Source organism: Arachis hypogaea, chromosome 7 (genome assembly GCF_003086295.3).
Source record: "Arachis hypogaea cultivar Tifrunner chromosome 7, arahy.Tifrunner.gnm2.J5K5, whole genome shotgun sequence".
Taxonomy (NCBI): Eukaryota; Viridiplantae; Streptophyta; class Magnoliopsida; order Fabales; family Fabaceae; genus Arachis; species Arachis hypogaea.
The window spans coordinates 37,260,551-37,332,639 of record NC_092042.1 but is presented as its reverse complement, the minus strand read 5'-3'; the positions used below and the strand labels follow the sequence as shown (position 1 = coordinate 37,332,639).

The following is a 72,089-nucleotide window of genomic DNA, read 5'->3' as shown; positions in this document are numbered from 1 at the left end:
CGTTGTAGAAGATGACTCTGGGCGACCCTTCATCTATTTCGATAGGAATCATTGCCTCCATCCCGTAGGCTAGTCGGAACGGGGATTCTCCCGTTGTAGAGTGCGGGGTTGTCCGATATGCCCATAGTACCTGGGGGAGTTCTTCGGCCCATGCCCCTTTGGCCTCTTGGAGTCTTCGTTTTAATCCGGCCAAGATGACTTTATTTGCAGCCTCTGCTTGTCCATTGGCTTGTGGGTGCTCGACCGATGTGAATTGCTGTTTGATTTTTAGTTCGGCCACCAAGTTCTGAAAACTTGTGTCCGTGAACTGTGTTCCATTGTCTGTTGTGATGGAGTAGGGGACTCCGAACCTCGTGACAATGTTTTTGTATAGGAATCTACGGCTTTTCTGAGCCGTAATAGTGGCTAAGGGTTCAGCTTCGATCCACTTTGTGAAGTAGTCGACCCCTACTATGAGGTATTTGACTTGCCCCGGTCCTTGTGGAAACGGGCCGAGTAGGTCGAGTCCCCATTTTGCGAAGGGCCATGGCGCAGTGATGCTGATAAGGTCTTCGGGCGGTGCCTTGTGAAAATTGGCGTGTTTTTGGCAGGGGGGCATATTTTCACAAACTCCGTTGCGTCTCTTTGCAAGGTCGGCCAGTAGAACCCGGCTCTGACTACTTTTTTGGATAGTGTCCGAGCTCCGAGATGGTTCCCACACATGCCTTCGTGGACTTCTTCGAGGACGCTTTTTGTTTCTGAGGTCGGAACGCACCTAAGGAGGGGATTTGAGAATCCTCTTCTGTATAATACGTCGTGAATTAATGTATAATTCTGGGCGTCCTTTGTAAGCCTTTAGCTTCTTTTCTTTCGGCGGGGAGAGTTCCCGACTTCAGGTAGTTGAGTATGGGGGTCATCCATCCTTGTTGTTGGTTGGATATATTTAGTATTTCTTCCTCTCTTAATACGGAAAGAGATTGTAAGGTTTCTTGGAGGAGACTTCTGTTGTTGCCTCCAGGCTTGGTTCTAGCAAGCTTTGAGAGGGCGTCTGCCCGGGCATTTTGCTCCCGAGGTATGTGCTGGATTTGTATTTCTGGGAAGTGGCGTAACTGTGCCTGTGTTTGGTCCAGGTATTTTTTCAAAGTTGGGTCTTTGGCCTGGTAACTTCCATTTACTTGTGATGTGATGACCTGGGAGTCGCTGAAGATTGTGATTCTCTGGGCTCCGACCTCTTCGGCTAGCTTTAGTCCTGCTAGTAGGGCCTCGTATTCGGCCTGGTTGTTCGAAGCCTGGAACTCGAACTTTAGGGATAGTTCTATCCGCGTTCCTTGGTCGCTTTCAAGTATAACCCCGGCTCCGCTTCCTGTTTTGTTTGAGGACCCGTCGACATACAGGTTCCATGAGAGTGGGGTTCCAGGGGTCTCAGTGTATTCTGCGATGAAGTCGGCTAGATACTGGGATTTTATGGCAGTCCGAGCTTCATAGTGAAGGTCGAACTCGGACAGCTCCACCGCCCATTGTAGGATTCGTCCTGCCATGTCTGCTTTTTGTAGGATGTGTCTCATGGGTTGATTTGTCCGGACCTTGATGGTGTGGGCTTGAAAGTAGGGACGGAGCCTCCGGGCTGTGAACACTAGGGCGTAGGCGAATTTTTCTATTTTCTGATAGTTTAACTCGGCCCCTTGTAGTGCTTTGCTTACAAAGTATATGGGGTGTTGTCCTTGGTCATTTTCTCGTATTAATGCTGAAGCGACTGCTCGATGTCCGACCGAGAGGTATAGTACGAGCTCTTCCCCTTTTAAAGGTCGGGTTAGGATTGGTGGCTGCCCGAGGAATTCCTTGAATTTTTGGAAGGCTTTTTCGCACTCCGGGGTCCACGCGAAGGGTTTCCCTTTCTTTAGGAGTGAGTAGAGAGGTAGTGATTTTATCGCTGATCCTGCCAAGAATCTTGATAGGGCGGCTAGCCTTCCATTCAGTTGTTGTACTTCTTTGACACACGTCGGGCTCTTCATATTGAGTATTGCTTAGCATTTATCCGGGTTTGCTTCGATGCCTCTTTGAGTCAGCATGAAGCCTAAGAACTTTCCGACTTCTGCGGCGAAGGTGCACTTTGTCGGGTTAAGTCTCATGTTGTGTTTCCTGAGACTGTCGAAGACACTGGTGAGGTCGGCCACCAAGTTTCTGTCTTCTCGTGTTTTTACCAGCATGTCGTCGACATACACCTCTAGCTGTAGTCCGATGTGCTCTGAGAACACTTTATTCATTAGCCTCTGGTAGGTTGCCCCTGCGTTCTTCAGCCCGAAGGGCATTACTACGTAGCAGTAGTTTGCCCTTGGGGTTATGAACGAGGTTTTTTCTTGGTCGGGTCCGTACATCGGGATTTGGTTGTATCCCGAGTATGCGTCCATGAAGGAGAGATATCTGTAGCCTGAGGCTGCGTCGACTAAGGCGTCGATGTTTGGTAGTGGATATGGGTCTTTGGGGCAGGCTTTGTTGAGATCCGTGTAGTCGACGCACATCCTCCATTTTCCATTGGGCTTTTTACCAGGACCACGTTTGCGAGCCATAGGGGGTATTTTACTTCCCTAATGAACCCTGCATCTAGTAGTGCTTGTACTTGTTCTTCTATTGCTTGCATGCGTTCGGGCCCGAGCTTCCTGCGTCGCTGTTGGACAGGTCGGGATCCCGGGTACACTGATAGCTTATGGCACATTAGGTCGGGGCTTATGCCTGGCATGTCGGAGGCTTTCCAGGCGAAGAGGTCGGAATTCTCCCTTAAGAGGGTTATGAGTTCCTCCTTTAGGCCTGTTTCGAGGTTTGCTCCTATGTTTGTTTATCTTTTCAGGTGTGTTCCCGATCTGGATTCTTTCGGTTTCTCCCTCTGGTTGTGGCCGAAGGTCTTCTCGGACTTGAACTCGCCCGAGTTCTATTGTGTTGATCTCCTTTCCCTTTAAGCTCAGGCTTTCGTTATAGCATCGCCGCGCCAGTTTTTGGTCGCCTTTTAGGGTAGCGATTCCTTTTGCGGTAGGGAACTTCATACAGAGGTGTGGGGTCGAGACTACAGCTGCTAGTCTGTTTAGGGTTGGTCGCCCAATGAGGGCGTTGTACGCTGAGGTAACGTCGACTATAATGTAGTCGATGCTTAATGTTTTAGATTGCTCGCCTCTTCCAAAGGTAGTGTGTAGCGAGATGTATCCTAAGGGATGGATCGGGGTGTCCCCTAGCCCAAATAGGTCGGTGGGATAGGCCTTTAGCTCTTTTTCTTCAAGTCCGAGCTTGTCGAAGGCCGCTTTGAACAGGATATCTGCTGAGCTTCCCTGGTCAATCAGGGTTCGATGTAAGTTGGCATTTGCTAGGATAATGGTGACCACCATTGGATCGTCGTGCCCGGGTATTATCCCTTGAGCATCTTCTCGGGTAAATGAGATGGTAGGTAACTCGGGCAGGGGACTTTCTTCTCGGACATGGTAGACTTCTTTGAGGTGTCTCTTTCGTGAGGATCTGGATGTTCCTCCGCCTGCGAAACCTCCGTTTATCATGTGTATGTGCCTCTCCGGGGTTCGCGGGGTTTGTTCGGCCCGATCTTCGTTATCTCCCCGCCTTCTCTTCCTGGTCTCTTCTCCTTTCTCTGCTATGTATCTGTCGAGTTTTCCTTCTCTGGCCAGCTTTTCTATAACATTCTTTAGGTCGTGGCAGTCGTTGGTAGAGTGACCGTAGAGTTTGTGATATTCACAGTATTCGGACCGATCTCTTCCCGCTCTTTTGTGTTTTAGAGGTCGGGGTGGTGGGATCTTTTCGGTGTGGCATACTTCTCTGTAGACGTCTACCAGGGAGACTCGGAGGGGGGTGTAGCTGTGGTACTTCCGCGGCTTGTCCGAGTTGGATTCTTCTTTCTTTTTCTGTTCCCGATCTCGATCTCGGAGTGGGTAGGTTGGTTCCTTCCTAGAAGAGTCTCTTAGCTGGGAGGCTTCCTCCATGTTGATATATTTTTCTGCTCGCTCCTGCACCTCGTATAGGGAGGTCGGGTATCGTTTGGATAGGGATTGGCTAAATGGTCCTTCTTTTAGGCCGTTTGCTAGCCCCATGATGGCCGCTTCTGTGGGCAAGTGTTGTATGTCCAGGCAGGCTTTGTTGAATCGTTCCATGTACTCTCGGAGAGTTTCCTGGTTGCCTTGTTTGATCCCGAGTAGACTGGGGGCATGTTTTGCTTTGTCCTTTTGAATGGAGAACCTTGTTAGGAATTTTTTGGTTAGGTCTTCGAAGCTGGTGATTGATCTTGGTGGCGGGTTGTCGAACCATTTCATGGCTGACTTGGTGAGAGTGGTGGGGAAGGCTTTGCACCGAATCGCGTCGGAGGCGTCGACTAGGTACATTCTGCTTCTAAAGTTGCTGAGGTGGTGACTTGGATCGGTGGTGCCGTCGTATAGATCCATATCGGGTGGCTTAAAGTTCCGCGATACCTTCTCCTTCATGATCTCTTGCGTGAAGGGATCATGGTTGCCTTCGGGGGTGGGACCGCGGTCCGTCCGATCTTTCAGGTTGGCCTCTATTTTCCGGAGTTTTTCTTCTAATTCTCTGCGCTTGCGAGCCTCCCTTCTCAAATCTTGTTCAGTTTCTTTCTGCTTCTTTATGTCCTCTTCGAGTTGTTTCAGCCGGTTTTGCTGTGCCCGAACTGCTTCTAGAATTTCTGAGCTCTTTTCTTTTTCGGGATTTTGTAGGTTTTTGTTTGGGAGTGATGTCTTTGGGTGATTCTGTTTGTTTCCTCCTGGAGTGCGCGGTGATAGAGGGCTGTCCGGTCGTTCTCCGGTGTCAACTTCCTCCTCTTGTTCTGATGTAACGTGGTTATTGTTGGGAGGATCGTCCGCCATGGTAGAGGGATGACTTCCAGGTTCCCCGGCAACGGTGCCAATGTTCCGAGGGTTACCTGAACCGTGTAGCTCGGCCGTCTGGCAAGACCCGAGGTGAGGGTTCCGTGACCCGAGCTTGATGTGCCGAGCGGCTGGTGGTTGTACCTGCAATGACACTCCGATGCTTAAGTTAGCATGGGTCCAAGCAGATATTGAGTAGAATTAGAGTATGAGTTATACCTGGGTGCTCCAGTGTATTTATAGTAGTTGGTCGTGATCCTCCCTGGATAAGATATTCTTTTCTTATCTTATCTTTTGGGAGCTTTATCCCTATCTTTGTGGAACCGCCTTTCTTTAGGCCTTTTCGGCCTTTAGGTTTTGGGCTTCGTTCCTTCTGATGGGCCTTCTTAGCTTATTTGTCCGAGGTCCGACCTCAGGCGTGGGCCTTGGGACGAGGTCGGACCTTTCTATGAACTTCCGAGTTGGGGGAGCTCGGTCAGGGTATGAACAGGAGCAAATCTCGAAACGGGCCTAAAAGAGGAACTCATAACCCTCTTAAGGGAGAATTCCGACCTCTTCGCCTGGAAAGCCTCCGACATGCCAGGCATAAGCCCCGACCTGATGTGCCATAAGCTATCGGTTTACCCGGGATCCCGGCCTGTCCAGCAAAGACGCCGGAAGCTCGGACCCGAGCGCATGCAAGCAATAGAAGAACAAGTGCAAGCACTACTAGATGCAGGGTTCATTAGGGAAGTAAAATACCCCCTATGGCTCGCAAACGTGGTCCTAGTGAAAAAGCCCAACGGAAAATGGAGGATGTGCGTCGATTACACAGACCTCAACAAAGCTTGCCCCAAAGACCCATATCCATTACCAAACATCGACGCATTAGTAGACGCAGCCTCAGGCTATAGATATCTCTCCTTCATGGACGCATACTCAGGGTACAACCAAATCCCAATGTACGGACCCGACCAAGAAAAGACCTCGTTCATAACCCCAAGGGCAAACTACTGCTACGTCGTAATGCCCTTCGGGCTAAAGAATGCAGGAGCAACCTACCAGAGGCTAATGAACAAAGTGTTCTCAGAGCACATCGGACTACAGCTGGAGGTGTACGTCGACGACATGCTGGTAAAGACACAAGAAGATAGAAACTTGCTGACCGACCTCACCAGTGTTTTCGGCACCATCAGAAAACACAACATGAGACTTAACCCGACAAAGTGCACCTTCGCCGCAGAAGCCGGAAAGTTCTTAGGCTTCATGCTGACTCAAAGGGGCATCGAAGCAAACCCGGACAAATGCCCAGCGATACTCAATATGAAGAGCCCGACGTGTGTCAAAGAAGTACAACAACTGAATGGAAGGCTAGCCGCCCTATCAAGATTCTTGGCGGGATCAGCGATAAGGTCACTACCTCTCTACTCACTCCTAAAGAAAGGGAAACCCTTCTCATGGACCCCAGAGTGCGAAAAGGCCTTTCAAGACTTCAAGGAATTCCTCGGGCAGCCACCAATCCTAACCCGACCTCTAAAGGGAGAAGAACTCGTACTATACCTCTCGGTTGGAAATCGAGCAATCGCTTCAGCGTTAATACGAGAAAATAACCAAGGACAACACCCCATATACTTTGTAAGCAAGGCACTACAAGGGGCCGAATTAAACTATCAGAAGATAGAAAAATTCGCCTACGCCCTAGTGTTCACAGCCCGGAGGCTCCGTCCCTACTTTCAAGCCCACACCATCAAAGTCCGGACAAACCAACCAATGAAACACATCCTCCAAAAAACAGACCTGGCAGGACGAATACTGCAATGGGCGGTGGAACTGTCCGAGTTCGACCTCCACTACGAAACCCGGACTGCCATAAAATCCCAGTATCTAGCCGACTTCATCGCAGAATACACTGAGACCCCTGGAACCCCACTCTCATGGAACCTGTATGTAGACGGGTCCTCAAACAAAACAGGAAGCGGAGCCGGGGTTATACTCGAAAGCGACCAAGGAACGCGGATAGAACTATCCCTAAAATTCGAGTTCCAGGCTTCGAACAACCAAGCCGAATACGAGGCCCTACTAGCAGGTCTAAAGCTAGCCGGAGAGGTCGGAGCCCAAAAAATCACAATCTTCAGCGACTCTCAGGTCGTCACATCACAAGTAAATGGAAGCTACCAAGCCAAAGACCCCACTATGAAAAAATACCTGGACCAAACACAGGCACAGCTACGCCACTTTTCAGAAATATAGATTCAGCACATACCTCGGGAACAAAACGCCCGGGCAGACGCCCTCTCAAAGCTTGCCAGCACCAAGCCCGGAGGCAACAACAGAAGTCTCCTCCAGGAAACCTTACAATCTCCCTCCGTGCTAAGAGAGGAAGAAGCGCTAAACATATCCAACCAACAGCAAGGATGGATGACCCCCATACTCAACTTCCTGAAATCGGGAACTCTCCCCGCCGAAAGGAATGAAGCTAGAAGACTCACGAAAGACGCCCAGAATTATACACTAATTCACGACATATTATACAGAAGAGGATTCTCAAACCCCCTCCTTAGGTGTGTCCCGACCTCAGAAACAAAGAGCGTCCTCGAAGAAGTCCACGGAGGCATGTGTGGGAACCACCTCGGAGCTCGAGCATTATCCAAGAAAGTAGTCCGAGCCGGATTCTACTGGCCGACCTTGCAAAAAGACGCAACGGAATTTGTGAAAATATGCCCCCCTGCCAAAAACACGCCAATTTTCACAAGGCACCACCTGAAGACCTTATCAGCGTCACCGCACCATGGCCCTTCGCAAAATGGGGACTTGACCTACTCGGCCCGTTCCCCCAAGGACCGGGGCAAGTCAAATACCTCATAGTAGGGGTCGACTACTTCACAAAGTGGATCGAAGCTGAACCCTTAGCCACCATCACGGCTCAGAAAAGCCGCAAATTCCTATACAAAAACATCGTCACAAGGTTCGGAGTCCCCTACTCCATCACCACAGACAATGGAACACAGTTCACAGACACAAGTTTTCAGAACTTGGTGGCCGAACTAAAAATCAAACAGCAATTCACCTCAGTCGAGCACCCACAAGCCAATGGACAAGCAGAGGCCGCAAATAAAGTCATCTTGGCCGGGTTAAAACGAAGACTCCAAGAGGCCAAAGGGGCATGGGCCGAGGAGCTCCCCCAGGTGCTATGGGCATATCGGACAACTCCACACTCTACAACAGGAGAATCGCCATTCCGACTAGCTTACGGGATGGAGGCAATGATTCCTATCGAAATAGATGAAGGGTCACCCAGAGTCATCTTCTACAACGAAGAAGGTAACCCACAGGCACAAAGGGAAGAACTCGACCTCCTCCCCGAGGTCCGAGAAAGAGCTCAGATCCGAGAAGAAGCCTTAAAACGGCGAACGGCCCTCAGATACAATCAGAAAGTAATAAAGCGAAGCTTCTCAATTCACGACCTGATTCTAATCCGAAATGACATCGGAACACAAAAGTCGGGAGAAGGAAAGCTAGCTGCAAATTGGAAAGGACCCTACAAGGTAACAGAAGTCTTAGGAACAGGCTATTACAAAGTATCCGACCTAGAAGGCAATGAGTTGCCCAGGGCCTGGCACGCCTGTAATCTAAGACGATACTACAGCTAGAAAAATATAACCCGAGGTGTACTCTTTTTCCCTACAAGGGTTTTTTAATGAGACACCCGGTCAAGAAAGGCACCCGACCTAGCCAAGGGTAAACACTCTGTAAATATTCTTTCTTTTTTAATACTAATCAAATTTTTCTCTTTTCTTTCTCCTTCTTCTTCCTCATGATGAAACAAATCCTGAAAAGTACCCCGCCAAGGCGCATTAATTTATGCTCGGCAAAACGCAAAAAATCATTGCCAAGAGACCACACAAGGTCGGCAAAGATAAAGCGACGAGGTTCAAATTAATGTGAGAAGTTATAAAACAACTCTGAAAAGGCTCAAAAAGCCAAATAAAAGAGGTTGCAAAAATAACTTAAAAGGCCGACCAACAACAAGGTCGGACCCAACAAAGGGAAGTACTCGACCCCCCCCCCCCGAGGTCCGAGAAAAAGCCCGGATCCGAGAAAGAAGCCTTAAAACGGCGAAAACAAAGATTTCGAAAACGCTTACTAAAAGGTTGCTATACAAAAACAACTAAAAAGTACAAGCGAAAAACGAAATCAAAGGGAAGGGTAAAACAAAGTTTCAAAAAAGCGCTAGCTAAAAGGTTGTTATCCAAAAACAACTAAAAAGCATAAAGCGGAACTAAAAGTCAAAACGCGAACAAACACCGCATAATAAGCTAAAAAAGTTACTACAAGTAGCTAATAGCAAAAAGGTGTTCAAAGCATCAACAGAAACCATCCAAAAAAGAGCCCACAGGCCGGGCAAAAAACCAAAGATAAAAGGATTACAGGGAATCAAGATCCTTTCCAGACTCCACATCGGCAGAAGGCTGCGAAGGAAGAACCATAGAAATCGGGACAGCCTTGACGGCACCGTCATCTCGGTTTAAAACCTCCACACCAGATCCCTCCCCGGCCAAAGGTAAAGTCGGGTTCGCAACCGGAACTTTGGGGTCAGACACCGGAACCTCATCCTCGTTGGGAGCAGGAACAATCTTTCCCTCCACAACAACATTATCCGTACTGAATAAACTCAGATCCAGGTCAGGAGCAAGAACCCGGACCTGAGCCTTCAAATTTTCAAACATAGCATCCATACCCTTAGCCACATGTCCTTCTAGCTCGTAAAAATCATCCTGAGCGGATTGCAACCTCTCCTTTGTCTCCACAAGCTCAGCATATGTCCGAGTATAACTCTCCCTCGCCGCCTTCGCCATCTCCTCGGATGAACTCGCCGCCGCCACAGCCGCGGTAGCTTTAGCTTTCTCCTTCTCCAAAGACGCCTCCAGCTCAGCAATCCTAGCAGCCTTCAGTTCGCTAATCCTCTCGAACTCAGATTGAGCCTTCTCAAGTCGGGAACTGGTCGCACCAATGGGGGATTTCTTGAACTCTCGGGCAATAGCGGCATGAAGAATAGCCATCCGAACACAGCTCCGTGCCATATACTGAAAATAGTGCTCCATAGACACATCATCAGTAGAAATAAAAGTCTGAGGGAGAATATGCTGTTCAACCCAACCAAGAGCATCAAAATCCTTATCATTAAAACCCGCAAACTCTTGAGAGGTCTTCTGCTTCTTGGGAGGAGGACCCGAGGACGAAGGAGGAGGAGAGTTACCGGGTCCAGAGGTTGGAGGATCCTGATTTATAGGTCGAAACTGGGGAGTCGGAATAGTCTTCGACCGAGTAGTGACACCCACAGTAGTCTTCTTCGGAGAAGATCGGGCAGAAGCCTCCCCAGCCTCGATATTTCGAGCAGCCACGGACTTCTTCGTCCGACGAAGGTACTTCATGGAATCCGCCTGAGAAGACATCTCTGCAAAAATAAAAGAAAAGGATCACCAAAACAGAAATTCCACCAAAACAAAACAAGCAAAGCCAAAATACCAAAAGGATAATTTCGGAGGGTCGGGAACTACCTAACTCGGAACGGAGAAGGCTTGGATCCCCCAACATTTTCTTCGTGTCCAAGTGAGGTGCCCGACCCCATAAACTGCTTACCACACCCACAAAAGCCTGCTCCACCTCATCTAGACTCTCAAGGGTATACTTAGTAGACACTACTTTCTCCTGCCAACAAAGAGGAAAAGAAGGCTCCCCACTCTCATCTAAAAAGAAGGGTCGGACATCTCCAGTAGCCCGGACCTTGAAATAAAAGTCCTTAAAATCATGAAAGGACTCATCATACAGGGTGCAAAACTTCCTTCCCTGGTTAGCCCTAAAGGAAACCCAAGATACCTTCCCTCCACCCGACCCTGGCTTCGTCAACACAAACAAGTAGGAAAAAAGAGAAATAGAGGGAGCAACGCCCAAGAATTGACACAAAAGTTGAAACAGCTTTAAAAACGCCCAAGAATTTGGATGGAGCTGCGTAGGAGCAAGATTACAAAACCATAACACCTCGGACTCCAGATCGGTAAAAGGAAGTCGGACGCCCAGCTTAGAGAAAAAAAACAATCATAAGCATAAAAGAAAAGCTTCTCGGAACTATCTAGGGGCGGGAAGCACACTCTCTCCTCGGAATCCGGGGCCACTAGTTCGTAATCCCTCTCAGACTCCCTATTTTCACATATGCTACAATGCCTACGGAACCTAACTAAGTACTCAGAATCTACCACGGTAGGGACTCTTAGAGGAAGAGGGTCTACCCAATCAAGACCACACGGAATTTTAGTCGACATCGCTTGAAGAACCTTTCGAGACATAAAATTCTTACCTACAAAGAAGAATACAACAGCAAGCAAAAAATCACATAAAGAAGACAAACACGAAAACCCATTCAGCAAAAACAAGAAACAAAGACCTCACAAAGAAGTGGGGCAACACAGAAACACCAGGGAACAAAAAAGAGCCCCCCCCATATAAAGACAACAGCAATGGCGGCTTCTCTTTTGGGGCAACCCAGGCATAAAGAAAAAGAAATAAACAAGGGCCACACAAAGAGCAGAAGCATATGATCACAAGAAAAGAGAAACACGGAAGCAAACCTGGAAGAAGAAGCGAAGGCAAAGAGCTCCGAAGCAAGTAGAACGAAACGGCGACACAAAGGAAACCCCGGAAAAACACACAAAGAAAGATTCTAGAAAGCAAAACAAAGGGAAAGAAGAAGCGGCGTTTGTAAAAGCATAAGAAGAACAAACGCAGAAAGAAGGAAAGGAGCAATAAATAAAGCCTTCACAGAGCCCGAACGAAAATCGAGGAAAAACGATAAAATGCAATAAATGCAGGAACGGCCATTTTGAATTTTGAAAAACAGACTACTATGCCCGAGCACGACCTCCCAAAAAGGACGAACTCGGGCAGGGGCACTGTTCATACCCTGACCGGGGTCCTCCAACTCGGCAAATCCGCAAGAGGTCCGACCTTGTCCTAAAACTCACACCTAAAGGTCGGACCTCGGACAAAGAGCAAGGAAGGCCCATCAAAAGGAACGCAGCCCAAACCTAAAGGCCGAAAAGGCCTGGGAAAGGCGGTTCCACAAAGATAGAGATAAAACTCCCAAAGATAAGATAAGATAAGAATATCTTATCCAGGGAAGATCACTGCCAAAACTACTATAAATACACTGGAGCACCCAGGTATGGCATTCATTCAAAAATCTACACATATCTGCTTGGACCCATGCTAACTTAAGCATCGGAGTGTCATTGCAGGTACAACCACCAACCATTCTGCATATCTAGCTCGGGACACGGAATCTCCACCTCGGGCCTCTCAGGGCGACCGAGCTACACGTTTCAGGCAAATCCTCGGAACAACTCCCATTCTTGTGCCAGTTCTGGCGTTTAACGCCGGGCAGTTTTGAACTGATTTGGAACGCCAGTTTGGGCCATCAAATCTCGGGCAAAGTATAGACTATTATACATTTCTGGAAAGCCCAGGATGTCTACTTTTCAACGCCATTGTGAGCGCTCCAATTGGGCTTCTGTAGCTTCAGAAAATCCTTTTCGAGTGCAGGGAGGTCAGAATCCAACAGCATATGCAGTCCTTTTCAGCCTCTGAATCAGATTTTTGCTCAGGTCCCTCAATTTCAGCCAGAAAATATTTGAAATCACAGAAAAACACACAAACTCATAGTAAAGTCCAGAAAAGTGAATTTTAACTAAAAACTAATAAAAATATAATAAAAACTAACTAAAACATACTAAAAACATACTAAAAACAATGCCAAAAAGCGTATAAATTATCCGCTCATCAAATGGCCGCCAATAATTCTAGCTTATACCATGAAGAATCTGATCTTTCAGAATGGAGGCTAAGAGATACATGCTCAATCTTAAGTAGAACAGAAGTGGTTGTCAGTCACGCGTTCATAGATGAGAATGATGATGAGTGTCACGGATCATCACATTCATCAGGTTGAAGTGCGAGTGAATATCTTAGAACTGGAATAAGCTTGAATTGAATAGAAAATAGTAGTAATTACAATAATAATTGAGGAACAGCACAGCTCCATACCTTAATCTATGGTGTGTAGAAACTCCACCGTTGAATACATAAGTGGTCTGGAGGTCCAGGCATGGCCGAATGGCCAGCCTCCCCAAATATGAAAATATGATATCCAGAATTGTCTCTGTGATCCAAAGATGAATATACAATAGTAAAAGGTCCTATTCATAATGAAACTAGCTACTAGGGTTTACAGAAATAGGTAAATGATGCAAAAATCCACTTCCGGGCCCACTTGGTGTGTGCTTGGGCTGAGCATTGAGCTTTACATGTGTAGAGGTCTTCCTTGGAGTTAAACACCAGCTTTGGTGCCAATTTGAGCGTTTAACTCCAACTTTTATGCCAGCTTTGGCATTTTGACGCTAGAAAAGGGCAGAGAGCTGGCGTTTTGACGCCATTTTACGTCGTCAAAACTCGTGCAAAGTATGGACTATTATATATTGCTAGAAATCCCTAGATGTCTACTTTCCAACACAATTAAGTGCGCACCATTTGAAGTTCTGTAGCTCCAGAGAATCCACTTCGAGTGCAGGGAGGTCAGAATCCAACAGCATCTGCAGTCCTTTGTTAGCCTCTGAATCAGATTTTTGCTCAGGTCCCTCAATTTCAGCCAAAAAATACCTAAAATCACAGAAAAACAGACAAACTCATAGAAAAGTCTAGAAATGTGAATTTTGCTTAAAAACTAATAAAAATATACTAAAAACTAACTAAATCATACTAAAAACTATATAAAAACAATGCCAAAAAGCATATAAATTATCCGCTCATCACAATACCAAACTTAAATTTTTGCTTGTCCCCAAGCAACTGAAAACAAAATAGGATAAAAAGAAGAGAATATACAATGAATCCCACAGTATCAATGAAACTTAGTTCTAATTAGATGAGCGGGGCTTGTAGCTTTTTGCTTCTAAATAATTTTGGCATCTCACTTTTTCCTTTGAAGTTCAGAATGATTGGCATCAATAGGAATTTAGAATTTTAGATAGTGTTATTGATTCTAGTTCAGTACGTTGATTCTTGAAAACAACTACTTTATGAGTCTTGGTCGTGACCCTAAGCACTTTGTTTTCCAGTATTACCACCGGATACATAAATGCCACAGACACATAACTGGGTGAACCTTTTTAGATTGTGACTCAGCTTTGCTAAAGTCTACAGTCAGAGGTGCCCAGAGTTCTTAAGCACACTCTTTTGCTTTGGATCACGACTTTAACCACTGAGTCTCAAGCTTTTCACTTGGACCTGCATGCCACAAGCACATGGTTAGGGACAGCTTGATTTAGCCGCTTAGGCCTGGATTTTTTTTCCTTGGGCCCTCCTATCCATTAATGCTCAAAGTCTTGGATCCTTTTTACCCTTGCCATTTGGTTTAAAGGGCTATTGGCTTTTTCTGCTTGCTTTTTCTTTTTCTTTCTCTCTTTTTTTTTGCCACTTTTCTTTTTTCTTTTTTTCACTGCTTTTTCTTGCTTCAAGAATTAATTTCATGATTTTTCAGATTATCAATAACATTTCCCTTTGTTCATCATTGTTTCAAGAGCCAACAATTTTAACATTCATAAACAACAAGATAAAAAATATGCACTGTTCAAGTATTCATTCAGAGAACAAAAAGTATTGCCACCACATCAAAATAATTAAACTAGTTTCAAGATAAAATTTGAAATCCAAGTACTTCTTGTTCTTTTGTAATTAAGCACATTTTTCGTTTAAGAGAGGTGAAGGACTCATGGAGTTATTCATAGCTTTAAGACGTAGACACTAGACACTAATAATCATGTAGTGAAGACACAAACATAGATAGAACATGCAGCATAAATCGAAAAACAGAAAAATAAATAGACAAGGAGATTAAGGAATGAGTCCACCTTAGTGAGGGTGACGTCTTCCTCCTCTTGAAGAACCAATGGTGCTCTTGAGCTCCTCTATGTCTCTTCCTTGCCTTTATTGCTCCTCCCTCATAGCTCTTTGATCTTCTCTAATCTAATGGAGAATGATGGAGTGCTCTTGGTGTTCCACCCTTAATTGGTCCATGTTGTAACTCAAGCTTTCCAAAGAAGTGTTGAGTTACTCCCAATAATTGTGTGGAGGAAATTGCACCTCTTGAGGCATCTCAGGGATTTCTTGATGAGGGACTTCCTCATGCTCTTGTTGAGTGCCATGAATGGGCTCTCTAGTTTGCTCCATCCTCTTTTTAGTAATGGCTTGTCCTCTTCAATGAGGGTGTCTTCCTCTATGACAATTATTCCATCTGAATTACATAGAGATCACCTTTTTCTTGGCCACAACTTCATAGAAGTGGTCTTGATGGACCTTTGAGATGAATCTTTCCATCTCCCATGACTCGGAGGTGAAAGCTTTTGCCTTCTCTTTCCTCTTTCTGGAGGTTTCTCCGGTCTTAGGTGCCATAAATGGTTATGGAAAAACAAAAAGCAATGCTTTTACCATACCAAACTTAAAATATTTGCTCATCCTTGAGCAAAAGATGAAAGGAAGAAGAAGAAAATTGAGGAGATGGAAGGTGTATGTGTTTCGGCCAAGGGGAGGGGAAGGTGTGTATGATGTGTGAAAATGAAGGAGTGAAGAAGGGTATTTATAGGAAAAGGGAAGGAGAGTGGCCGAAAGATTTGGGTGGGTTTGGGAGGGAAATGGTTTTGAATTTTGAAGGCGGGTGGGGGTTTTTCGGGGAAGAGTTAAGGGAGTGATTGGTGAAGGGTATTTGGGGAAGAGATATGGAGGTGATTGGTAAAGAGTATTTAGGGAAAAGTGTTGTAGAAGGGTATGAAGAGGAGAGAGAGTGGGTTGAGGTTGGTGGGAATTCTGTGGGGTCCACAGATCCTGAAGGGTCAAGGAATTCTCTTCCCTGCTCCAATTGGGCGTTCACAACGCCTTAGAGTGCAATTCTGGCATTTAAACGCCAGTCTGTTGCCCTGTTCTAGCGTTTAAACGGTAGCTTTCCTTCCTGTTTTGGCGTCTAAACGCCAGTTTGTTGCCCTGTTCTGGCATTTAAACGCCAGTCTGGTGCCCTATTCTGGCGATTAAACGCCCAGAAAGGTGCCAGATTGGGCGTTTAAACGCCCATTTTGCTACCCTTATTGGCGTTTAATAAGTCCTTCCTCCAGGGTGTGCTGTTTTCAATGCTATTTTTAATTTTTTTCTTTATTTTTGTAATTGTCTTTGTGACTTCACATGATCATCGACCTATAAGAAAACAAAATAATATAGATAAAATTAAAATAAAATTAGGTTGCCTCCCAATAAGCGCTTCTTTAATGTCAATAGCTTGACAGTGAGCTCTCATGGAGCCTCACAGATGATCAGAATATGGTTAAGATCTCTCAACACCAAACTTAGAATTTGGCTGTGGCCTCCCAACACCAAACTTATAGTTTGAATATGGGGGCTCTGTTTGACTCTGTATTGGGAGAAGCTATTCATGCTTACTCTCCATGGTTACAGATCGAGAACCTTGAGTCTTTACTACAAGGCATTCTTCATTCGCATGAAGGATCAACTCTCCTCTGTCAACATCAATTATAGCTCTTGCTGTGGCTAGGAAGGGTCTTCTAAGGATGATGGATTCATCCTCATCCCTCCTAGTGTCTAGGATTATGAAATTAGCAGGGAAGTAAAGGTCTTCAACCTTTACTAGCATGTCCTCTACTAGTCCATAATCCTTTTTCATAGAGTTATCTGCCATTTCTAATGAGAATTTGGCAGCCTGTACCTCATAGATTCTCAGTCTCTTCATTATAGAGAGGGGCATCATGTTTATCCCTGACCCCATATCAAACAGAGCTTTTTCAAAAGTCATGGTAACTATGGTACATGGTATTAAGAATTTACCAGGATCCTGTTTCTTTTGAGTTAAATTTTTGCTGAAACAATGTATTCAGTTTATTTGTGAGCAAGGGAGGCTCTTCCTCCCAAGTCTCATTACTAAACGGCTTGCCATTCAGCTTTATGATTGCTCCTAAATATTGGGCAACTTGCCCTTCAATAATGTCTTCATCCTCTTCAGAAGATGAATAGTCATCAGAGCTCATGAATGGTAAAAGAAGGTCCAAGGGAATCTCTATGGTCTCTATATGAGCATCAAATTCTTTTGGTTCCTCATTAAGGGATTCTGTACTGACCATTGGACGTCCCCTGAGGTCTTTCTCATTGGGATTCACATCCTCCTCCTCCTCTAAGGTTTCGTCCATGTTGATTATATCAAGGGCCTTGCACTCTCATTTGGGATTCTCTTCTGTATTGCTTGGGAGAGTGCTAGGAGGAGTTTTAGTAACCCTTTTACTTAGCTGGCTCACTTGTGCCTCCAAATTCCTAATGGAGGATCTTGTTTCAGTCATGAAACTAAGAGTGGCCTTAGATAGATCACAGACTATGTTTGCTAAGCTAGATGAATTCTGCTCAGAATGCTCTGTCTGTTGCTGAGATGATGATGGAAAAGGTTTGCTATTGCTAAATCTGTTTTTTCCACCATTGTTATTATTGAAGCCTTGCTTCTGTTGATCCTTTCATGAAAAATTTGGTTGATTTTTCCATGAAAGATTATAGGTGTTGCCAAAGGCTTCACCCATGTAATTCACCTCTGCCATTGTAGGGTTCTCAGGATCATAAGCTTCTTCTTCAGAAGATGCTTCTTTAGTACTGTTGGATGCATTTTGCAATCCATTCAGACTCTGAGAGATCATATGACTTGTTGGGTCAATATTTTATTCTGAGCTAGTATGGTATTCAGAGCATCAATTTCAAGAACTCCTCTCTTTTGAAGCGTTCCATTACTCACAAGATTCCTCCCAGAGGTATACATGAACTGGTTATTTGCAACCATTTCAATAAGTTTCTGAGCTTCTATAGGTGTTTTCTTTAGGTGAATGGATCCACCTGTAGAGTGGTCCAATGACATCTTGGAAAATTCAGACAAACCATCATAGAATATATTTAATGTGGTCCATTCTGAAAGCATGTCAGAAGGACACTTTTTGGTTATCTGCTTGTATCTTTTCCAAGCTTCACAGAGAGACTCACCATATTTTTGTCTAAATGTCTGAACATCCACTCTAAGCTTGCTTAGCTTTTGAGGAGGAAAGAACTTGGCTAAGAAAGCCGTGACCAGCTTATCCCAAGAGTCCAGGCTTTCTCTAGGTTGTGAGTCCAACTATGTTCTAGCTCTGTCCCTTACAGCAAAAGGGAAAAGCATAAGCTTGTAGACTTCAGGATCAACTCCATTGGTCTTAATAGTATCACAGATCTGCAAGAACTCAGTTAAGAACTAATAAGGGTCTTCTGATGGAAGTCCATAAAACTTGCAGTTCTGTTGCAGTAGAGAAACTAATTGAGGCTTTAGCTCAAAATTGTTTGCTCCTATGGCAAGGATTGAGATGCTTCTTCCATAAAAGTTGGAAGTTGGTGTAGTAAAATCACCAAACATCTTTCTTGCATAGTTGTTTGGTTCAGCCATCATTGTTTCTTTTGCTGCTTCCTTTTCAAAAATTTCAGTGAGGTCCTCTTCAGAGTTTTGTGCTTTAGCTGCTCTTAGCTTCCTCTTCAAAGTCCTTTCAGGTTCAGGATCAGCTTCAACAAGTATGCCTTTATCTTTGTTCCTGCTCATATGAAAGAGAAAAAAACAAAGAAAATATGGAATCCTCTATGTCACAGTATAGAGATTCGTTGAGGTGTCAGAGGAAAATAAGAATAGAAGAAGGAGGTAGGTAAAATTTCAAACACACAAAGAGAGATGGAGTTCGAATTGACAATGGAGGAGGAATGTTAGTGTTTAAATAGAAAAAGATGAGAGAGGGGGAATTTTCGAAAAAAAAGGAATAAAATTTAAATTAAATTTTTGAAAAATTAGTTGTGGTTTTCGAAAAAGATAAGAAATAGTAAAACAAACAAAAAGTCACTTAGTTAGTTGAAAAATATTTGAAAATCAATTTTGAGAAGATAAGACGTTAGAAAAGATTTTGAAATTGATTTTGAAAAGGATATGATTTGAAAAAGATATGTTTGAAAAGATATGATTGAAATTTATTTTGAAAAAGATTTGAAAAGGAAATTAAAAAGATTTGATTTTTTTTTGAAAAAGATATGTTTGAAAAGATATGATTTTGAAAAAGATATGATTGAAAATATTTGATTTGAAAAATATTTATTTTGAAAAATTATGAAGATTTGAAAAAGATTTGATTTGAAAACAAAATTCCTCTCCTTGTGTCATCCTGGTGTTAAACGCCCAGGAGCTGCATATTTTGGGCGTTTAACTCCCAATTGCTGCATGGTTTGGGCGTTTAAATGCCCAGCTAGGTACCCTGGCTGGCGTTTAAATGCCAGTTTTTCTTCTTCACTGGGCGTTTTGAACGCCCAGGTTTTTCTCTGTAATTCTTTTGCTTTATGTTCTTGGATCTTCATTTTGCTAAATCCTTTATTCAAGAAGATATGCTTTCAATTTTGAAAAACAACAAAATGAGTCGAAACATATAATTCTTGGATCAAAACACAAGATATATGCAAGAACATTATGAATGTCAAGATGAACACCAAGAACAATCTTCAAGATAAAGGTGAACGTCAAGAACTCAGTTTTCTTAATGAAAGAAAACATGGAGGACACCAAACTTAAAACTTTCTCATGTTTGGGCCATATGAATGCAAGAATGCATATGTAGAACATCATGCAGTGTAAATCAATAAATCATGAAGATCAAACAAGGTAATTCATCAATAACGACTTAAAGATCATCAAGAACACAATGCATGTGTTTCGAAAATTGCAAGACAATTAAAATCATGCAATTGACACCAAACTTAAAATTTAGCCCTAGATTCAAACAAGAACCATGAAATATTTTTGAGTTTTTATGATTTTATGATTTTTTTTGGATTTTTCGTAAATTATATTTGGAAAAACGAAAAAAAGAAGAAAATTTTTGAAAGATTTTTTTGAAAACTTTGTGAAAATAAAATAAAGGAAAATCACCTAATCTAAGCAACAAGATGAATCGTCAGTTATCCAAACTCGAACAATCCCCGGCAACGGCACCAAAAACTTGGTGCATGAAATTGTGATACACAATGGCGCCAACAACTTGGTACGCACAATTGTAATCTTAACTCTTTTTCACAACTTCACACAACTAACCAGCAAGTGCACTGGGTCGTCCAAGTAATAAACCTTACGTGAGTAAGGGTCGATCCCACGGAGATTGTCGGCTTGAAGCAAGCTATGGTCACCTTGTAAATCTCAGTCAGGGGGATTAAAATGGGTTATGGAGTTTTCATAATTAAAAGATAAATAAACATAAAATAAAGATAGAGATACTTATGTAATTCATTGGTGGGAATTTCAGATAAGCGTATGGAGATGCTTCATCCCTCTTGAATCTCTACTTTCCTGCTGCCTTCATCCAATCCTTCATACTCCTTTCTATGACAAGCTATATGTTGGGTTTCACTGGCGTCAATGGCTACCTCCTGTCCTTTCGGTGAAAATGGTCCAAATGCGCTGTCACCACATGGCTAATCATCTGTCGGTTCTCGATCATGTTGGAATAGAATCCAGTGATCCTTTTGCGTCTGTCACTACGCCCAACACTCGCGAGTTTGAAGCTCGTCACAGTCATCCCTTCCCAGATCTTACTTGGAATACCACAGACAAGGTTTAGACTTTCCAAATCTCAGGAATGGCCGCCAATAATTCTAGTTTATACCATGAAGACTCCGATCTTTCGGAATGGAAGCTAAGAGATACACGCTCAATCCTAAGTAGAACAGAAGTGGTTGTTAGTCACGCGTTCATAGGTGAGAATGATGATGAGTGTCACGGATCATCACATTCATCAGGTTGAAGTGCAAGTGAATATCTTAGAACAAGAATAAGCTTGAATTGAATTGAAAATAGTAGTAATTGCATTAATACTCGAGGAACAGCACAGCTCCACACCTTAATCTATGGTGTATAGAAACTCCACCATTTGAAAATACATAAGTGGTCTGGAGGTCCAGGCATGGCTGAATGGCCAGCCTCCCCAAATATGAAAATATGATATCCAGAATTGTCTCTATGATCCGAAGATGAAAATACAATAGTAAAAGGTCCTATTTATAATGAAACTAGCTAATAGGGTTTACAGAAATAGGTAAATGATGCAAAAATCCACTTCCGAGCCCACTTGGTGTGTGCTTGGGCTGAACATTGAGCTTTACACGTGTAGAGGTCTTTCTTTGAGTTAAACACCAGTTTTAGTGCCAGTTTGGGCGTTTAACTCCAACTTTTATGCCAGCTCTGGCGTTTTGACGCCAAAAAAGAACAGAAAGATAGCGTTTTGATATGAACTATTATATGTTACTGGAAAGTCCTGGATGTCTACTTTCCAACGCAATTGAGAACGTGCCATTTGGAGTTTTGTAGCTCCAGAAAATCAACTTCGAGTGCAGGGAGGTCAGAATCTAACAGCATTTGCAGTCCTTTATCAGCCTCTGAATCAGATTTTTGCTCAGGTCCCTCAATTTTAGCCAGAAAATACCTGAAATCATAGAAAGACACACAAACTCATTGTAAAGTCCAGAAATGTGAATTTTGCTTAAAAACTAATAAAAATATACTAAAAACTAACTAAATCATACTAAAAGCTATATAAAAATAATTCCAAAAAGCGTATAAATTATCCGCTCATCCGTTGCCTCCCAATAAGCGCTTCTTTAATGTCAATAGCTTGTGACGAACGGGTTTTCTATCAGTAAAGAAATTTACAAATATAATCGCGTTGTAAGTATAGTTTCTAAACCAACAGAGAATCCTTTCGTGCAAAAGTTTTGGTTGTCATAAGTAACAAACCCAGTAAAATTTATAAACCGAAGTATTCAAATCTCGGGTCGTCTCTCAAGGAATTGCAGGGAGGTATGATTTATTTTTGGTTAAAGAAAATAGTATAATTTTGGGTTTTTAAAATATAGAACAAGTTATTTAAATGGCAAGGAAAATAAATTAATAATTATAAAATTTCTTGGCAAGGTGTAAGAAATTGAAGTCCTATCCTAGTTATCCTTATCATGTGTGATGAGAATTGGACTCTACTCCCACTTTAGTTAGCCCTTACTAAATAAAGGAAAGTCAAGAGGACTAATTAATTTGATCCTCAAGTCCTAGTCAACTCCTATGGAAGGACTAGAGTTATTGGAGTACAAATTAATCAGCAAAGAATTCCAATTTCAATCAACAGCTGAGTTTGATAACTCAAGTGTTACTAATTACTCAACCAAGGCCAAAGGGTGTAAAAAAGCTAAATTAAAGTCATAAATATGAATTACCTCAAATTGCATAAATAAGAGAAATCAAATCTAACATGGAAAAGTTCATAAATTAAATTGGGAAATTAAATAAAAGGAACATTAAACCTGGAAATTGAGAAGAAGAAATCCTAAATCCTTTAAAAGGAATCCTAATCCTAAATCCTAAGAGAGAGGAGAGAACCTCTCTCTCTAAAAACTACATCTAAAAACCTAAAATTATGAATTATGAATTGAACGATTGATGAATGGATGGATTCCCCACTTTATAGCCTCTAATCTGTGCTTCTAGACTTGGATCTGGGCCAAAAGAGGGTTCAAAATCGCTAGGAGCGTTTTCTGCAATTTCTGCACGTGGCGTCTGTCATGCGTACGCGTGGGTCACGCGTTTGCGTCATCTGGAGTGTTGCTCTTCCGTGCGTCTGTGTCAATTGCATTCTGCTCAAGGCATGCGTCCGCGTCGTCCATGCGTGCACGTCGTTTGTGTTTTGCGCTAAGCACGTGTCCGCGTCGTCCACGCGTTCGCGTCACTGCTTTTTCTTCAAAACTCCATTTTTGTGCTTTCCTTCCAGTTTTGTATGTCTCTTTTTTGTCCTTTAAGTCATTCCTGCCCTATGAAACCTGAAAATACTTAACACACAAATCACGGCATCGAATGTTAATAAAGGATAATTAAATTTAATATTTTTAAAGCATAGGAAACATGTTTTCACATATATCATAAAATGAGGAAGGAATAGTAAAACCATGCAATTTACATGAATAAGTGGGTGAAGATTTGATAAAATTACTCAATTTAAGCACAAGATGACTCATAAAATAGGGGTTTATCAGCTTGACAGGAAGCTCTTACAGAGCTTCACAGGTGCTCAGAGCATGATTGTGGCCTCCCAACACCAAACTTAGAGTCTGAGTGTGGGGGCTCTATTTGACTCTGTACTGAGAGAAGCTTTTCATGCTTCTTCTCCATGTTTATAGAAGAAGATCCTTGAGCCTTAAACACAAGGTAGTCCTCATTCACTTGAAGTATTAACTCTCATCTGTCTACATCAATCATAGCTTTTGTTTTGGCTAGGAAGGCTCTTCCAAGGATGATGGATTCATCCTCATCCTTCCCAGTGTCTAGGATTATGAAGTCAGTAGGGATGTAAAGGCCTTCAACCTTTACCAAGACATCCTCTACAAGTCCATAAGCCTTTTTCTTTGATTTGTCTGCCATCTCTAGTGAGATTCTTGCAGCTTGTACCTCAATGATCCCTAGTTTCTCCATTACAGAGAGTGGCATGAGGTTTACACTTGACCCCAGGTCACACAAAGCCTTCTCCAAGGTCATGGTGCCAATGGTGCAAGATATTAAGAACCTTCCGGGATCCGGTTTCTTTTGAGGTATCTTCAGCTGTGCCAAGGCGTTTATTTCATTAATGAGCAATGGAGGTTCATCCTTCCAAGTCTCATTACCAAATAATTTGGCATTCAGCTTCATGATTGCTCCTAGATACTGAGCAACTTTCTCTTCAATAACAACTTCATCTTCTTCAGAGGAAGAATGCTCATAAGAGCTTATGAATGGTAATAGGAAGTTCAGTGGAATCTCTATGGTCTCTAGATGAGCCTCAGATTCCTTTGGTTCCTTATGAGAGATTCTCCCATGTAATTCACCTCTTTCATTGCAGGATTCTCAGGGTTATAGGTTTCTCCTTCAGAGGAGGTGTCTTTAGCACTGCCAGATGCAGCTTGCAATCCAGTCAGATTCTGAGAAATCATATTGACTTGCTGAGTCAATATTTTGTTCTGAGCCAATATGGCATTCAGAGTATCAATCTCAAGAACTCCTTTCTTCTGAGTCATCCCATTATTCACAGGGTTTCTTTCAGAAATGTACATAAATTGGTTATTTGCAACCATGTCAATGAGTTCCTGGACTTCTGCAGGCATTTTCAGATGAAGAGATCCACCAACAGAGTGGTCCAATGACATCTTGGATAACTCAGACAGACCATCATAGAGTATACATATGATGCTCCATTCTAGAAATATGTCAGAAGGACACCTTTTGGTTAATTGCTTGTATCTTTCCCAAGCTTCATAGAGGGATTCACCATCCTTTTGTCTGAAGGTTTGGACATCCACTCTGAGCTTACTCATCTTTTGAGGTGAAAAGAATTTGGTCAAGAAAGCATTGACCAGCTTATCCCAAGAGTTCAGGCTTTCTCTAGGTTGTGAGTCCAACCATGTCCTAGCTTTGCTCTTACAGCAAAAGGAAAAAGCATAAGTCTGTAGACCTCGGGATCAACCCCATTGGTCTTAACAGTATCACAGATCTGCAAGAATTCAGATAAGAACTGATGAGGATCTTCTGATGAAAGTCCATGAAACTTGCAGTTCTGCTGCATTAGAGAAACTAATTGAGGCTTAAGCTCAAAGTTGTTTGCTCTAATGGCAGGAATTGAGATGCTTCTTCCATAGAAGTTGGAAGTTGGTGCAGCATAGTCACTAAGCATCTTCCTTGCATTGTTGTTATTATTTTCGGCTGCTATGTCTTCTTCTTTTTTGAAAATTTCTGTCAGGTCCTCTCTAGAAAGTTGTGCTTTAGCTTCTCTTAGCTTCCTCTTTAGAGTCCTTTCAGGTTCAGGATCGGCTTCAACAAGAATATCCTTATCCTTGTTCCTGCTCATGTGAAAAAGAAGAGAACAGAAAATAAGAGCAATCCTCTATGTCACAGTATAGAGATTCCTTTGTGTGAGTAGAAGAAGAGAAGAAGAGAAGAATGAGGTAGAGAGAAAATAAAGAGAGTTCGAACACATAGAGGGAGATAGGGTTCGAATTTTAAGAAGGAGAAAAGTGTTAGTAAATAAATAAATAAATAGAAAGAGATGAGAGAGAGGAAATTCGAATATTGAATAAAAAAAAGGAAAAATATTTTTGTTTTTATTTTAAATATTAGTTAGGATTCGAAAATATTAGAAGAAATAAAATAAAATTAGAGTTTAAAATAATTAGTTAATAAAAAAATATTTTTGAAAAAGTTGTTAGTGGTTTTCGAAAATTGGAGAGAGAAAGGTAGTCAGGTAGTTTTGAAAAAGATAAGAAATAGTAAATTTTTAAAATCAAACAAAAAGTCAAGTAGTTAATTGAAAAAGATTTGAAAATCAATTTTGAAAAGATAGGAAGTTAGAAAAGATTTTGAAATTGAATTTTGACAAAAAAAAAATTGAAATCTATTTTGAAAAAGATTTGAAAAAGAAATTTAAAAAGATTTGATTTTGAAAATTGAGGTTGATGACTTGACTAACAAGAAACTAAAAGATATGATTCTAGAATTTAAAGATTGAATCTTTCTTCACAAGAAAGTAACAAACTTGAAATTTTTTGAACTAAATCCTTAATTGTTAGCAAGGTTTTCGAAAATATGAAATAAAAATAAGAAAAAGATTTTGAAAATCAATTTTTAAAATTTTCGAAAATATTAACAAGAAAAATGAAAAAGATTTGATTTTTGAAAAAGATTTGAAAAGATAGAATTTTTAAATTGAAATTTTGACTTGACTCATAAGAAACAACTAAATTTTAAAAAAATTTTGACTGAGTCAATCCAAAATTTCAAAATTTATGAGAGAAATAGGGGAAAGATATTTTTTATTTAAGAATTTTTAATGAGGAGAGAGAAAAACACAAAAATGACTCAAAACATGAAAATTTAAGATCAAAACACATAATGCATGCAAGAACACTTTGAACGTCAAGATGAATGCCAAGAACACTTTGAAGATCATGATGAACATCAAGAACGTATTTTTGAAAAATTTTTAAGAAAAGAAGCACATGCAAGACACCAAACTTAGAAAATTTTAAACTTTTGACTTTAAAAATTTGAAAATGCATATGAAAAATAAGAAAAGACACAAAACAAGAAAATCACAAGATTAAACAAAGACAATCATCAAGAATAACTTGAAGATCATGAAGAACACCATGCATGAGTTTTCAAAATTTTTTTAACGAAAATTAAAAATATGCAATTGACACCAAACTTAAAATTTGACACCAGACTCAATCAAGAAACACAAAATTATTTTTGTTTTTATGATTTTATTAATTTTTTGTAATTTTTCGATTTTTTTTTTTTGGAAAAAAAAAGAAGAGAAAATTTTTTTGAAAGATTTTTGAAAACTTTTTGAAAATAAAATAAAGGTTGAAACAAGAAGAAAATTACCTAATCTGAGCAACAAGATGAACCGTCAGTTGTCCAAACTCGAACAATCCCCGGCAACGGCGCCAAAAACTTGGTACACGAAATTGTGAGTTCACACTTTTCTCACAACTCCGCGCAACTGACCAACACTGGGTCATCCAAGTAATACCTTACGTGAGTAAGGGTCGATCCCACGGAGATTGTCGGCTTGAAGCAAGCTATGGTCTTCTTGTAAACATCAGTCAGGCGAATTCAAATGGTTATGAGGTTTTGATAATAAAAAGAGAAATAAAACATAAAATAAGATAGAGATACTTATGTAATTCATTGGTGGGAATTTCAGATAAGCGTACGGAGATGCTTTGTTCCCTCTGAGCATCTGCTTTCCTATTGTCCTTATCCAATCATGCATACTCCCTTCCATGGCAAGTTGTATGTTGGTGGATCACCGTTGTCAATGGCTACCATCCGTCCTCTCAGTGAAAATATGTCCTCTACGGTTTCCCGCATGGCTAATCAGCTGTCGGTTCTTGATCGTGTCGGAATAAGATTCATTGATCCTTTTGCACACTGTCACTGCACCCAACAGTCAGGAGTTTGAAGCTTGTCACAGTCATCCCATCCCAGATCCCACTCGGAATACCACAGACAAAGTTTAGACTTTCCGGATCTCAAGAATGCTGCCAATTAATTCTAGCTTATACCACAAAGACTCTGATCTCATGGAATGGAAGGCTCTGTTGCCAGGAGAGGCCACCATGCGTCATGAACCAGGAGGCCAAGAGATACACACTCAAGCTCTTGCAGATAGAACGGAGGTGGTTGTCAGGCACGCATTCATAAGGGAGGATGATGATGAGTGTCACGGATCATCACATCCATCAGGTTGAAGTACGAGTGAATATCTTAGAACAAGAATAAGCGTGAATTGAATAGAGAAACAATAGTACATTGCATTAATTCATGAGAAACAGCAGAGCTACACACCTTAATCTTTGAGGTGTAGAAACTCTACCATTGAAAATACATAAGTGATGAAGGTCCAGGCATGGCCGAATGGCCAGCCCCCAAAACGTGATCAAGAGATCAAAAGTAATCCAAAGATAGTCTCAAAAATGATCTAAAGATGTAAATACAATAGTAAAAAGTCCTATTTATACTAAACTAGTTACTAGGGTTTACAGAAATAAGTAGATAGTGCAAAAATCCACTTTCAGGGCCCACTTAGTGTGTGTTTGGGCTGAGCATTAAAGCTTTCACGTGCATAGGCTCTTCTTGGAGTTTAAACGCCAGTTTTGGTGCCAATTTGGGCGTTTAACTCCAGGTTTGGTGCCAGTTCTGGCGTTTTACGCCAGAAAATGGTCTCTAGTGGGCGTTTGGATGCCAGTTTGGGCCATCAAATCTCAGGAAAAGTATAGACTATTATGTATTTCTGGAAAACCCAAGATGTCTACTTTCCAACGCAATTGAGAGCGTGTCAATTGGGCTTCTGCAGCTCCAGAAAAACTACTTCGAGTGAAGGGAGGTCAGAATCCAACAGCATCTTCGATCCTTTCTCAGCCTTTGAATCAGATTTTTGCTCAGGTCCCTCAATTTCAGCCAGAAAATACCTGAAATCACAGAAAAACACACAAACTCATAGTAAAGTCCAGAAATGTGATTTTTGCATAAAAATTAATAAAGATATACTAAAAAGTAACTAAAATATATTAAAAACTATGTAAAAACAATGCCAAAAAGCGTATAAATTATCCGCTCATCACTTTCTTAGTTGTTATTTTATTTCTTTTGCCATTTACATTTCTTGCTCCTTATTTCAAAACCCCAAAAATATACAATCCCTAGCCAATAACAAGAACACTATCCTGCAATTCCTTGAGAGATGACCCGAGGTTTAAATATTTTGGTTTATTTTTATTGGGGTTTGTACTTGTGACAAACAAAATTTTAATTGAGGAATTGTTTGTTGGTTTAGAACTATACTTGTAACGAGATTTCATTGAGAAATTCTTTACCGATAGACAATTTTTGCTCATCAAAATGGCACCGTTGCTGGAGAATTGCAATTGTGTGCCTTGTTATTGGTTATTATACATATGTGAATATTGTGAATAGCTTGATTTTTGGATTGCTTGTTAGTTTTTGCTAGTTTTAGAACTTTGTTTCATTATTTGTTGTTAGCTTGTGTTTCTTATTTTCTCTTTTCACCATGAATTCTCACTTTGGCTATGAGTTTGGTTCTAACTATGTTGTAGGAAATGGAAGCATAAATGAAGACGTGTATCAAGGATGGGACACACAAGGGTGGAAGGAGCCATATGTACATGATCAATCCTCTTGGCAACAACCTCCACGAATGAACTATGAACAAGAGCCATTCCATGATGCATATCAATCCAATGGTTATGGTGAATCTCCTTGTGACTATCAAGAATCACCACCATATACCTATGAGCCATATCCTCAACATAGCCCTCAACCATACTCACAAGCCCCTTTTCACAAAACACCTCCATATGACCCTAATCCATATCCACCATACCAACCACCTTATGAGCCACACATAGAACCGCCACCATTCCAACCTCAATACCTCCAAGAACCACCTTCACCATACTATTACCAAGATGAACCACCTCCAATGTATGCTAGTTTTCACCCACAAGATAAATTTTACTCTCTACCACAACCCTCCATGGAAGAATATCCATGTCCATCAATCCAAGGGCACTATGATCTTACTTATGTTAGCAATTTGAACGAGAGTCAAGGGATCACCTCAAGGAAACAATAGACCAGCTTCAAGCAACCATCCGTCAAAAGATAGATTTATGGGATTCATGCCACAAGCAAAATGTGTTCAAGGATGATTGTGGAGGAGCAACCATGGAGTGTGTTGTGCAACAAGTGAAAAAAATGGAGAGTGTTGAACCGCCACCCCCTATCAAGAAGAATCACCTTCCTATCATGAATCCTTTCTCCAAAATAATGAACCCTTCTATCCATCCCAAGCTCCAATGGATGATTATCTCACTTTGCTACGTCAAGGGTAAGAAGAGATGCAAAGGGAGGTACTAGGATTCACGGCCACCTTGGTTGAGGTAGTAAATCATTTAGCCTCCCAATGCTTGAACACTCAAGGTACTCCCAGGGCTACATGTGGAGAGTCAAATGAAGAGCATAGCATGAAGGAGAGATTGGAAACTCCGGTGAAAAATGAGAAATATTGCTTTGTGTTAGAATAATTGGAGGAAGCTATGATTGTTGAAGTAGAGGAAGAAGTAGTGCTTGAAGACTTAGGAGATGCGGAACCTCCATGGGAACCTAGAATTGAAGAAAGTCCCCCCACGAAGATTGAATTTGATGTCAAAGAGGAATGTGCACAACCTCCAAGGCATATCCCATATGAAGAATTGGATGGGATAGAGCAAGAATCGAGTTCACATGGCAATGAAGATCAAGCATCATCTCCTAATGGTGGAGAATCCTTTGAACTTGAAGGACCTTCTTCCGGTGAATTTGAAAGCAATACGGAGGTAGATTTCTCTCATCCTTCCAAGTATGATTTGAGTAAGGGAAAAGAGTTAGATAAAATTGGTGAGCAAAGGATTGAAGTTGAGAAATCTTGTGAGGAGGTGGAAGTCCTTAGAAAAAGAAAGACGGGAGTTGAATACGCTTTGTCAAGATCCTTGGAAGCTTTTTGCCTAGGTTGCCGTCTACTCCTTCACTTGAGTGGGTAAAACTCATCTCTATTAACTTTATTATCCCACTTGAGTATGGCTTGCTTGAAACGGATGGTCAACTTAGGGTGCTTTGTGGGATGAAGCGTAAGAGAAAGTTATTTAGTGGTTGGCGTTGCACATCAAGGTTCATTATGGTTGATACCTCAATGGTTGGCTAGTGCTCAATTGAATGGGTCTAGAAGGGGAGTTTGGTACTACATTGAGAATCTCTCTTGCTTGCCACCCGGATGGATTAAGGATGATCAACTAGAAGACGGGTGTAGAAATAAGATTTGGGATCCGGGAATACATAAGGATCAACTTTGGGAGCCCTTAACTTGTGACGAACTCCATCAAAGCTTGGAGCTATTGATTTTGAAGAATGGAGCTTATTGGAAGTCCAAGCATTTGAGGATGTTCAAGGATGGATTCAAGCACAAGCCACCTTGATGAGGAGTTCCCCATAAGTCCAACTTAAGGACAATAAATAAAAGTGCTAGGTGGGAGACACCCCACCATGGTAACATCTTTTCATTTTTCTCTTTTGTAAATATTGGTAAAATTAGCTTAATTTCATATTTTGATTGGTTTGTTGAGTTTAGTTGGTAGTCTAGTATGTTAAATAAGGTTTTATGGTGTTTTGGTAGCTGTTTGAGGGATTGGAATGCTTGGTTTAATTTGGTGCAAGAACTTGGAAAAATTTTGAAAAACAGAGCACCAACCCACGCGTACGCGTGACTGCAAGCTTTTTGACCATCCACACGCACGCGTTAGCCACGCGTACGCGTGGATCCAAAATTTCCACCTCCCAGCCAAAAACTTGAGAGTTGTGCAAGTTGTGGGCTGGAATTGTGCCTCTAGCACAAAACCAACCCACGCGTATGCGTCACCCTACGCATACGCGTCACCGCTCTTAATAACCCACCACGCGTACGCGTGACTCAAGCTTACGCGTTGACACCATTTTTCCTATCCACGGTTATGCGTCACACCATGCATACACGTGGATTGCCCTGTTTCACCACTCTTCTTTTCTTCTCTTTTTTCCATTCCTTTCCTTCTTTTTCCTTCTTTTCTTTTCTTTGCATCCTTCAATCATCATCCAACACTACCAAACACCATCCAAAACCATTTCTTTTAGTTAATTAGTTGTTTAGTTGGTTTAGATTTTCATTTAATTTTTTCTTTTTCATTGTAAGTGTTGGATTATAAGTCTTGTTTACTGTTAATTGCTGCTTAGTACTAAATTAGATGTTACTTTAACATCATTGTTGTTAATATTCATTGTTGGAATCCTTTATTGAAGATATATTTGCTACTTGGTCTTAAGTTTCTTCGTTGAACATTTTTGAATACCAAGTGTATGAAAATTGCCCTCAAGCTCTTACATCTTTTTAAATTGCATGATTTGGCCACCATGTGATTTGAACTCCTTACTTTGATTAGGCAATTTCTTGATGAATGTTATGCATTTAACTCAATGCATTGTGTTTCTTGATCATATGCATCCATATGTTATATATTTGCTTGAATGCTTTCATGCTTCTTTATTGCTTAGTTGGTTGTCTACACCTACGAGTTTAGAGCATCTCAAGCACCCTAGGATGAGTGAAGTGCATGCTTCTTTGGTGACATAGCTTTTTATGCAAGTGTGTATTCTAGACCGCATGCATCTTAGGACTCCCACACTTGTTTCATTAATGTCACACAAATTCACTCACTCCATTCTAGTGGTTTTTACCTCATTCCAACAATTTATGCTTCCTTGCTTTTACATTTACTTTTCTTACTATCCTGCCTTCTAATTTCAAGATGAGTCATCTTAAGCAAAAATGGAAGCGGGAGAAAGAACACGCAGCAATCGATTGACCTACCAGCTAAAGGTAGTAACTCGGAGAGTCACCGTACCCTTTTGCTCATCTTTGAATGCACCGAGGACAGTGCAAACTTTTAAGTGTGGGGAGGTCGTCCGACCAGTCGGTATTTTTAGGTGATAAGTTTCTAATCCCAACACTTTTTTGCATTTCATTCTTTTAGGTCTTTTAGGATCCTTAGTTGCATTTTCCTATTTCGCATACATGTATAATAAGCTTAGTCAAAATAATGAAATTTTTCAAGGATTTATCTATAGGGCACCTAAATTGATTTGAGTAGAAACTTTTCATCGAACTTGCTTGAACTATATATTGTGGAATATGTTTTGAGCTAAGAACACAAGCTTGTGAGTTTTGAGCCTAATTGCGTGGTTACATTATATAACCACTTATTTTCCTTCTTGTGTACATTATTCTCTTCCTATGATTGTAATCTTTGATTTGTTTGATTCTTTATGTCTATTATTTTGTGTAGACATGCACTTATATGATTGAGGCCATTGTTTCATCAGCTCACTTACCCAAATAGCCTACCCTTTATCTTCCATTGTTGGCCAGCTTTGAGCTACGATTAACCCACTTGTTCTTTAATTTAGCACATTACAAGCCTCAAAGATAAAAATAATAAATGTCCATAATTTGGATCTTTGATTAGCTTAGGCTAGTAAGTGTGTGTATCATTCAAGTGTGGGAAAACTTGGGACATTGGTTGAGGTAAAATGGTATTTTTGTATTTTGTTGAAAATATTGGGAATCGGGTGCATACTCATGTGTTAATTAAAGGTTTAAACCATATGCATTGATACCTTTGTATATAATTACTTCAAAAAAAATGAGAAAAACAAAGAAAAAGAAAAAAATATGTATATGAATAAAAAAGAAAAAAATAGAAAGAAAAGAAAAAAAAGAAAAGAAATAAAAAGGGGACAAAATGCCCCAAAGTGAAATGCAATAATAATCAATGCATATGTATAGTGATTGAAAAGAGAATGCCTGAGTGTGTGAAAAAAGTGAAGGATGGGTAGTTAGGTTAGCTTTGAAATTGTATAGGTTGTCATAGGTTAGGTGGGAAGCTTAGGTTAATCGAAGATTCAAATTTCAAGCTCACTTGACCATATACAATCCTACCTTGACCCTAGCCCCATTACAACCTATGGGAAAGTCCTCATGATATTTGTATGCATGCATGAAATAATTGTTTATTGTTAGAAGAAAAACAAATCTTGGAAAGCATGATTAGAGGAGAATTGAGTGAATTAACCCTATACACTTGAGTGATTAGAGCGGATACAGATCCGGTGAGGGTTCAATTGCTCAATTACATGTTTCCACCTAGAATCATCACTTTTCTTGCATGTTTGTAAAAATCTTTAATAACTCAATTCAATTTGTGGTTTGATTTGGTGTTATTGCCATTGCTTTAGCCCCTATCCTTATATATGTTTCCTTGGGAATTGATTTATTTTGACTAAGTACTTTGGTGGACGAAATTGTGATCATCAATAATGGCTCCAAAGACTTGGTGCTCTCAAACATAAATCACACTTTGTCACAACTCCGCACAACTAACCAGCAAGTGTACTGAGTCGTCCAAGTAATACCTTACGTGAGTAAGGGTCGATCCCACAGAGATTGTTGGTATGAAGCAAGCTATGGTCATCTTGTAAATCCCAGTCAGGCGGATTCAACTATATTAAGAGATTATTGGATTTTTGAATAATAATAATAAATTTAAACAGAAAATAAAGATAGAGTTACTCATGTAATTCAATGATGGAAATTTCAGATAAGTGTATGGAGGTGCTGTGTTCCTTCCGAATCTCTGCTTTCCTACTGCTTTTATCCAATCTTTGTCACTCCTTTCTATGGCAAGCTGTATGTAGGGCATCACCGCTGTCAATGGCTACATCCTATCCTCTCAGTGAAAATGGTCCAAATGCTCTGTCACAGCATGGCTAATCATCTGTCGGTTCTCGATCATGTTGGAATAGAATCCCTTGATTCTTTTGCATTTGTCATCACGCCCAGCAATCGCGAGTTTGAAGCTCGTCACAGTCATTAAATTCCGGAATCCTACTCGGAATACCACAGACAAGGTTAGACTTTCCGGATTCCCATGAATGCCACCATCAATTCTAGCTTATACCACGAAGATTCTAATTAAGGAATCCAAGAGGTATGCGCCCGGTCTAAGGTAGAACGGAAGTGGTTGTCAGTCACGCGTTCATAGGTGAGAATGATGATGAGTGTCATGGATCATCACATTCATCATGTTGAAGTGCAACGAGTATCTTAGAATAAGAATAAGTCGAATTGAATAGAAAATAGTAGTAATTGCATTAAAACTCGAGGTACAGCAGAGCTCCACACCGTTAATCTATGGTGTATAGAAACTCCACCGTTGAAAATACATAAGTGATGAAGGTCCAGGCATGGCTGAATGGCCAGCCCCCAAACGTGGTCAAAAGACTAGATAGTCAAACACAACTAATAAACTAGTAAAAAGTTCTATTTATACTAAACTAGCTACTAGGGTTTACAAAAGTAAGTAATTGATGCATAAATTCACTTTCGGGGCCCACTTGGTGTGTGCTTGGGCTGAGCTTGATCTATCCACGAGCTGAGGCTTCTCTTGGAGTTGAACGCCAAGTTGTAACGTGTTTTGGGCGTTCAACTCTGGTTCGTGACGTGTTTCTGGCGTTTGACTCCAGAATGTAGCATGGAACTGGCGTTGATCGCCAGTTTACGTCATCTAATTACGAATAAAGTATAGACTATTATATATTGCTGGAAAGCTCTGGATGTCTACTTTTCAACGCTGTTGAGAGCGCGCCATTTGGAGTTCTGTAGCTCCAGAAAATTTATTTTGAGTGCAGGGAGGTCAGATTCCAACAGCATCAGCAGTCCTTTGTCAGCCTCCTATCAGAGTTTTGCTCAGGTCCCTCAATTTCAGCCAGAAAATACCTAAAATCATAGAAAAACACACAAACTCATAGTAAAGTCCAGAAATGTGAATTTAGCATAAAAACTAATGAAAACATCCCTAAAAGTAACTAGATCATACTAAAAACAACCTAAAAACAATGCCAAAAAGCGTATAAATTATCCGCTCATCATAGTTGCATTCATTTAGATAGATTACATGCAAATAGGTTGCATTTAATTAGTTTGCATGGAATAAATGTTGATACCCTTCTTTTCTTTCTTGATTCTAGCATGAGGACATGCTTGGTTTAAGTGTGGGGAGTTGATAAACCCCATTTTTAGGGTTTATCTTGTGTCAATTTTAGGGGATTTTATCACCTTTTCTCACATTTATCCAATGAAATAGCATGGTTTTTATTATTCTCCTTTATTTGTGCTTAAGTGTGAAAACGGGCATTTTAGGCCCTTAAATTGGTAATTCTGAATCACCTTAATTCCATTCGATGTCTTGATGTATTTGTTGAGTGATCTCAGGTTCACGAGGCAAGTATTGAATGAAAGAAGTGAAGAGAAAAGCATGCATAGTGGAGAATCAATGAAGAAATAAGGATTTGGGACGCTGAGATCGACGCGCATGCGCAGCAGACGCACACGCGTAGAAAGTGAAGTCGCATGGTGACGCGTACACGTGACCCATGCGTATGTGTCGGTGCTCACACGTGACCCACTTAAAGTGAATCCACTAGGGGCAATTTCTGGGCTTCCCAGGCCCAGATCCAACTCATTTCTGAGCCTATTTCATGCAGAATTCAAAGGGGGATCAACACATTAACACATTAGCACATTGTTTAGTTTTGATCATGTTTTAGTTAGTTTCTAAAGAGAGAAGCTCTCTCTTCTCTCTAGAATTAGGTTAGATGTAGATTAGGATTTCTTAGATCTAGGTTTAATTCATGCTTTGATTTACTTTTCCTCTCTAATTTCTTGTTCTTCTACCTTTGCTTCTCTAGTTTAATATTTTACCTCTTGTAATTGTTTACTTTGTTGTTGATGTACTCTTGTTCCTTCTATATTTTTCTTTTAATTCAATTTATGTTTGATTTCCTTTATTGTTGATTTGAGTTGTTGTTGTTAATTCTTTGCAATTAGTAGCTGTAGATTTATATTTCTTGCAATCTTGTTTACTTTCTTTTTGTGCCTTCCAAGTGTTTGACGAAATGCTTGAAAGAATGTTAGAGTAGATTTTCCTTCTCTTGGCTTGAGTTGAGTAATTAGTGACACTTGAGTTATCAAACTCTCTTGTTGATTGATGATTGGAAGTTGCTAGTTGACTTGAAGGCTACTAAAGCTAGTCTTTCATTGTGATTAGACTATGACTTGTGGTCTCAAGTTGATTATCTCCACCTGATTTTCTTTTATAGTTAGAGGTTAACTAAGTGGAGCAATGGACAATTCTCATCACAATTGATGATGATAATGAGGATATGACTTCTAGTTCTCATACATTGCCAAGAGCTTTCTTAGTTGTTATTTTATTTCTTTTGCCATTTAAATTTCATGTTCCTTATTTCAAAATCCCAAAAATATACAATCTCTAGCCAATAACAAGAACACTACCCTGCAATTCCTTGAGAGATGACCCGAGGTTTAAATACTTCGGTTTATTTTTATTGGGGTTTGTACTTGTGAAAAACAAACTTTTGATTGAGAATTGTTTGTTGGTTTAGAACTATACTTGCAACGAGATTTCATTGAGAAATTCTTTACTGATAGATAATTTTCGCTCATCAGTGTTGACTTTTCTTACTCAACTATTGACTCTTTCTTGCATTATTTTGGTGCTTCGTGACTTGTTTTATATTGTTAGGTGATGATATTTATAGGTCAATGCTTATCTTTTGTGACACGTGTATTCTTTGTGCATTGATATGAACTTATATTGTCTCTCATAAACCACTTTTTCCTATTTGAACTTGATGATTCCAAACGCTCTTCCTGCCATTCACTTATACTTTGATTTTACTCTTGCATCAAGTGTTAGTCGATATGCCTTAGCTTATATTACTTTCTCACTTACATGTTGTAGCTACCATGTAGTTGAGAATCCTACTCTTAGTTGGTATTAGCCCCCGCCTATGTTCTATTTGCTTTGATATTTTTGTTGTATGCTTAATCTTCTTTCTTTTTATCTCCTTTCAGGCTGGCCACCAAGAAGGGAAAGGAAAAGTTTCTAAATGGGGCAAACAACAAGTCCTTTTGCACAACCTTTTGAAAAAACTCATCAGTTGTAACAGTCCGTCCACTTTGCTCGTCTTTGTATGCACCGAGGACGGTGCAATCTTTAAGTGTGGGGAGGTCGAGACCGACTTCCGTTGGTAACTACTTCTTTTTCTAACACCAATTCTCAATTTTCTTTGAGTAGTTAGTTGTTGCATTGCATGATAAATTGCATGATAGTTAGAATTTGTAAATATTCAATTACCTTTTTCTTGATAGGACTACTTAGTTAGAATGATGATTTCCCTTTCAAGAAACTATTTTAGGGCATTTCACTAATTTGAATAAAAAGTTTTGATGAACTTGCTTGAAGAATTTATTTTGGAACATGGTTTTCGAGCTAAAACACACAAGCCTAGTGAGATTTGAGCCTAATTGATTGGTTACATCTTATCAACCAATATATTTTGTTTCGGTATGTGTTGTTCTCTCTAAGATTGTGATCTTTGTCTTGTTTGATTCTATATTTCCATTGTTGGATGTTTGCATGCATATATGTGATTGAGGCCATCTTTTGAATTAAGCTCACATACCCATATGGCCTTACCATTTCATCATCCGTTGCAACTAATGATTGAGCCTATTTTACCCCATTTGTTATTTATTTTAGCACATCACTAACTCTAAGTGAAAAATAATGGATGTCCTTAATTTGAATCCTTGGTTGGCTTAGACTAGTGAGAAGAGTGTACATAATTTAAGTGTGGGGATTGGGTTGGGAACATTTGGTTTGGGAAATGGGTATGCTATACTTTTTATGAAAAATGTGAACAAGAATTGGGCGCATGTTCATACATTCAATATCTTAAGCATATGCATTAATCTCTCATATATATAGTATCCACCACAAGAAAAAAATAAAATCAAAATAAAAAGAAGAAAAATAAAAGAAAAGAAAAAGAAAAAGAAAATAAGAAAGCAATAAAAAAGGGATAAAATGCCCCAAAGCAAGTGGTGATAACAATGCATATGAATTGCATTCAATTTTGGGATGCATGAACATGTGGCAAAAGATAGTCAATGGGTAGTTAGGTTTTGTATTTTAATTACAAAGATTGTCTTAGATTAGGTGGGAAGTTTAGGTTAATCAAGGATTCAAATTTTAGTCCACTTGACCAAATACAATCCTACCTTGACCCTAACCCCATTACAACCCTTAAAAAGACCTCTTGATATGTGTATTCATGCAATGAACATATGTTGATTGGTAGAAAAAGAGCAAGCCTTAGAAAGTAAGATTAGTAGAGAACCGAGAGAATCAACCCTCAAACACTAGAGAGGATAGAGTGCAAACACTTCCGGTGAGGGTTCGATGCTCAATTCCTTGTTCCCAGCTTTCATAAGCTTCCTTCTTGCAAGTCTACTTGTACTTCATTTTAAGATTTGAATTAGTAGAATTCATAAATCATCATGATTATCTTAGCTCTACTTGTTCATATATGTTCTTGGAAGATTGGTTTACTTTTAACCATGTAGGTAGAAATATTTTGCATTTAGTTTCATGCATGTATATAGGTTGGATCTAATAAATTTCACCATCCTTCTTCATCCCTTTATAACTTTTCTTTAGCTTAGCATGAGGACATGCTAATGTTTAAGTGTGGGGAGGTTCATAAACCCCATTTTTAGGGTTTATCTTGTGCTTAATTTAGTGGATTTTATCAATTATTCTCTCACTTATTCATATAATTTGCATGTTTTTAAGATTCCTTTCTAATTTTGTGCTATGAATGAAAACATGCTTCCAAGGTCGTAAAATCACTAATTTTTAATCCTCTTTTATTACCATTCGATGCCGTGATGTATTTGTTGAGTGTTCTCAGGGCCATATGACAGAAATTGCTTAGAGAATGGAAAAGAAGCATGCAAAAGTAGAAGGAATACAAGGATTTGAAGATTTGAGAAGCTGGCCCCAACACGTATGCATGAAAGACGCGTACGCGTGGGCAAGCCATAGTCCAAGCGATGCGCATGCGTGGATGACGCGTACGCGTGACTTTGTGCAAAGTTCAACGACGCGTACGCGTGGCTGACACGTACACGTGACAAAGCGGCACGTACCTCACTAAAGTGAAATCAGTTGGAGCGATTTCTAAGCTGGTTTTTGGCCCAGTTTCCAGCCCATTCTGCAGATAAGAGATTGGGAGTGAAGGAGGATTGGGGGATTCCCATTCCTTCATACACACTTTAGGTTTTAGATGTAGATTTCTAAAGAGAGAGGCTCTCTCCTCTCTCTAGATTAGGGTTCTTAGTTTACTTCCTTTTAGATCTAGATCTCACTCTTCCTTCAATTTAGTTTTTCTTTACTTTTATTTATTCTAGTACTTTACTTCTCTTATTAATTCTGTTATTTTGTCAATTTAGTTTATGAGCCCTTTTGTTGATTTCAATTCTCCTTTAATGCAATTATTTGGTTTCATGTCTTTTAATGTTTGTCTTGGTTTCTATTATTAATTTCTTGCTTTGATTAGTTATAACTTTTATTAATTCTTGCAATTGATGATGTTTACTTTTATTACCTTTTATATGTTTAATGAAATGTTTCTTTTAGTCATGAGTTAGATTTTTTTCTCCTCTTGGCTTGGGTTGAGTAATTAGAGACTCCTGAATTGTCAAAGTCTCTTGTTGATTAGTGATTGAAAGTTACTAGTTGACTTGAGCTTCATTAAATCTAGTCTTTGATTAGGGCTTGTGAACTCAAGTTGATTTCACTCACTTGACTTTCCTTCAAATGTTAGAGGTTAACTAAGTAAGAGCAAAAGATAATTACCATCACAATTGAGGATGATAATGAGGATAGAACTGCTAGTTCTCATTCATTGCCAAGAGCTTCTTAGTTGTTAGCTTATTTCTTTTGTTATTTACATTGCTTGTCTCTTATTATAAAATCCCCAAACTATACTTTCATAGCCAATAATTGGGCACCCGCTTGCGATTCCTTGAGAGACGACCCGAGGTTTAAATACTTCGGTTAATTTTTATTGGGGTTAAACTTGTGACAACCTATATAAACATTGATGTGAGGATTCATTGTTAGTTTGGACTATGCTTGCAACGAAGTTATTTTGAGAAATTCTTTACAGACATTTTTCCTCTATCACGCTGATGAGCGGATAATTTATACGCTTTTTGGCATTGTTTTTAGTGTGTTTTTAGTATGATCTAGTTAGTTTTTAGTATATTTTTATTAGTTTTTAGTTAAAATTCACTTTTCTGGACTTTACTATGAGTTTGTGTGTTTTTCTATGATTTCAGGTATTTTCTGGCTGAAATTGAGGGACCTGAGCAAAAATCTGATTCAGAGACTAAAAAGGACTGCAGATGCTGTTGGATTCTGACTTTCCTGCACTCGAAGTGGATTTTCTGGAGCTACAGAAGCCCAATTGGCGCGCTCTCAACGGCGTTGGAAAGTAGACATCCTGGGCTTTCCAGCAATATATGATAGTCCATACTTTGCCCAATATTTGATGGCCCAAACTGGCGTTCAAAGTCACCCTCAGAATTCCCAGCGTTAAACGCTGGAACTGGCACAAGGATGGGAGTTAAACACCCAAACTGGCATAAAAGCTGGTGTTTAACTCCAAGAAGAGTCTCTACACGAAAATGCTTCAATGCTCAGCCCAAGCACACACCAAGTGGGCCTGGAAGTGGATTTTTATGTCATTTACTCATCTCTGTAAACCCTAGGCTACTAGTTCTCTATAAGTAGGACCTTTTACTATTGTATTTTCATCTTGGTTCTTCTGGTTCCCTCTCTGGGGCCGAAGCCAATGATCACACTATCACTTATGTATTTTCAACGGTGGAGTTTCTACACACCATAGATTAAGGTGTGGAGCTCTGCTGTACCTCGAGTATTAATGCAATTACTATTGTTCTTCTATTCAATTCCGCTTGTTCTTGTTCTAAGATATCACTTGTTCTTCAACTTGATGAATGTGATGATCCGTGACACTCATCATCATTCTCACCTATGAACGTGTGCCTAACAACCACCTCCGTTCTACCTTAGATTGGGTGGATATCTCTTGGATTTTTTAACCGGAATCTTCGTGGTATAAGCTAGAATTGATAGCGGCATTCAAGAGGATCCGGAAGGTCTAAACCTTGTCTGTGGTATTCTGAGTAGGATTCAATGATTGAATGACTGTGACGAGCTTCAAACTCGCGATTGTGGGGCGTTAGTGACAGACGCAAAAGAATCACTGGATTCTATTCCGACATGATCGAGAACCGACAGCTGGATAGCCGTGCCGTGACAGGGTGCGTTGAACATTTCCACTGAGAGGATGGGAGGTAGCCACTGACAACGGTGAAACCCTTGGATACAGCTTGCCATGGAAAGGAGTAAGAAGGATTGGATGAAGACAGTAGGAAAGCAGAGAGACGGAAGGGACCAAGCATCTTCATACGCTTATCTGAAATTCCCACCAATGAATTGCATAAGTATCTCTATCTTTATCTTTATGTTTTATTCGTATATCACCCATACCCATTTGAGTTTGCCTGACTAAGATTTACAAGGTGACCATAGCTTGCTTCATACCAACAATCTCTGTGGGATCGACCCTTACTCGCGTAAGGTTTATTACTTGGACGACCCAGTACACTTGCTGGTTAGTTGTGCGAAGTTGTGTTTATGCCATGGTATTGAACACCAAGTTCTTGGGTTCATCACCGGGGATTAATTGAGTTGTGAAAAGTATTGATCACAATTTCGTGCACTAAGTTTTTGGCGTCGTTGCCGGGGATTGTTGAGTTTGGACAACTGATGGTTCATCTTGTTGCTTAGATTAGGTATTTTTTTTCATAGTTCTTAAGAATGAATTCTAGTGTTTCATAATGATCTGTTGAAGTCTGGCTGGCTGTGAAGCCATGTCTAATTCTATTGGACCGAGGTTTCAACTTATCATCACAAGTGCTTGTTGATTTCTATCAATCTTGCTGTTGGAGCAGTGATCTGCTAAGGCTTGGCTGGCCATTGGCCATGTCTAGTGTTTTGGGCCGAAGCTTTCTTTGAAAGCTTGGCTGGCTATGAAGCCATGTCTAATTCCTGGACCGGAGTCTTAGACTAAACATTGCATGATTCCTGGAATTCTCACTAAGAATTTTGATATCTTTATTTTCTTTCTTTTTCCACTTAATTTTCGAAAAAAACACAAAAAAATTACAAAATCATAAAATCCAAAAATTTCTTGTTTAAGTTTAAAGTCTCATTTTAAGTTTGGTGTCAATTGCATGCATTCATTCATGTGTCTTAAGGATCTTCAAGTAATTCTTGATGATTTTCTTGCTCTGACCTTTGAATTCTCTTGACTTGAGTGTTTTGTTGTGTTTCATATGCATTCTCATTTTGTTAGTGTCAGTAGTATACAAACTGCTAAGTTTGGTGTCTTGCATGCATTGTTATTTGATTTTAGTTGCATTTTGATTATTCCTCATTATAAAAAAATCCAAAAATATTTTTAATTTGTGTCTTTTCAAGTCAATAATACAGAGAATTGAAGATTCAGAACATACAGCAGAGGAATTACACAGAAAAAGCTGGGCGTTCAAAAATGCCCAGTGAAGAAGGGCAAACTTGCGTTTAAACGCCAGCCAGGGTGCCTGGCTGGGCGTTTAACGCCCAAAAGGGTAGTAGTTTGGGCGTTAAACGCCAGAATGTGCACCATTCTGGGCGTTTAACGCCAGGATGGCACAAGAGGGAAGATTTTGTTTTCAAATCAAATTTTTTTTTAGTTTTCAAAATCAAATCTTTTTCAAATCAAATCTTTTCAATCAAATCTTTTTCAAAATTAATTTCTTTCTATTTTCAAAGATACTTGCTATCAATTAATGATTTGATTCAACATTTCATGTATGTTGCCTTTTCTGTTGAGAAAGGTTTAATGTTTGAATCATATCTTTTCTTGTTAGCCAAGTCATTAATTTTTAAAATCAAATCTTTTTAAAATGTTTTTCAAATCATATCTTTTTAATCACATCTTTTTCAAAATAGTTTTCAATCAAATCTTCTTGATTTCTAATTTCAAAATCTTTTTCAAAAATCACTTTACTTCTTTCTCAATCTTGGTTTTCAAAAATCAATTAAAGCTTTTCAAAATGTTTTTAAAATCTCTTACTTAATTTTCGAAAATTTCTTCCCCTCTTCTCACATCCTTCTATTTATGGACTAACATTATTCCTTAATGCACAATTCGAACTCCATCTTTCTTGATAAGTTCAAATTTTCTACCTTTTCCTTTTATTTTTCTTTTCCTCTGACACCTCAAGGAATCTCTGCACTGTAACATAGAGGATTCCATATTTCCTTGTTCTCTTCTCTTTCATATGAGCAGGAGCAAAGACAAAAGCATTCTTGTTGAGGCTAACCCTGAACCTGAAAGGACCTTGAAGCGAAAGCTAAGAGAAGCTAAGGCACAACTCTCTGTAAAGGACCTAACAGAAATCTTCAAAGAAGAAGAACCCATGGCAGCCGAAAACAACAACAATGCCAACAATGCAAGGAAGGTGCTGGGTGACTTTACTGCACCTACTCCCGACTTCTATGGGAGAAGCATCTCTATCCCTGCCATTGGAGCAAACAACTTTGAGCTTAAGCCTCAATTAGTTTCTCTAATGCAACAGAATTACAAGTTCCATGGACTTCCATTGGAAGATCCTCATCAGTTTTTAGCTGAGTTCTTGCAAATCTGTGACACTGTCAAGACTAATGGGGTTGACCCTGAGGTCTACAGACCTATGCTATTCCCTTTTGCTATAAGAGACAGAGCTAAGACATGGTTGGACTCACAACCTAAAGAAAGCCTGAACTCTTGGGAAAAGCTAGTCAATGCCTTCTTGGCAAAGTTCTTTCCACCTCAAAAATTGAGTAAGCTTAGAGTGGAAGTCCAAACCTTCAGACAGAAGGAAGGAGAATCCCTCTATGAAGCTTGGGAAAGATACAAACAATTAATCAGAAAGTGTCCCTCTGATATGCTTTCTGAATGGAGCATCATAGGTATTTTCTATGATGATCTCTCTGAACTATCCAAGATGTCTTTGGATAGCTCTGCTGGAGGATCTCTTCATCTGAAGAAGACGCCTACAGAAGCTCAATAACTAATTGAAATGGTTGCAAATAACCAATTCATGTACACTTCTAAAAGGAATCCTATGAACAATGGGACAAATCAGAAGAAAGGAGTTCTTGAGATTGACACTCTGAATGCCATACTGGCTCAGAACAAAATATTGACTCAGCAAGTCAATATGATTTCTCGAAGTCTGTCTGGAATGCAAAATGCACCAGGCAGTACTAAGGAAGCTTCATCTGAAGAAGAAGCTTATGATCCTGAGAACCCTTCAATGGAAGAGGTGAATTACATGGGAGAACCCTATGGAAACACCTACAATCCTTTATGGAGAAATCATCCAAATCTTTCATAGAAGGATCAACAGAGACCTCAACAAGGTTTCAACAACAATAATGGTGGAAGAAACAGGTTTAGCAATGGCAAGCCTTTCCCATCATCTTCTCAGCAACAGACAAAGAGTTCTAAGCAGAACACCTTTGACTTAGCAACCATGGTCTCTGATCTAATCAAAACCACTCAAAGTTTCATGACTGAAATAAGGTCCTCCATTAGAAATTTGGAGGCACAAGTGGGTCAGCTGAGCAAGAAAATTACTGAACTCCCTCCTAGTACTCTTCCAATCAATACAGAAGAAAATCCAAAAGGAGAGTGCAAGGCCATCAACATGGCCGAACTTGGAGAGGAGGAAGAGGCAGTGAACGCCACTGAGGAAGACTTCAATGGACGTCCACTGGCCTCCAATGAGTTCCCCAATGAGGAACCATGGGAATCTGAGGCTCAAAATGAGACCATAGAGATTCCATTGGATTTACTTCTGCCATTCATGAGCTCTGATGAGTATTCTTCCTCTGAAGAGGATGAGTATGTCACTGAAGAGCAAGTTGCTAAATACCTTGGAGCAATCATGAAGCTAAATGACAAGTTATTTGGAAATGAGACTTGGAAGGATGAACCCCCTTTGTTCACCAAAGAATTAGATGACTTGTCTAGGCAGAAATTACCTCAAAAGAGACAGGATCCTGGGAAGTTTTCAATACCTTATACCATAGGCACCATGACCTTCAAGAAGGCCTTGTATGACCTAGGGTCAAGTGTAAACCTCATGCCTCTCTCTGTAATGGAGAAGCTAGGGATCTTTGAGGTGCAAGCTGCAAAAATCTCACTAGAGATGGCAGACAACTCAAGAAAACAAGCCTATGGACTTGTAGAGGATGTTCTGGTAAAGGTTGAAGATCATTACATCCCTGCTGATTTCATAGTCCTAGAGACTGGGAAGTGCATGGATGAATCCATCATCCTTGGCAGACCCTTCCTAGCCACAGCAAAGGCTGTGATTGATGTTGATAGAGGAGAATTGATCATTCAAGTGAATGAAAAATCCTTTGTGTTTAAGGCTCAAGGATATCCCTCTGTCACCATGGAGAGGAGGCATGAAGAGCTTCTCTCAAAACAGAGTCAAACAGAGCCCCTACAGTCAAACTCTAAGTTTGGTGTTGGGAGGCCACAACCAAACTCTAAGTTTGGTGTTGAACCCCCACATTCAAACTCTAAGTTTGGTGTTGGGAGGTTCCAACATTGCTCTGAGCATCTATGAGGCTCCATGAGAGCCCTCTGTCAAGCTACTGACATTAAAGAAGCGCTTGTTGGGAGGCAACCCAATGTTATATTTTATCTATTTTCCTTTGTTATTTTATGTTTTTTGTAGGTTGATGATCATGAGAAGTCACAAAATCAATGGAAAAAGCAAAAACAGAATGAAAAATAGAAAGAAAAACAGCACACCCTGGAGGAAGATCCTGCTGGCGTTTAAACGCCAGTAAGGCTAGCAGATGGGCGTTTAACGCCCAGTCTGGCACCATTCTGGGCGTTAAACGCCAGAAAGGGGCACCAGACTGGCGTTAAACGCCAGAAAAGGGCAAGAACTTGGTGTTAAACGCCAGAAATGGGCACCAGCCCGGCGTTTAACGCCAGAATTGGCACAAAGAGCAATTTTGCTCGCCACTTGGTGCAGGGATGACTTTTCCTTGACACCTCAGGATCTGTGGACCCCACAGGATCCCCACCTACCCCACCACCCTCTCTCTCTTCTTCACCCATTCACCAATCACCTCAACACTTCTTCCCCAAAAACCCTTCACCTATCAAATCCCATCTTTCTCTTCACCACTCACATCCATCCTTCATAAAACCCCACCTACCTCACCATTCAAATTCAAACCACTTTTTCACCCAAACCCACCCATACATGACCGAAACCTAACCTTCCCCCCACCCCTATATAAACCCATCTTCACTCCTCCATTTTCACACATCCTAAACACTACTTCTCCCCCCTTTGGCCAAACAATAAAGCCCCCTCCATCTCCTTCATTTCTTCTTCTTCTACTCTCTTCTTTTCTCTTTTGCTCGAGGACGAGCAAACCTTTTAAGTTTGGTGTGGTAAAAGCATTGCTTTTTATTTTTCCATAACCATTTATGGCATCCAAGGCCGGAGAAACCTCTAGAAAGAGGAATGGGAAGACAAAAGCTTCCACCTCCGAGTCATGGGAGATGGAGAGATTCATCTCAAGGGTGCATCAAGACCACTTCTATGAAGTTGTGGCCTTGAAGAAAGTGATCCCCGAGGTCCCTTTTAAACTCAAAAAGAGTGAATATCCAGAGATCCGACATGAAATCCGAAGAAGAGGTTGGGAAGTTCTTACCAACCCCATTCAACAAGTCGGAATCTTAATGGTTCAAGAGTTCTATGCCAATGCATGGATCACTAAGAACCATGACCAAAGTGTGAACCCGGACCCAAAGAATTGGCTTACTATGGTTCGGGAAAATACTTGGATTTTAGTCCGGAAAATGTAAGGTTGGCATTCAACTTGCCCATGATGCAAGGAGATGAACACCCTTACACTAGAAGGGTCAACTTTGATCAAAGGTTGGACCAAGTCCTCACAGTCATTTGTGAAGAGGGCACCCAATGGAAGAGAGATTCAAGAGGAAAGCCGGTTCAATTGAGAAGGCATGACCTCAAACCCGTGGCTAGGGGATGGTTGGAGTTTATCCAACGCTCAATCATTCCCACTAGCAACCGGTCCGAAGTTACTATAGACCAGGCTATCATGATTCATAGCATCATGATTGGAGAAGAAATAGAAGTTCATGAGGTTATATCCCAAGAACTTTATAAGGTGGCGGACAAGTCCTCTACCTTGGCAAGGTTAGCCTTTCCTCATCTCATTTGTCACCTCTGTTATTCAGTTGGAGTTGACATAGAGGGAGACATCCCCATTGATGAGGACAAGCCCATCACTAAGAAGAGGATGGAGCAAACAAGAGACCCCTCTCATCATCAAGTCCCTGAGATGCCTCAAGGGATGCACTTTCCTCCACAAAACTATTGGGAGCACCTAAACACCTCCCTAGGAGAATTGAGTTCCAACATGGGACAACTAAGGGTGGAGCACCAAGAACATTCCATTCTCCTCCATGAAATTAAAGAAGATCAAAGAATCATGAGAGGGGAGCAACAAAAACAAGGAAGAGACATTGAGGAGCTCAAGCACTCCATAGGATCATCAAGAGGAAGAACAAGCCGCCATCACTAAGGTGGACCCGTTCTTTAATTTCCTTGTTCTTTATTTTCCTATTTTTTCGAATTTTAGTGCTTATGTTTATCTATGTTTGTGTCTTGTGATCATTAGTGTCTTAGTGTCTATGCCTTAAAGTTATGAATGTCCTATGAATCCATCACCTTTCTTGAATGAAGAATGTTCTTAATTGAAAAAGAAAAGAATTGCATGAACTTTGAATTTTATAGCAGTTTAATTATTTTGATGTGGTGGCAATACTTTTGTTTTCTGAATGTATGCTTAAACAGTGCATATGTATCTTGAATTTGTGGTTCATGAATGTTGGCTCTTGAAAGAATGATGAAAAAGGAGACATGTTACTGAGGATCTGAAAAATCATAAAAATGATTCTTGAAGCAAGAAAAAGCAGTGAATACAAAAAAAAAGAAGGAGAAAAACGAAAAAAAAAAGGAGAAAAGAAACGAAAAAAAAAAGAAAAAAAGAAAGAGAAAAAGAAAGAAAAAGAAAGAAATAAAGTTGTGATCCAAGGCAAAAAGAGTGTGCTTAAGAACCCTGGACACCTCTAATTGGGGACTCTAGCAAAGTTGAATCACAATCTGAAAAGGTTCACCCAATTATGTGTCTGTGGCATGTATGTATCCTGTGGTAATACTGGAAGACAGAGTGCTTTGGGCCACGACCAAGACTCAATAAGTAGCTGTGTTCAAGAATCATCATACTTAACTAGGAGAATCAATGACACTATCTGGATTTTGAGTTCCTAAAGAAGCCAATCAATCTGAATTTCAAAGGATAGAGTGAGATGCCAAAACTGTTCAGAGGCAAAAAGCTAAAAGCCCCGCTCATCTAATTAATACTGATCTTCATAGATGTTTTTGGAATTCATTGCATATTCTCTTCTTTTTATCTTATTTGATTTTCAGTTGCTTGGGGACAAGCAACAATTTAAGTTTGGTGTTGTGATGAGCGGATAATTTATACGCTTTTTGGCATTGTTTTTAGTGTGTTTTTAGTATGATCTAGTTAGTTTTTAGTATATTTTTATTAGTTTTTAGTTAAAATTCACTTTTCTGGACTTTACTATGAGTTTGTGTGTTTTTCTGTGATTTCAGGTATTTTCTGGCTAAAATTGAGGGACCTGAGCAAAAATCTGATTCAGAGACTAAAAAGGACTGCAGATGCTGTTGGATTCTGACCTCCCTGCACTCGAAGTGGATTTTCTGGAGCTACAGAAGCCCAATTGGTACGCTCTCAACGGCGTTGGAAAGTAGACATCCTGGGCTTTCCAGCAATATATGATAGTCCATACTTTGCCCAATATTTGATGGCCCAAACTGGCGTTCAAAATCACCATCAGAATTCCCAGCGTTAAACGCTGGAACTGGCACAAGGATGGGAGTTAAACGCCCAAACTGGCATAAAAGCTGGCGTTTAACTCCAAGAAGAGTCTCTACATGAAAATGCTTCAATGCTCAGCCCAAGCACACACCAAGTGGGCCCGGAAGTAGATTTTTATGTCATTTACTCATCTCTGTAAACCCTAGGCTACTAGTTCTCTATAAGTAGGACCTTTTACTATTGTATTTTCATCTTGGTTCTTCTGGTTCCCTCTTTGGGGCCGAAGCCAATGATCACACTATCACTTATGTATTTTCAACGGTGGAGTTTCTACACACCATAGATTAAGGTGTGGAGCTCTGTTGTACCTCGAGTATTAATGCAATTACTATTGTTCTTCTATTCAATTCCGCTTGTTCTTGTTCTAAGATATCACTTGTTCTTCAACTTGATGAATGTGATGATCCATGACACTCATCATCATTCTCACCTATGAACGTGTGCCTGACAACCACCTCCGTTCTACCTTAGATTGGGTGGATATCTCTTGGATTCTTTAACCGGAATCTTCGTGGTATAAGCTAGAATTGATGGCGGCATTCAAGAGGATCCGGAAGGTCTAAACCTTGTCTGTGGTATTCTGAGTAGGATTCAATGATTGAATGACTGTGTCGAGCTTCAAACTCGCGATTGTGGGGCATTAGTGACAGACGCAAAAGAATCACTGGATTCTATTCCGACATGATCGAGAACCGACAGCTGGATAGCCGTGCCGTGACAGGGTGCGTTGAACATTTCCACTGAGAGGATGGGAGGTAGCCACTGACAACGGTGAAACCCTTGCATACAGCTTGCCATGGAAAGGAGTAAGAAGGATTGGATGAAGACAGTAGGAAAGTAGAGAGACGGAAGGGACCAAGCATCTTCATACGCTTATCTGAAATTCCCACCAATGAATTGCATAAGTATCTCTATCATTATCTTTATGTTTTATTCGTATATCACCCATACCCATTTGAGTTTGCCTGACTAAGATTTACAAGGTGACCATAGCTTGCTTCATACCAACAATCTCTGTGGGATCGACCCTTACTCGCGTAAGGTTTATTACTTGGACGACCTAGTACACTTGCTGGTTAGTTGTGCGAAGTTGTGTTTATGCCATGGTATTGAACACCAAGTTCTTGGGTTTATCATCGGGGATTAATTGAGTTGTGAAAAGTATTGATCATAATTTCGTGCACCACACGCATACGCGTGACCAAGTGCAGCAGTCGTCTAACGCGTATGCGTGGCTGATGCATGCACGTGACAAGCGGCACGTGCCTCACTAAATAGAACACGTTGGGGGCAATTTCTGAGCTTCTTTTGGCCCAGTTTCGAGCCTAATTGGAAGATTAGAGGCTGGGAGTGAAGGAGGATGGGATATACATGCCATTAGTTTAGTTTTTATATAGTTTTTGAATTCTAGAGAGAGAAACACTCACTTCTCTATAGGGTTTAGTGTTCTTTGTTCAATTTCACTTGAATCCTTGGTATCCTTTTTAATTTCAATCTTTGTTGCTTTAATTATAGTTTCCATTCTCTAATTTTACTTAGCACTCTTGCAACTTTAGTTCTTTTGAATTTGGATCTTGTTCGAATTGAGTTCTATTAATGCATTGAGAGTTTTCATGTTTTATTTATGTTATTTGAATTGTTATTGTTAATTGTTGTTAGTGGGGTAGCTTTAATTTGGATTGTTTTTCATTTTCATGATGCCTTATATTCTTGCTCACCAAGTTTTTGAGAAAATGTCACTTATGACTATGGAGTAGATTTCTCCTCTTGGTTTTAGGGTTGAGTATTGAAAACTCTTGAATTGTCAAATTCTAATGTGGATTGGTAATTAGAAGGTGCTAGTTAGCTTGAACTTCACTAAAGCTATTCCTTCGCTAGGAGTTGACTAGGACTTGTGAACTCAAGTTAATTGTATTCACTGGATTTTCCTTCAATTGTTAGAGGAAAACTAAGTGAAGGAAATAGACAATTTTCATCACAATTGGTAACGATAATGAGGATAAGAACTCCAATTCTCACCCCTAGTCAAGGTCTTTGTATTGATTGATTGTCATTCACTTTTACTAGTTTTGGTTTTCTAGTTTTCTCATTTTAATTTCATATCTCTTATTCATAGATGCTTTTAGTTGTAGTTATCTTAATGCATGCTTGTTAGTTATGCAATGCTTGATTGATATTTCTAGTTATCTCAATTTAATTGTTAGTTGTTTGCTGCTTTTATATACTTGTTATTTTACTTTTTCCGTAAGCAATCCAAAACCCTAAAATTTCTAACCAATGATGTGCATTCTAGTGCAAGTCCTAGGAAAAACGACCCGGAATTCTACTCCCGGTTATTTTTTTATTGTTGTGACATTCTTCTAAACTTTGACTTGGGGTATCTCGTCGGTTGGACTATACTTTATGACATTGAATTGGAAAAATCCTTTAGTAATTTCTTAACCAACATTTATCCCACGTCAAGCATCTAAGCTGTTAATGACGATTAAGAATCTCTCAAATATTTTATTAATAGTTTCTCCTTCCTTCACGGAGAATATTTTATGCCCCTTTTGAAGCATATCACTCTTTGTCTCTTTTACTTGTAGTGTACTTTCATGTGTGATTTGGAGTTTATCCCAAATTTTTTTGCTGTTTTGCATCTTGACACCTTTTGAAATTCTTCAAAACTAATGGCGCAGTGTATCATGTTGATAGCCTTGGCATTGAGCTCAACTTTTTTCTTGTTTTCATCATTCCACTCAATATCTTCTTTTGGATCAACTTCAACTTTAGCGTTTGTCTTTATTGGAACATCCGGGCTATTTACAATTATCTTTCATATGTTGTAGTCTACAAATTATACAAAAATCTTCATCCTTTCTTTTCAGTAGGTGTAGTTTTGTCATTGAAAAATGGTGATTTGTTGTTGGATTGCCCTTCGCTAAGAGTGTAAGCAACCACATTTGTTCCCATGTTAGCTATTTGGATCTTTTCTCTAAGGTGTTAGACTTGATGCTTGACACCTTGACTCTTGATACCAATTGAAGATTTTCAATGGTCTAGATGATGGGAGTTGAATCTATGACCTCTTTTTATGTTTTTAAACTTGAACACCAAAACAGATTCTACTCCTTTAGTTCTATTGCGTCTGCAATATTGATTATGTAGGAGATAATTTATTTTTGTCTCATAACAAATAAAATTAAAATAGAATAGAGAAGAGAAAAGAACACAACCATGTATTTTGGTTCAATCACCTTGTACAATGTGGCCTACATCTAGTATCTACTACAATTATGATAGAATTTTCACCATCTTTTCAAAGATTATAAACACCAATTCTCTATGATTCTTCCTAATTCTATCCGGGACAAACCAAACTTCTAACCAAACTTGATTTGGCTAGATTTATCCCCTAGACTTTCAACACTAAGTACTCACCCAACTTAGCAGAAAAAAAAACCTCTCAAACTTATGATTATAAAATAGAAATACATCAAAAGAGTTTTGATATAACAATAGCTTTTCTTTCAAAGTTAACTCTCTTTGTATTTTCTTTCAAATAGCTTTTTTCAAATACCTCACACATTGTCTTTTACCATGAGAAATCAAAAAAGATAAACTAAGAAAGTAAGATACACAATGTAGCCTCATGAAGGAGAAGAATTATGGTAACTTGAAAGTTATGTAAAAACATATTCAAGTACTCTCATTTGTTGCCTTCCATCTTGGTGGGATGTCCCTTTAGTATAGGTGCATTGATTCCAAAACTTCAAGGTTTGAGTGAAGAAGGTGCTAGTAAACTTAAATTGTTGGGTTTCTCTCTCCTTACCCCATTTCTGACTCATTACTTCTTTATGTATGGAATAATGCCTCCAAAATTTGAACTAGTGGGTAGAGTCAACTCTTGAACATTAGACCAACTGACACTACACCAAATTGACTATATAGTTACACTTATTTTATGACTCTTATTTTAAGTGTCTCTATTTAATAATAATGTGACAGTTGTGCAACTAATTTTTTAGCCGTCAGTAAAAATCTCTCTCCTCCTTCGTTTATATTTTATTTTTTCCATAGCCATTTAAAGATGAGAAGCGAACGAAGCGAAGAGAAGAGAAAGTAGCGCCACAGCCTTCACTAGTTTGTATTCACCATTCACCAATCGCCACAGCCTTTAGGTCGTAGGCTTCTCCACTCACCTCATGAAGCGGATCCAGAAGGGACCCGTCAGAAGCATCTCCCTCAGGCTTCAAGAAGAGGAGAGGGAGCGTCGCATGGACTTCGTTCCTGATGTGTCCGCCATTGACACTCAACACATCGAGGTTGACAAGGAAACCATTGACATGCTTCAGTCTCTAGGTATGTCTGACATCCTCGGAATTACTCAGGTCGATCCCATTCCTGTTCAGCAGATCTCGTTTGGTCGCCCTAGCGCTGGATTCGGTGGTGCTCAGAGGAGGTACTGAGAAAAAAGATAATTTTTCTCTGTTTTGGAATTGTATTATCGATATTAGGGTTTTTAATTTGGGGGAAAAGTAATGTTATCTTATGTTTGAACTTAATACTGGTTTAATGGAAATGAAGAATTTCTGCAAATTAGGTTTTTGAGGATAAATTTGTGTGCCTTGATTTTAATTAAGATTTGTTTATAAACTTATAATTAGAGGCAATATATTGGTGAAATTGTGATGAAACTGAAATATATGCCGATTAGGTTTTGTTACTTAAATTTGTGCATGCTTCAAGAATTCTGTGGGGTGTGTCATGCTTGAAACTTATTTATCATATCATAATGATTATATGCTCATATTGATATTTGTAGTTTTTACTTTGAAATTTCTTATTTTTTTTAATTTTATTAGCACTCAACATGTTAGATGAAATGCTTCAACTAGATTTTTTTGAATGTTGTTTCTTCTGTTTTCTTCTCTTAATAGTTATTGTAAAATTGTAAAGGTTTGAATCAATGCAATGATAGTATGATTGAAGTAAATGCCTATTTCCTAATATATAGGTGAGTGATGCTATGGGACAATGATGTTGTTGTTGCTATCATTTTAGGTACCGGAACCAATGCCTACTATGTTGAGCAAATTGATGGCATTCCTAAGTTACAAGGTGGTGTCTCCTCTTCTAGAAAAATGGTTAGTAAAAGTAGCATTCTTTCTTCATGATGGATCCTCCTAAAGAGAATCTTGTTGAAAGGGTCAGTATTATATTTATTTATTTATATTGGTTCTGTGTTCTGTCCTATCTATGGTCTACCGTGCTGTCTCTACTTCCATATTGGTGATGCGAGTTTTCATGTCTCTATTCCAAATTGCAATATTGCATATTCCATTGTTGTTTGTCGAATGGGTCCTGCACTAATGAAAATTATCGTGCTCATGTTGCATTATTGCTTATGCCCATGTCAAATGTATCATTTGGCATATGATGATCCTTGTTGATATTTGTCATTTAGTCTAATCAAATTTCAAATTCCCGTGACATCTGTGCAAGATAGTTTTATTTATTTATTTTTTTTAATTTTTATCATGTATGCTTAGTAATGACCAAATCTACAAGGAAATGGGAGCAATCTTGGATGCGCTCTGCATTTGTTTTTGGTTAATTAATTCAAAATAGCCAACGTAACCTTTCAGAAAAATTGTCACTGGAGTTAATGTTGCATTCGGTCCTGCTGCATTTTGGCCTCCTTGAAAGAGATAACCTCCATGTTTAATTTCCTGAACAATTATAGACTTTTGTCTTTTCTTTATTTTATTCATTGTATCTTTGATTATAACCTCTACTTCTCAAATATCAATCCTATTGTTTATTTATTATTCTTTGTTTTATTTATATTGTCAAAATCTTGGGTTCTGCTGATTCTATTTTGAACTAAGATGCACAGGCATTAGTACATTGAATCCGATTTTATTGCCTAACTGATGAGCAGATAATTTATACGCTTTTTGGCATTGTTTTTAGTATGTTTTAATTAGTTTTTATTATATTTTTATTAGTTTTTATTTAAAATTCACTTTTCTGGAATTTACTATGAGTTTGTGTGTTTTTCTGTGATTTCAGGTATTTTCTGGCTGAAATTGAGGGACCTGAGCAAAAATCTGATTCAGAGGCTGAAAATGACTGCAGATGCTGTTGGATTCTGACCTCCCTGCACTCGAAATGGATTTTTTGGAGCTACAGAAGTCCAATTGGCGCGCTCTCAATTGCGTTGGAAATTAGACATCCTGGGCTTTCCAGAAATATATAATAGTCTATACTTTGCCGGAGATTTGATGGCCCAAACAGGCGTTCCAAGTCAGCTCAAGAATTCTGGCGTAAAACACCGGAACTGGCACAAGTATCTCTATCTTTATTTTATGTTTTATTCATCTTTTAATCATTAATCCTCCATAACCATTTGAATCCGCCTGACTGAGATTTACAAGATGACCATAGCTTGCTTCATACCAACAATCTCCGTGGGATCGACCCTTACTCGCGTAAGGTTTATTACTTGGACGACCTAGTGCACTTGCTGGTTAGTTGTGCGAAGTTGTGATAAAGAGTTGAGATTGCAATTGAGCGTACCATGTTGATGGCGCCATTGATGATCACAATTTCGCGCACCACTAACTTTTCGATGAAGTAATTCCTGTGATAATATCATGTGAAGCACTTCTAGGATCATTGGTGTGTCATATCATTGAAATTGCAGGTTCTTTTAAAGAGATATTGATGTTCTTGTTATGTTGCTTTCACACACACACACACACACACACACACACACACACACACACACACACACACACACACACACACACATTAACTCAATCATATAAAAAGGAAAGGCGGGCAGCTGGTCATAATGCCACATGAAAAGGGAAAACAAAAACATTTCAGACAAAAGCAGGGCCTGTTTTGGTTGCCATAAATCTCTTCAAGAAAGTTCTTCTGTATGGTAATGATTATATTGAAGCCTACAAGCGTAAAAGAATTGAAAGCCCTCATGTATATGCCATTACTAACATAGCCATCCGAGAAATGATACGGGGTAACCTTTTCTTTCTTATCTTTTACATGTATGCATGAAGTTTTCAAATTTATGAACACTTACACATTTTATTTGAGCAAATCCTTACTCTAGCTCTTTCTTTCTATAATTATAAGGTCGGTCTTCTTTTATGAGCAAGTTATCATTATTGGTTTAATCTTAAGTTTTATCTTCTTGTTACTTGTGCAAGTAATGCTTGGATACTGGTTTTAAGTCTTACACAAGATTAAAAGGGTTGCCCAGTGACTCTATGCTTTTACTACTCTAGAAAAGTATTTATTTAATTTCGACAAGGATTTAAATTCTGTTCAGATTAAAATGATACTTGATCAGCAAGAAACTATTTAGTACGAAACTTGATTTAAATTTGGTGGCTGTAGGCTTGTAATAGCCATCCAATAACATATGTCCCATTATATGACACACTTGGTATGTTTTTCACTCCTTTTCTCATTAATTTTTAGATGCTTTTTATTATTCCAAACATTTTCCTAATGATTCTTGAGGTACCTAAGAACAGGTCCAAATGCATTGGAGTTTATCATAAACCATGCTCAAGTTTCGATAGCATTTGTACAGAAAAACAAGATTTTTTCTGTGAGTTCTACTTCTTGAGTTTGGATTTGAGTTAGTTTTTCAATTTGTTGGAGATGATTAACTGTTTCTATATTTCACAGATTTTGTCTTGTCTTGGTCAGTGTTCTTCAAATCTTATAAGTTTGTCAAATGATTCTACTTTCTTTCAGTTTCTGAGCTTCTGTTATATTAAGGCTAATCTTTCCTTCTTTTCAATGCTAACCAACTTCTACAATCTAATAATGTAGCTATTATGAGTTTTGGTAATGTTTTGACCGCTTCTCTTGGGAAGAGTTTCTCCAGTTGGTAGGAAACAAAGCTTGAATTTTAATTTCATATTCATGTTTAAAAGAAAAAACTTTGAACCACTTTGATTTGTTTAATCCTGTATATTTTTCTCTGCATGCAGGGGACCTACCACCAAAAAAGAAGACTGACATTTGCACAATCATGTACACAAGTGGAACCACATGCAAACTGAAAGGTGTCATAATTAAGAATGAGGCTTTCACGGCGAAGTTTTGTCTTTTGATCAAATACTTCATTTAACAGACAAAGCAGTAAGATAACAATCTTCTTGAATGTTCACAAGTTTCATGCCACACTTTGTCCTGTTTCAAATTTTCTCTACCCATAATATATACGACTTGCTGCAGGCAAGCAAAGATGATGTGTACTTCTCTTTTCTTCCTCTTGCTCATGTCTATGACCAGATAATGGAGACCTATTGCATTTATAGGGGAGCCTCAATTGGATTCTGGCAAGGCATAAGATTCGGATTTAGTTTTCATCATTAGTATTTTGCTCTTTCTTGTATGTCTCATTATGATGCTTCATTCCATGTTAATTGTTTTAGGATGTGAGGTACTTAATAGAGGATGTTCAGGTGTTGAAGCCAGCTATATTTTGTGGCGTTCCTAGAGTTTTCGACCGTGTTTATGCTGGTAGAGAGACATTACTTTTGTCCTACTGCTACCTTAGCTCATAAATGTCTTAGTTATAACCAATGACTTGTGCCTGCAGGTATCAACAGCAAAATTTCATCTAGATGAGCATTTGGAAGTGCATTGTTTCAGTATGCATATAATTAGTACGTTTGCCACTAAACAATTCTATTTTAGACCCTTAATTTCCAATATCATGCAAAGTAATTAGTCTAGATTCTGATGACAGCAAGTTAGGATACTTAGAGAAGGGTCTTCCATAAGACAGAGCATCACCATTTTTTGATAGGCTTGTATTTGATAAGGTAACTGCACTTTACTGTGATTTCTGTTGGTGAAATTTGACCTGAAAATTGGATTGATGTTTTATTTTATGACAGATAGAACAAGGCTTAGGTGGAAGAGTTCGGCTTCTGTTATCTGGCGCTGCTTCTATTTATTTATGTCACATGTTGTTTAAAATCTCTATTAAATCATAAGAATGTTTCCTAGATTGAGATGCAATTCTATACTCATTTATTTTGCAGAAAGCGGCAACTAAGAGAATGGATATGCAAGAATCAAAAGAATTCCTTGCTGAACTCAAGGTTCTAACACACGTCCATCACTTGAACTTGGTATGAATGAATTTTTGCTTCATCTTATTCAAATTTGATCTAATTAGTCTTCTTTTCCTTTTATCTTCGACGAATTTGATCTGTTTATCTTCTTTTCCTTTTAAAATTGAATGTGGGATAGGCTGTTATCTTCGACGAATCAACCCAACTTTTTGGGCAACAAGTGTTACAAGATAACATCGAAGAAGAAGAACCACTAAACCAGCTGCTACATGGAGAATTTCCAGATGAAGAAAGAAATTAACAGCATTTAACAATATGCTTCCTAAATGTTATTGTCATTCCTTCATACCCCTTCACTATGCTATATGCATTTAATTTTTAGTAGTATATATGGGCTTTTTTCTTCTCTCTTTTTTGAGCCCCTCCACTCTAAAAAATGGTTGGGCAAAAATTAGCCTCACATTGTTGTTATTTTTGTAAAACTTGTGGGATTGAATTTGGATTTGTTGAAATACAATGTCATTTTTAGAGAATTCAACTTTTGATAATAGAAATCTTTGATGTTGGAGAGATTATGACAATTTAAAATTGTCAATAAATACAGGAAAAAACTGTCACAGGAATAAGTAATTTTGTAACGGCTTTAAATCGAAAAACTGTCACTAAAAATATTGTGACGCTTTAAATAGTCACTAAATATACCTAAAAACTGTCATAAAAATTAGTAATTTAGTGACGGTTTAAAATAGTCATGAACTATAAGAAAAAACTGTCACAGAATTTAGTAATTTAACGACAGTTTCAAAACGTCGTGAAATATAGTATAAAAAACACCTTTACAAGTGTTACAAATTAGTGACGATTTTATATTTTAAAAACCGTCACAAACAATTTAGCGACACTCCTTACCAACAATGGTCCAAAACCGTCACTATGTCAGCTGGCGACGCTCAAATCTGTGACACTTTTTTTAACCGTCGCAAAACCATTTAGTGACAGTTAAAACCGTCACTAATCATTAAAAAAACCGTCGCCAAATGCTATTTTGTTGTAGTGTGAGTTTTTTTTCTTATCCCAAAAATAATCAAATTCAGAAAATCAGAGTAGAGTGGCGCAGAGGTACTGAGGAGATGAATAACAGGATAACAGCAACAACATGGTCATAATGCTTTTAAAGTACTTACTAGATCAATACCCTTAATCTTAATCTTAATTTTTGGCCTCAAGTTTAATTTTTAGCCTTTGATTTGAAACAGACAAAAATATCCACCAATTTCTTTTTCTTTTTCAAATGATAGCGAATGAAATATTATAATTTCAACAAGCCATTTGACTTATATAAAAATGACAATATTATAATACTTCTTTTGTTTCTGAACCATATAGAATTTTTTATTTCACTTTGCTTCTATTGATTTCACTTTTTTTTTTTCAAAACTTAATTGATGAACCATTTTATATTCATCAAAGTTGAGCCACTTTTTTTTATTTGCTTTGTCATTTTTAGTTATAGCTTCAGAAGCAGCAGCATCAATGCTGCTTCATATAATATTTGCTGTTTTGCTGGCGTTTGAGATTTTTAAACAAAAATTGACTTAGGTCTACAATGATAAGTATCAAATAATATTTGGACTTTTAATCTAACTAAAAATACATATTTGTCATTATTATTAAATTTATTATTTTCTAAATTCAATAGGATGTATCATTTAAAATACTTTATATAATTAAAAAATTTAAAATAATTTATATTATATATATATATATATATAAAATATTTATGTAGGTTATAAAAATTTAAAATTCATATATTCGTATGTTTCTTGTTGCGTTCTGTTCCGTATTTGGATAGCATAGATCATTTGTCCATAGCAAATGCACCGATCTTAGGCGAAGAAGGGCAGCGTCCAGTCGTCCACTGCTATACGAGTTGTCAAGAATAGACAAGTTCTCAAGAGTGTTGGGTCCCACTCCAGTCACCCGAAGAAACCAAAAACCCACAGTTCGCAATTTTTCCCTCACTCACTAGTCACCACCCTTCTCCCCAGTTCTCACTTCTTACATATTGGGTGGAGAAAAAATCCCAATTCAGCATCGAAAACCCTAAATTTCCCTTGCACCCCTTTTCCGTAACAGGATCTTCATCAACCCTCTGATTCTATCCTTCTTCTACAACCTTCCAAAATGGTCACTGCTTCTCCTTTGATATTCCCTTCAGCTCAATTTTCAGCTGCATGCTTTCAAATCCTTGCGTTTTCATCCCCACCCCCCCGGGGGGGGGGGGGTTGTTCCTTCTCATATGTTTAGAACTTTTCTTTTAGTATTTTTGGGTGTGACAATTGTTGATTGCTGTTTGGATTTTGAGCTTCCAATGGATTCGATCTCAATGAAGCGTTATCATGAAACTCAAATTCACATGTGTTGCATGGAATCTTTTGCTTTGAAGTTATTAAATATATATTTTGATAGCCAATATAATACGTACTGATTATTACTACGTTCTGGTTTTCTTACTACAGCACAAATTAGGGAGGGGTCACCGTGACAAACTCCAGCAGTTCATGGCAATAACTGGAGCTAGGTAAGAGTATAGTTTTCTATGGTTTGTTATATGAGAAACTTCTAGATATTGTTTTTAGTACTATGTTTAGGTTAAACTATTCTGTAGTCTCGGTAGTTTCACCAAATTTATAATTGAGTACCTACACTTCAAAAGTTTTTTACTAGGTCCCTACATCAGTTTTAAATTTGTAATTCCATTTTTGTGGTTCAAAAAACGTTTTGCTAAGATATATTCGCCATTGGTGTGAGATGGATAAAAATGTTTTTGTAACGTTTATTGTTTAAAAGGATCTAATTATAAATTTAAAACTGTTGTGTAGAGACTCAATTGAAAACTTCTAAAATGTAGGGAACTAATTACAAAGTTGAGAAAATTATAGAGACTAAAAGAGTAATTTAACCTTGTTACTATCCGTATTTGTGTTTCTATTAATTTATGTTTTGGGTGGTGGAGGAGGAGGGTGAATAATGAATGAGTCAATGAGGTACCTTTACGTTAAATGTTTTCTCAAGGCTTTTGAAAGCATTTTTTTTTTTGCGAAATTATTTTGATTTGGAAAATTTCAAATCTTCTTGAATTAATAATTACTTAATGATGTTGATTGGGGAGTTTTTGATCTCCTTGGGTCGGTATTTGTTTTCTCTTTATAGATATTTTTTTCGTCAGATGCAATTACTTTAGTCATGCTTTTAATTTGTTTGTTGCTTCAGCTAAATTATTCCACTTTACTTTGTTGGGTTATTTTTGGTGTTTATAAGAAGTGTTTCGCTGACATGGGTCTGGCACATGCTGAGAAGAATGTTTTGAAGTTGTTAATATATTTAATGTGTCATTGGAAACTTCAAATACTTACTTTTTCAAAGAAAACCTTCTTAAGAAGTGCCGTAACGACACTTGTTAGCTTTTCCAATGCACCTTGCCTGCATGCTTGACCCTATTTAAAAGTTTACTTATGTACTTTCAGTGAGAAAATAGCGCTACAGTCTCTGAAGGCAAGTGATTGGCATCTAGAAGGAGCATTTGATTATTTCTACAGCCAGCCTCAGCTTAAAACATCTTATACGGACTCTAGACACTTGGAGGAGCTGTATAATAGATATAAAGGTTAGAAATGAAGGTGATAAAGAATAGAGACTATGGTTGCATTTAGAATCGTAGAAGCATTGACTTATGACATCTACATAAGCAGAACTATAAATTGTTCTGATGAAAAATGAAAAAATAAAATCATATGAATTATTGAATTCTCTATTCTCTATATCTTAAGAGGCTACAGGTGCTTCTCATCCCATCCCAAATTCATTATATCTTGCCAACAAAACTTTCAAGCTTTTTAAGATACAGCAATAGCATCACTGGATTAGAACTAATTTCCCAATGTAATTGGCTGAAGTCATTATGAAGGATTCCTTAGATGGTATAATTTATGTGGCCTTATTTATTTATCATTATGAAAAGGCATTTTCTTGACATAATCGCTTTCATGTAATTCGGCTCTTTATATTATGAACCTTTAGCATGCTATAGTAGTGAACATTGGTTGTTTTTCTCATTGCAATTGGTCTTCTAGGGAAGTGTAACCTGATGGAAGTTTCTTCCATTTCAGAGTAAGGGATCTGCCAAATTTGATGGATTTGAAATTCAATTCCTTTCTTCACGTGAATTTGTGAAAGATATTAGTTAGGACTATTTTCCTCCTATGAGATGCTTATATGAACTCAAATCTGGGATGTTTTTACTTGTTTACTATTGAGATATTCTTTATGCAGTGATGTGACTACCATTTATTAATACATTTTATCTAATGCCTGCTTTCTAATCGTTTACACTAATTTCCTTACAGATCCATATGTCGATATGATTATGGTGGATGGTATCACTCTCCTTTGCAATGATATCCAGGTTGCTGTTTCTGAATGCAAATTATGTTCATGCTGCTTTTTTTATGGTATTTTATTTTTGTTCACTCGTGTGTTATTATTGAAGCTGTGTCAAGGATGTACACAATACTATTGGAAAGTATAGAGAATTCTATTGGAACCTGAGCATAGTTGAATTTAAAGGCTTTAGTAACTGACTAAAACATTTAAACATAAAGTAGCAATAAAAGTTGTTATACTTCTATTTAGTTTCTGTGTTGACAGCAGAAAGAAAAATTATCAAAAGAGAAGAAAATGTACAAGAGAGGACAAGACATCTTCACATAGATACAAAAGTGATAGCCAAGGTAACCCAAAACACAAAAAAGATATGAAGAAAGAAACCATGGAACAATAGGTGCCATCCCTCTTGAGGGTGTTTCTGGAAAAGTTATGAGAATAGTATTATTTTAATAATCACTTTTTAATGTGATTTATTATGTGAAAATCAATTTATATCTGAATACCTTAGTTGAATGTTTTAAGATAATTTATAATGTGGATTATATGGAAAATGTTGCTTTTTCTATGTAAAATTCATTTTTTGGTCATGTCTGGTAAAATTACTTGAAAAAGTATGACAGGAGTGTTTATATTATCATTTATTTGTTATTTACTTGATTGCGGATGCCGGCTTATGGCTGAGCCAAAAATCCACCATAAAATTATAGCGGATGACATTGGGGGAAATGGCGGTGGCGGATTACCTAAAAGTTACATGTATGCACAAAAACACATGCACAGAAATTGCAAATGTAATAAATTATAAAATCTAATGAATTTAAGTAATTTTCTACTCATAAGGCATTCAATTAATTCAGCAAATGCAGTAGCAAATTCAACAAATAAACATAACTTCAAGTCATGCAACACCATAAAACATAAGGCTTAGAACTTAAAAACTAAAATCGGGCACTAGAGTTAGGGGATTGCCTTGAAGTAGACATAATGAACTGAATCTGTGTAAATTGGGGAAAAATTGGAAAAAGAGGTTTATACTTCATAACACTGAGCCTATGTAAATAAAAGGGGAAATGGGAAAGAAAAAAACAACGGCTAGGAACACCAGAACAGAAACTAAGTTACGAACTAGAGAGAGAGAGAGAGAGAGAGAGAGAGAGAGAGAGAGAGAGAGAGAGAGAGAGAGAGAGAGAGAGAGAACCTGTGGCTTGCAGCGGCGACGAGCAGCAGGTTCGGCAGAAGGCAGAGAGAATGCAAGAGAGTGGCAGAGAGAGAAGACGGAGGAGGAACTGGAGCTGGACTGTGCTGCCTGGTGCGCCGCTGGTGGTTCTTCTGGCCGTAGTGCAGCCCAGAGCAGAGGGAGAGACAGAAGAGAGTTTTTAGATTGTTAGAGAGGAAGAGCAATTTTCTGAAGAAAGGAGGCTGACGAAGGTGAGTTGTAGCATTTGGGGTTTCCTAAATTACCAAAGTAACCCTCCATTTTTTTGAAGATTCCTCATTTATATTGCGGTATGTCATGGTGCCACTGCAATTGCAGCCGCAATTTTTGCCCGCCGTGAAAAACTCGTCACCGTGACCACTGTATGGCGGAGGAGATGAAATCCGCCATGCCATAGCGTTATAGTGCCGCTGTAACTGCAATTTCAAACACTGGCAATGAAGGAAAGATTCTATAGCAGACTGCTCTTTTTACAGTAATTTGGTGTACTGGTCCAAAAGGAATTTTAGAATTTTTTTTCAGTAATTCATTTTTGGCTATCAATTTTATTTGGGAGGATTACCTTTTTTTGGCATCCCTCCCCCTTTGGTGCTCAGCAAATGATCTGCTTAAGAGAGTTTCTGTAGTTCATATTCAAAGGGAGTGACATTTGCTACTGCACGGACTAATCAGCTAGCTCCTAGCCATTTTGTGTATTTATGTGATGATATCTCATCTTCATCCTCATCCACTTTTTGTACATTCTTCTCTACATTAAATTTCCTTATCTATAAAACAAGATATTATTATATTATATAATGTAACATTTGATATTTAGGATCAATTTGGTAAGCCATAACAATTATGAGATAATTAACTTCTGATTTTAATATAGCTTCAAAAAGCTCCATTATTTTCAGCTTAAAATTATTATGTTTTGATTATCATCAGTTATGATTCATTCAGAAAAATTGATGCTTGAATATTCTTTGTGTGCAGGTGGATCCTCAAGATATTGTAATGGTATGAATGTGTCTTATAAAATAACATTGTTTTGTTTATAGATCATCAATAATTGCGTGTTTTATTTATATACAAAAAGGTCAGAAGAATTTACGCTTTTCTCCTAACGGTAATCCTATCAATTAATTCAAGAAACTTTTGAAACAGTGATCATCATAGTTAAATATACTTAATGATTGCACATTTAGTTAAGGGTAAAGTGTCATTGTTGTCTCAAACGTTTGGGATAAATATCAATGTTATCTATAACATTTTTCTCATCTGTGTCCCAAACAAGATATCTCATTTTTATCCCACTGTTATCTCCATAAAAGGTTACTAATGAAGGTGGTAACATATAAAGTAAATGTTGTATGTGACAAACTCTTACAATATTACCGTTGTGAATAGATTTAAAAGAGAGTTAAAAAAAATAAAACTAAAAACAGAAAACTAAAGGAAATTAGTTCATAAAAGATCCAGGATATTATGGTTTTCTTTCCCAAACCATATCATCATCAAGTTCCTATATCTGTAAATGACTGTATTTTTCTACTAGATTGCAACAAAAAAAAGGGTTTAGAGTTTCAGAAGATATATATACTCTGTATTTGTCGGGTTTAAAAGTGTGGATAAAATTGAATTACTTTTGAAATGTTTGGGATATAGATAGGACTAAAAAATTAGGGACAATATTTAACCTAAACGTTTGGGGGGAGAAAATATGATACTTTACCCTTCAGTTAAAAATACTTCAGATTGATACTGTAGAAAAATGGTGGCTTTGCTCGAGAGTTTGACATAGAATGAGAAAATATAAACTTTATTTGTTATATATGAAGGATATTAAACATAGCAAGATGAAGTCCTTCTTCACAGTTTACAACCCTCTCCCTCTCTCTCTCTCTGTCTCTGCCTCTAGCTCTCTCACTCTCTCTCTCTCTCTCTCTCTCAGAGAGAAAGCAAGAAAAGAGGATTAACTCTTTATTCATTGTGCAAAAAACTGATGATCATTTGATCTCATATGATGAAATTTTCAATATCTATAAATAAAAATGTCATGTTTGTAAAGTTAAATGAAGTATTGTTGTAACATGAAATTATGTATGTTTACTGCTACTGCTGGGAACTAGTTTGCTTAATGATAATGTATGTGAATGAAATAGTCCAATAGGCATGTGGCATGCTTCAGGTAACATGGCATGTTGACATTTTTTCAGTTAGTTCTTTCATGGCACATGAAGGCTGGCACCATGTGTGAATTTTCCAAGAAGGAGTTTATTGAAGGCTTACAATCCCTAGGGTATGTATTTATTAGCTTCTGAATAAAGGAAGATGATTCTGATCCATTTTGAGTTTGATGAATGCATTGGTGGTGAAGTATGTCTTAATGTATTTCCTATGGTTCTACCTGTTGTTGAATGAGTAAACCCTAGTTGAATGGTTTATGATATAATGGCAGGATTGATTCGCTGGAGAAGTTCCGTGAAAAGATACCCTATATGCGTTCTGAGCTGAAAGATGAACGTATGGACAAATCAGATCACATCCCCATTTTAGTCTTTTGATTTATATTTCATTTTTTATGAAAGATTATCTACAGTAATTATTGAAGAAGGTTCCTGAAATGTTATTCTCTTTTTTTTTTTTCCAGAGAAGTTTCGTGAGATATATAATTTTGCTTTTAACTGGGCAAAGGAGAAGGTATGTTTTGGTGTCTTGTTGGTCTATTCTTCCCCTATTGTGTAGCTTAATTGATTTTGATGGCAATATGACATGATATGGCTATACCCTAATTTAAGCAATGCATTCGGTCCTTGTTTAATCTTCTAGTTCATGTTTAAGACTCAATAACCTATTCTCAATGGAGCATGTAGATCCTAGGAAGCTAATTTTAAATGATAACTATTTTATATCATTAATTACTAACATTAAAAGCTATAAATAAACACCATCATATTCTTATATTCATTTTCTTGTATTCAATTGTAGACATCAACTTTTCCCGCTTCCCAGTTCTTGTTTCTGCTCGAGTTTCAGGATTCTTGTGTGGCTATTGCATTGCTAATAAAACCATGCGTGTTCTTTTTTTCAATCTTCAAATGTCCTGCTTGAGCTGACCAAATTTATCTTTAGTATTATGATTTATGAGCATTGTTAACTTTCAATATTTGGTGACTCTGTTTTTCCGATCCTTGTTATATTGTATGGTGTAAATTTATTATTAGTGACGATGACCTATCAAATTCGTCTTTTGGGTGTTTGACATATTATGGATGCCCCAGAATTATTTTCTTCTTAAAAAAATAGAGTAAAATATCGTTTTTGTCCCCAACGTTCGGGATAAGTTTTAAAGTTGTCCCTAACGTTTCAATCGTCTTATCTAAGCCCCTAACGTTTCAAAATTGACTCAATGTTGTTCTGCCATTAGGGATCCGTTAATAGAATTGACGGCGGGACAAAATTGAGACGATTTTGAAACGTTAGGGACTTAAATAGGACGAAAACGTTAGGGACAAAAACGATACATAAAAATAAATTTTAATTTAATTTATCTTTCAATAATATTAATTTTTTACTGTACCTAGTATTCAATTGTTTTTTAATTACATCTAAATAAATTACCCTTAATCACATTATTTTTATTTTAAATAAATTTATTTTTTTTATAATTTTAAAAAATTTTGATACATTAGAGACAAAAGGTATAATTTATATTTTATTGTATATATATTATTTTTTTCTTTTATGCAAGTTTATATACTAGTCATTCTACAAACATTTCATGATAACTAAAAATCCTTAAGAGTAAAATTATAAAAAAAATTAATTTATTTAAAATGAAAGTAATATGATTAAGTGTAATTTACTTAAATGTGATTAAAAAATAAATGAATACTATGTATAGTAAAAAATTGATATTATTGAAGGATAAAATTAAAATTTATTTCTATGTATCATTTTTGTCCCCAACGTTTTCGTCCTATTTAAGTTCCTAACATTTCAAAATCGTCTCAATTTTGTCCCGCTATCAATTCTGTTAACGGATCTCTAACGGCAGGACAACATTGAGTAGTTTTGAAACGTTAGGGACTTAAATAGGACGATTGAAACGTTAGGGACAACTTTGAGACTTACCTCAAACTTTGGGGACAAAAACGATATTTTACTCAAAAAAATATAAAATAAAAGTAATATTATTAGCACAAAGGGAGTCATCTCACGTGGAGATTGGATATACTCAATTAAAAAAAAGGTTAAACAAAACAATGCAAAAGAGCAAAGCTCTCCAATTTTTGCATATCAAAAAGAGGCTCCAGAGTTGCTTTACATCCTTTCTTTGGTGTCCAAAATTATATTAACTACAAAGTATTTATTATTTTGGATATTCTTGTGTTTTAAAATATTAATACCTTTGACCTTGGGGAATCAAGGTCCCTCAGATTCCTCATTGAAGAATATGCCCATGAATTTTGGTGCTGCAAGTTACAAGGCTCAGTTTTCACATAGCAAGGGAACAACAAAGTGTTTTGCATCCAGTAAATGATTGGATGCTCTAATTTGTCTTTGCATGCATTTGTATGCATAAGAATTTAAAACTATGATGAACTTGTATATCTTGGGTTGGTATAAAAATTTGTGAATGCTAGCACTGCTCTATTGTTTTTAATTTTGAATATGTTATTCATCATGCAAAAGTAATATTGTTGCTTTGTATATTTTATATTTATGTTTATGTATGTCAAATTACTTTTGCAGGGTCAAAAATCTCTGGCACTGGATACGGCTATTGGAATGTGGCAATTATTATTTGCTGAAAGGCAGTGGCCACTGGTTGATCACTGGTGCCAATTCTTGCAGGTAATAAGTTAAATATTTTCACTTGGGGTTGTTCTCGGCTTAATGATCTTGGCTTTGAGAGGGAGGTCAATACCTCCTGATGTTTCTTGTTTTACTTATATATTTGGTAATCCTTATGTTGCTTCTTCAGGCTCGCCATAACAAAGCAATCTCCAGGGACACATGGTCCCAGCTTTTGGAGTTTGCAAAGGTACACATTTATTAGAATAGAGGTCAATGGGTCTTCCTCTCACCATCTTACTTCTTATATTCTTTGTGTCTGAATGTCTTGCAAAGGTGGTATTGATAAAGTACTTTCCAAACCATTGCGGTTTTCATCCTTGGAGAAATGAACCAGCGTTAATGGGTTATTTCAATCAAAGCTCCTTTTCGTTAATAGGGTTGTAGTGAAGTTATGACACCTCTTTAAACAGCTAACTAGGAATAAACGGACTAGGATTACTCCCATGGAAACAAAAAGATATACTCTCTAACTGACAAGATAAAAATGCCTTGAAACAAAACATATAAATCGGAAGTCTGCATCAATGGTTAATGTATTAGTTTCTGTGCATGAAATTTTGTCATGTGAAATATTATTCTTTTATTCTGTTGATCATTTTTTTCCTACTGATCTTCAGTTTAATTAAGAGAAATATTCCTACTTCTAATAAAAGAAAAATGTTGAACTTGATTGATCCTTCTTTTATTATCGGAAGGGATCTTTTTAATCTTATCGTTACATTCCTTCCTTCAGAATGCGGCAGTCCTCCTTATAGAGAACTAAAACATACATGTATCATGTATGCTGATTTTGGTGTTCAATGATTGTGAATTGGGTGATGGCATTATTATGTACTGTCAATTTGTACCTTCTTACAAATAGGTTCCCCTATGGATCTAGACAGTTTTTTTTTTGTATTTTTGTTTTTTTAAAAAAAGGAAATATTCTTGCTTTTGCTTTTGTCTTTACTTCATTTTTAAATACCAAATCAGGTGGAATTCTTCATACTTGTCTTTTATGATATATTGTTGGCCTCTGAATCAAACAACCTCCTCTATTTATTGTTTTTCTTCTTTGGGGTATTTGCAGACTGTTGGCCCGAATTTAACTGATTATGATGCTGAAGGTGCTTGGCCTTATCTCATTGATGAATTTGTGGAGTATCTGAATGAGAATGGGATTATTCAAAATGGTCAATTCAGTGACTCTAGTTTAAAACGATGATGCAATTCGCCAAACAACTGCTATAAAGCGAACTTGATCTTTGTCTCCCTTGTGATATGGGTTGTGCTATCATGTGATTGAACTCCTCTATCACTTAAGGGGGATTTAATCTGAGAAATTCTACCAGAAGAGGACATGGCTGCTTAGCATAAACTCATTCTTGCTGACAAGTATAGTAGCATCATTTACTTGTGGGATTGTTCATATGGGTATATATGAATTTCCTTGAGAAGTTGTGGAATTGAACAGGGGATTCTACTGATGATCCCTGGTGTCAACAGTTTCTTGTCCTTTCCAATGCTAATAATTATTGTACAATGTCTTGTTAGATAAAAGATTTCTGACTCTGATTGTTCATGTTTCGGTTCTGTTTTTCATCATCTTGTAAGATATGCGCAGCAAGTCGTTAAAGCATCCCTTTTGGGTGGGGAAGATAGGCGGTGGGGAAGATAGGCGGTCTATGTCTTCTAATGTTTATGACTTAGAAATATGTAGAGACTTGCTATTCCAATTTAACGCCACAGGTAACACAAATTATATCACCTAATCTAATGATATTATATTTTATTTAATTAATATATACACTTTTAATTTAGCAAAATTTTATTAAGATTTTATTATAACTAGCAAATTATCAAGCACGAAAATTGGTGTACTTTGTTTAAAAAATAAAAAATAAAAAATAAAAAATTTATAGTTTGATAAGTAGTGATTAGGGAATGAGTATTGTTGTATTATGTTTTAGGTTTAGTAAAATTGGAACAGTAACCCAGTCCACTTCTCTCTTAACAGATAAGCTACGTTTCCACTTCTCTCTTAACATACAAGCTACCTGAGTTTGAGCTTACCAAGATCAGTCCAATGCATGTGCCATAGTCAACATGGATTGGACCTACTTGGACGGGATTCTCTGAAGCCCCAAACTGGGGAGCTAAGCAAGCACTCCTTCCGCTACTTCGGTTATCATTGTTAATGATAATTACCCTAAACGTGAGAAAGAACCTCTACTCTGTAAAGGAGTAATCGCTCATAATTTTAAAAAGTCATCTCTAAAATGATTAAGTCCAAACACTGCTATTTTATAAATACCTCATCATATAGGTATTTTTTCTAATCCAATTTCACTTAAGCCTGGTAAAACTCTTGGTAATTTAGGCACTGACGTCCAAATTACTGTATCGGCAAACAAGTCGGAATGCTTACCCAAAGACATTCAACCCTCACGTCCAAGTCCAAATTCACATTGGTTTCATGTAACACCTCGAAACATTGGCTTCGTTGTTAGGGATCTTGAAGTGTCACTTCCACATATGGCAAACAGTGACAGAAACGATGGTAAATCAGCTTCTGACTTTAGTTCTCACACCAGAACTCATGGCCAGAATCATCATTCTCCGTCCATACCACTTTTACCTCCTCCCCATTTCCATCACCGTCATAGACAACCTTCTCCTTAACCTTGCCAGACTTCTCAACCTCAAAATTCTCACAAGCTAAACTCAACCATCCATTTTTCTCATAATGAAGGGAAAGGATGTAGCACTACTTAAATTTTGGGGTTGGCACAACTACTTGGGACGAATTAAACAATTGAAATCTGAGCTGGCTCGATAGAAGAACGCAAAGTATCAACTCAGGAAGGTAAATGTAATGGCAAAAAGAGGCTCATGAGAAGATTAGAAAGATAGAAAGGGAGTTAAAACAGCAAGGAACTTAAAAAACATATATGATGACTTTGATTACTATTGCAGTGGAGAGGACCCAATATTGGAAACCATCTTTCGAGTAGAAGTTCCAATGAACTTCAGAAGTCCTAAAATGGATGTACCTTGCAGGAGCATCTAATGCAACCCGGTGCGAAGTTTTTCCAACTACCCTTACTAAGGTAGCCCTCAAATGGTTTGATGGGTTGCCTCCCTGGTTAGTTACGTGTTTTAATAATTTAGCTCGTGATTTTCTGACCTATTTTCCAATCCAAAAGGACAAGGTTAAACATGCTCCAAGTTTACTTGGAT

General features: G+C 38.4%; 1 protein-coding gene and 2 non-coding genes across 3 annotated transcripts; 2 read left to right on the top strand and 1 right to left on the bottom strand.

Moving 5' to 3' along the window:
• The first annotated feature begins 24,243 nt into the window (after positions 1 to 24,243).
• Positions 24,244 to 24,347, top strand: LOC112704732 (small nucleolar RNA R71). Its single transcript, XR_003155341.1, has one exon. It is a non-coding gene; the product is annotated as a small nucleolar RNA R71 (small nucleolar RNA).
• A 19,724-nt stretch (positions 24,348 to 44,071) lies between these two features.
• Positions 44,072 to 44,179, bottom strand: LOC112704776 (small nucleolar RNA R71). Its single transcript, XR_003155383.1, has one exon. It is a non-coding gene; the product is annotated as a small nucleolar RNA R71 (small nucleolar RNA).
• Positions 44,180 to 60,147: 15,968 nt separating this feature from the next.
• On the top strand, positions 60,148 to 70,431 carry LOC112702946 (uncharacterized). The gene is made up of 11 exons (XM_025754186.3): positions 60,148 to 60,550; positions 60,883 to 60,944; positions 61,891 to 62,030; positions 62,770 to 62,828; positions 65,004 to 65,027; positions 66,227 to 66,309; positions 66,469 to 66,533; positions 66,661 to 66,710; positions 68,766 to 68,867; positions 68,998 to 69,057; positions 69,940 to 70,431. The coding sequence occupies exons 1-11, from the start codon at positions 60,548 to 60,550 to the stop codon at positions 70,072 to 70,074; spliced, it is 783 nt and encodes a 260-aa protein (XP_025609971.1). The 5' UTR covers positions 60,148 to 60,547; the 3' UTR covers positions 70,075 to 70,431.
• The last annotated feature ends 1,658 nt before the right edge of the window (positions 70,432 to 72,089 follow it).

Excerpts from the sequence above, each read along its gene's own strand:
- LOC112702946 (XM_025754186.3), top strand. Across the intron at positions 62,031-62,769 it reads GCTGTATAATAGATATAAAG|ATCCATATGTCGATATGATT; the intron begins GTTAGAAATGAA and ends ATTTCCTTACAG. Across the intron at positions 66,310-66,468 it reads GAAGGCTTACAATCCCTAGG|GATTGATTCGCTGGAGAAGT; the intron begins GTATGTATTTAT and ends ATATAATGGCAG.